Source organism: Heterodontus francisci, chromosome 21, assembly GCF_036365525.1.
Source record: "Heterodontus francisci isolate sHetFra1 chromosome 21, sHetFra1.hap1, whole genome shotgun sequence".
NCBI classification, from domain to species: Eukaryota; Metazoa; Chordata; class Chondrichthyes; order Heterodontiformes; family Heterodontidae; genus Heterodontus; species Heterodontus francisci.
Window position 1 is genome coordinate 73,423,542 of NC_090391.1, and position 72,089 is coordinate 73,495,630.

Consider the following 72,089-nt stretch of genomic DNA (forward strand, 5'->3'; position numbering starts at 1 on the left):
GCAACTTGTTCCCTGCACCTTCCTCCTTGTTCCTAGCTCTGTTTCTTCACATCTTTAAATCCCTATATATCTCAACATCTTTTCTATCTCTGCCCCTCTGTAGAGTCTCGCAGGTTTCCATTTTCACTCTCTTTCTGCGACTCTCTGCATCTTTATCTGTCTCTCTCTATCTCAGTCCATTTCTTCTCACACTCTCTTCCAAATCCCCGAACCTTTCCATCTCTGCTCTTCCTTTCCTGCAAGGTTATCTCTGCATTTCCCCTGCCCCCTGTCTCTGCCTGTCTCCTTGCGACTCAATGGGGGAAGGGACATATCAGCCATGATCTAACATGGGTGCGACAGGCTCAAAGGAATGAATGGCCTCCTGTCGTCCCTGTGCCAGTCAGTGTGTGTGTGTGTTTGTATGTGTCTCCCTCTGTTTGATTCCCTGAAGCCGATGGGGAGAACAGGTGAAGCACCTTTCTGCAGAGAGGGATGTGTCTGGGGCTGGGATCTTACTGTGCGTTAAAGGCTCAGAATGCCAGTTAGTCTCTGGAGGTCCTTGCTCTGCACCCGGCCCTTTGCTTGGCCAGACAGGAGTTAAAGGTGCCGGGTTTCTGGGAGCCTGTTGATGGAATTCCAGCGGCATATACAGACCAGGAATTAAAGTGAATTAAAGATTGCCGGGAATCGGAGCCACACCCAGGAAAGTGATGGAGGTTGGAATAACATGGGAGGGGGGCTGTTCACGGGGGAGATGATATAGGGTGGGAATTTGCAGAGTGGGGGGCTTTTACAGGACAGGGAGGGTATTTAGAAAGGGGGAGTGTTTACAGAGGGGGGGCTAGGGAGGAGAATTAGAGGGCAATAATCACAGAGGGAATGAGTTATGTTAGAAATGGGAGGGGGAGGATTCTGCAGGTTTAAAATGGGAGAGGCAGTGGGAAGTCTCCAGGTTTAAAATGGGAGGGGGCAATGAGGATTCTCCAGGTTTAAAATGGGAGGGGGCAGTGGGGATTCTCCAGGTAAAAATGGGAGGGGGCAGCGGGGATTCTCCAGGTATAAAATGGGTGGGGCAGTGGGGATTCTCCAGGTTTAAAATGGGAGGGGGCAGTGGGGAATCTACAGGTTTAAAAAGGGAGCGGGCAGTGGGGATTCTCCAGGTTTAAAATGGGAGGGGGCAGTGGGGATTCTTCAGGTTTGAAATGGGAGGCAGTGGGGATTCTCCAGGTTTAAAATGAGAGGGGGCAGTGGGGATTCTCCAGGTATAAAATGGGTGGGGCAGTGGGGATTCTCCAGGTTTAAAATGGGAGGGGGCAGTGGGGAATCTACAGGTTTAAAAAGGCAGCGGGCAGTGGGGATTCTCCAGGTTTAAAATGGGAGGGGGCAGTGGGGATTCTTCAGGTTTGAAATGGGAGGCAGTGGGGATTCTCCAGGTTTAAAATGAGAGGGGGCAGTGGGGATTCTCCTGGTTTAAAATGGAAGGGGCAATGCGGATTATCCAGTCCGATCACGAGGGCGGTTTATATGTGGACTGTTCACAGGGTGGATGGGGGTTAATTACTTGGGGTGCTGTTCACAGGAGTGGTATTAGATGGGTGTCTGTTCCTGGGGGTATATAGATGGGGGACAGGTCACAGGAGGATTATTAGATGGGGATCTGTTCCTGGGGGTATTTCGATGGAGGTCTGTTCACAGGAGCGGTATATAGATGGGGGTCTGTTCCTGGGGGTATATAGATTGTGAGGGGGTCTGGTTACAAGAGGGGTATTGGATTGGGGTCTGTTTCTGGGGGTAATTAGATGGGTGTCTGGTCACAGGAGGGGTATTTAAATGGGAGTCTGTTCGCAGGAGGGGTATTTAAATGGGTGTCTGTTCCTGGTAGCACTTAGATTGGGGTCTGGTTACAGGAAGGGTTTTTAGATGGGAGTCTGTACACAGGGGGTATTTAGATGGAGGTCTGTTCCTGGGAGTATTTAGATGGGAGTCTGTTCACAGGGGGTATTTAGAGGGGGGGGGGGCTGCTCCAGGGGTTTTTTAGATGGGAGTCTGTTCACAGGAGGTGTATTTAGATGGGAGTATGTTCACAGGAAGGGTATTAGATGGAGGTCGGTTAACATGGGGATATCAGATAGGGGCCTGTAGACCAGGTGTATTTACATGGCGGGTGGGGGACGGGGGGCTATTCACGGGCGTGAATAAATTAAAGGGGGATATTAATTGCGGGGGATATAAAAATTGCGGGGAAGCTATAAATTGTGAGGGGGATATAAATTGCGGAGGAGATAAATTGCGGGGGGGATAAATTGCGGGGGCAGGATAAATTGCGGGGGCAGGATAAATTGCGGGGAGGTGGGTAGGGCTAGGAAAAGAAAGAGAAAATGAAAGTCAGAAATAGAGATAAAGAAAGAGAAAGGACAGAAAGAGACAAAGAAAGAGAGAGAAAAAGAAAGAGAGAAAAGACAGAAAGAGACAGAGAAACAGAAAAGAGAGGGAAAGTAAGACAAACAGAGAAAAGACAAAGCCAGAAATAGAGAAAAGACAGAAAGTTGGAGAAATAGAGAAAAGACAAAGTCAGAAATAGAGAAAAGACAGAGAGAGACAGAGAAATAGAGAAAAGACAGAAAAAGAAAAAGAAAGAGGGAGAAAAAGAAAGAGAGAAATGACAGAAAGCGATAGAGAAACAGAAAAGAGAGAGAAAGCCAGACAAATAGAGAAAGCACAAAGTCAGAAATAGAGAAAAGACAGAACGTCACAGAAATAGAGAAAATACAGAAAGTCAGAGAAATAGAGAAAAGACAGAAAGTCAAAAATAGAGAAAGGAAAGAAAGAGCCAGAGAAAAAGAGGAGGGAAAAAGTGGAGGGTAAGGACGCAGACACAAATAAATTGCAGGCAGCAAAGAGACAGACAGAATGCCAGTGAGAAAGGCACACAGAGAATCACAGAGAGATTAAGAGAGAGAAGAACAGAGAAAGGCATTGTGACAGAAAGACGCACAATCACTCAGAGAGAAACAAAAAAATGAGGGAGGGAGGGAGAGAGATGGAGGAACACAGAGAGAGAGAGAAACAAAGGGAGAGAGAGAGAAACAGAGAGAGAGAGAGAGATTGAGGAACAGAGAGAGATAAAGAAACAGAGCGAGAAAGAGAACCACATTGAGGGAGAGAGAGATTGAGGAACAGAGGGAGAGAGAGAAACAGAGAGAAAATAAAATAGAGAGGGAGAGAAACAGAGAGAGAAACACAAATTGAGGGAGAGAGAGATTGAGAAACAGAGAGAGTGAGAGAGAACCAGCGAGAACATAGAACATAGAACAGTACAGCACAGTGCAAGCCCTTCGGCCCACGATGTTGTGCCGAACCTTTAACCTACTCTAAGATCAAACTACCTACATACCCTTCATTCTACTCTCATCCATGTACCTAACCAAGAGTCGCTTAAATGTCCTTAATGTATCTGCTTCTACTACCACCGCTGGCAGTACATTCCACGCACCCACCACTCACTGTGTAAAGAACCTACCTCTGACATCTCCCCTAAACCTCCCTCCAATCACCTTAAAATTATGCCCCCTGGTGATAGCCCTTTCCGCCCTGCGAAAGAGTCTCTGGCTATCCACTCTATCTATGCCTCTCATCATCTTGTACCACTCTATCAAGTCACCTCTCATCCTTCTTTGCTCCAATGAGAAAAGCCCTAGCTCCCTCAATCTTTCTTCATAGGACATGCCCTCCAGTCCAGGCAGCATCCTGGTAAATCTCCTCTGCACCCTCTCTAAAGCTGCCACATCCTTCCTATAATGAGGCGACCATAATTGAACACAATATTCCAAGTGTGGTCTAACCAGGGCTTTATAGAGCTGCAGCATAACCTCACGGCTCTTAAACTCAATCCCCCTGTTAATGAAAGCCAATACCCCATACGCCTTCTTAATAACCCTATCAAATTGGGTGGCAACTTTGAGGGATCTATGGACGTGGACCCTAAGATCCCTCCGTTCCTCCACACTGCCAAGAATCCTGTCTTTAAGCCTGTATTCTGCATTCAAATTCTTTGTGGCAAAGGCAAAGAGAGTGTTTTAATACCGTAATGCAAGACAACACATTAGTGCAGAGAGGGTATTAAATGACTAAATAATGAAAGCTCTAGCCAAAAGCACAAACATGAATAAAAACAGTCGGCAGGAACATGGTGAAAAAAATGAATGATGAAACAAAGTAAAAAAATAAAAATTAAAATGAAAGATAAAGTTAAAAATAAAAATGTGGGAGCCAATCATGCTCTGAAATTATTGATCTCAATGTTCAGTCCGCAAGGCTCTCGAGTGCCTAATCGGTAAATGAGATGCTGTTCCTCGATCTTGCGTTGATGTTCACTGAAACGCTACAGTAATCCGAGGACAGAGATGAGGGCATGACAGCGGGGGGTGTGTGTTGAAATGGTAAGTGACAGATAGAGCAGGGTCATGTTTTCGGACTGAGCAGAGGTGTTTGGAAATGCAATTACCTAATCTGCGATTGGTCGCCCCAATGTAGAGGATACCGCAATGTGAGCAGCGAATACAGTATATTAATTTGGAAAATGTACAAGTAAATCGCTGCTTCATCTGAAATGAGTGTTTTGGGACTTGGATAGTGAAGAGAGAGAAGGTAAAAAGGCAGGTATTACACATGCTGCAATTGCATGGGAGGGTGCCTTGGGAAGAGGATGAGGTGGTGGGGGTAATGGAGGAGTGGACCAGGGTGTTGCAGAGGGAACGATCCCCTCGGAATTCTGACAGAGAGAGGAAGATGTATTCGGTGGTGGCATCACGCTGGACGTGGTTAAAATGGCGGTGGGTAATCATATGTATGTGCAGGCTGGCGGGGTGGAAAGTGTGGACAAGAGAATCCCTGTCGCGGTTCTGGGAGGGAGAGGAAGGTGTCAGGGCGCAAGTGCAGGAAATGGGCTGGACACGGTTGAGAGCCCTGTCAACCACAGTGGAGGGGAATCCTCGGCTGTGGAAACAGGAAACCATATTAGAGGCGCTGTTGTGAACAGTGAATAGTCACAGGGTGAAACACGTGTTCCGGGGGAACCAGCACCGTAAATAGTCTCAGGTTTAAACACTGGGCCCGGGAAAAGCTGCACACTAAATCTTCCCAAGATAAAAACAGGGCCGGAGGGGAACATGCACAGTGAATAGTCACAGGTCTAAACACAGGGCCTGGGGGGAATCTGCGCAGTCAATCGTCACAAGTTCTAAAAGATTTCCCGTTTGGAAATGCACAGTGAATAGTCACAAGTTTTAAAACAGGGCCTAGGGGAATCTCCACAGTGAAAATTCATAAGTTTAAACAGGCGCCTCAGGAGCAACACCCTCAGTGAATAGACACATGTTTAAAACAGGGCACGGAACAACCTGCAGAGTGAATTACCACAAGTTTAAACACTGGGCACGGTGGGGGGAATCTGCACAATGAATAGTCTTCTTTCTTTGACCTCCTTATCTCGAGAGACAATGGGTAAGCGCCTGGAGGTGGTCAGTGGTTCATGAAGCAGCGCCTGGAGTGGCAATAAAGGCCAATTCGAGAGTGACAGGCTCTTCCACAGGTGCTACAGAAAAATGTGTTTGTCGTGGCTGTTATACAGTTGGCTCTCCCCTTGCGCTTCTGTCTTTTTTGCTGCCAACTGCAAAGTCTTTTCGACTCGCCACTATTTAGGCCCGCCTTTATGGCTGCCCGCCAGCTCTGGCAAACGCTGGCAACTGACTCCCACGACTTGTGCTCAATGTCACGTTTGCAGACGTCTTTAAAGCGGAGACATGGACGGCCGGTGGGTCTGATACCAATGGCGAGCTCGCTGTACAATGTGTCTTTGGGGATCTTGCCATCTTCCATGCGGCTCACATGGTCAAACCACTTCAAGTGCCGCTGACTCAGTAGTGTGTATATGCTGAGGATGTTGGCTGCCTCGAAGACTTTTGTGTTGGAGATGCGGTCCTGCCACCTGATGCCAAGTATTTTCCGCAGGCAGCGAAGATGGAATGAATTGAGACGTCGATCTTGGCTGATATTCGTAGTCCAGGCCTCGCTGCCATAGAGCAAGGTAATGAGGACACAGTCCTGATACATTCGGACTTTTGTGTTCCGTGGCAGTGCGCCATTTTCCCACACTCTCTTGGCCAGTCTGGACATAGCAGTGGAATCCTTTCCCATGCGCTTGCTGATTTCTCCATCTAGAGACAGGTTACTGGTGATAGTTGAGCCTAGGTAGGTGAACTCTTGAGCCACTTCCAGAGCGTGGTCGCCAATATTGATGGATGGAGCATTTCTGACGTCTTGTCCCATGATGTTCGTTTTCTTGAGGCTGATGGTTAGGCCAAATTCGTTGCAGGCAGCCACAAAGCTGTCGCCGAGACTCTGCAGACACTCTTCAGTGTGAGATGTTAAAGCAGCATCGTCAGCAAAGAGGAGTTCCCTGATGAGGACTTTCTGTACTTTGGACTTCGCTCTTAGACGGGCAAGGTTGAACAACCTTCCCCCTGATCTTGTGTGGAGGAAAATTCCTTCTTTTGAAGACTTGAACGCATGTGAGAGCAGCAGGGAGAAATAAATCCCAAAAAGTGTGTGTGCGAGAACGCATCCGTGTTGCACGCCACTCAGGATAGGAAAGGGGTCCGATGGGGTGCCGCTATGTTGAATTGTGCCTTTCATTTTAACTATTTATTTTTTTATTTATAGAGATGGAACTGAAACAGGCCCTTCAGCCTACCGTGTCTGTGCCCACCAACAACCACCCATTTTATATTACCCCTACTGTAATGCCATATGCCCTACCACCAACCTACACTAGGGGCAATTTATAACAGCCAATTAACCTATCACCTGCAAGTCTTTGGCGGTGGGAGGAAACCGGAGCACCCAGAGTAAACCCACCCAGACACAAGGAGAACTTGCAAACTCCACACAGACAGTGCCCAGAATTGAGCCAGGGTCCCTGGAGCTGTCAGGCTGCGGTGCTAACCACTGCACCACTGTGAATAGTCACAAGCTGAAAAACAGGGCCTAGATGAATCTGAACAGTGAATAGACACAAGCTTAAACAGAGGGCTCAGAGCAACGTCCACAATAAATAGATACATGTTTAAAGCAGGGTCAGGGGGATCCTGCACCATGTATGGTCACAAGTTTAAACACAGGGCCCGCGGGGATGTGCACAGTGAATAGTCACAAGTTTAAACAAAGGGCCCTGGGGATCCTGTGCACTGAAAAGCGACATGTTTAAACAAGGGGCCCGGGGGGAGCCTGCACAGAGAATAGTCACAAGTTTAAAAACAGGTCCCAGGGGATACGGCACAGCAAATAGTCCCAAGTTTAAACTCAGGGCGCGGGGGGAACGTGCACGGTGAATGTCAGAAGGTTAAACACAGGGCCTGGGGAATCCTCCACAGTGAAGAGTCACAAGATTAAACACAGGGCAAGGGTATACTGCACAGCAAATTGTCACAAGTTTAAACACAGGGCCCAGGGGAACGTGCACGGTGAATAGACACAGGTTTAAACACAGGGCCAGGGGGGATCCCGCACAGTAATTCGTGTAAAAATAAACACAGAGCTCGGGGGAAACCAGCTCAGTGATTCGTGTCAAGTTTCAACATAGGGCGCGGGGTGATCCTGCACAGTGGATAGTCACAAGACTAAACATAGGGCCCAGGGGGAAGCCGCACAGTGAATAGTCACAAGATTAAACATAGGGCACAAGGGATCCTGCACAGCGATTTGTGTCAAGTTTAAACACAGGGCCCGGGGTATCCTGCACAGTGATTCGTGTCAAGTTTAAACACAGGGACCAGGGGGATCCTGCACAGTGGATAGTCACAAGACTAAACATAGGGCCCAGGGGGAAGCCGCACAGTGAATAGTCACAAGAATAAACATAGGGCCCAAGGGATCCTGCACAGTGATTTGTGTCAAGTTTAAACACAGGGCCCGGGGTATCCTGCTCAGTGATCCGTGTAAAGTTTAAACACAGGGCCCGGGGGATCCTGCTCAGTGATCCGTGTAAAGTTTAAACTCAGGTCTCGGGGGATCCGACTCAGTGATTCGTGCAAAGTTTAAACACAGGGGCCGGGGGATCCTGCACAGTGATTCGTGCAAAGTTTAAAAACAGGTCCCAGGGAGATCCCGCTCAGTGATTCGTGTAAGTTTCAACACAGCGCCCGTGGGGCTCCCGCTCAGTGATTCGTGTCCCGTTTAAACACTGGGCCCTGGGTAACAAAGAACAAAGAACAGCACAGCACAGGAACGGCTATTCGGCCCTCCAAGCCTGCGCTGATTTTGATGCCTGCCTAAACTAACACCTTCTTCACTTCCGGGCCCATATCCCTCTATTCCCTTCCTATTCATGTATTTGTCAAGATGTCTCTTAAACGTCGCTATCGCATCTGCTTCCACCACCTCCCCTGGCAGCAAGTTCCAGGCACTCACCACCCTCTGTGTAAAAATCCTGCCTCGCACATCCCCTCTAAATGTTGCCCCTCACACATAACACCTATGTCCCCTAGTAACTGACTCTTCCACCCTGGGAAAAAGCTTCTGTCTGTCCATGCCGCTCATAACTTTGTAAACGTCTATCATGCCGCCCCTCCACCTCCGTCGTTCCAGTGAAAACAATCCGAGTTTTTCGAACCGCTCCTCATAGCTAATGCCCTGCAGACCAGGCAACATCCTAGTAAACCTCCTCTGTCCCCTTTGCAAAGCCGCCACGTCCTTCTGATAGTGTGGCGACCAGAATTGCACGCAACATTCTAAGTGTGGCCTAATTAATGTTCTGTACAGCTGCAACATGGCTTGCCAATTTTTATACTCTATGCCCCGACTAATGAAGACAAGCATGCCATATGCCTTCTTGACTACCTTATCCACCTGCGTTGCCACTTTCAGTGACCTGTGGACCTGTACGCCCAGATCTGTCTGCCTGTCAATACTTCTAAGGTTTCTGCCATTTACTGTATACCTCCCACCTGCATTAGACCTTCCAAAATGCATTACCTCACATTTGTCCGGATTAAACTACATCTGCCATTTTCCGCCCAAGTCTCCAACCGATCTATTTCCTGCTCTATCCTCTGACAATCCTCATCATTATCCGCAACTCCACCAAACTTTGTGTCGTCCGCAAACTTGTTAATCAGACAAGCTACATTTTCCTCCAAATCATTTATATATACTACAAACAGCAAAGGTCCCAGCACGGATCCCTGCGGAACACCACTCGTCACATCCGTCCATTCAGAAAAACACCCATCCACTGATACCCTCTTTCTTCTATGAATTAGAATTAGAATTAGAACATTACAGCGCAGTACAGGCCCTTCGGGCCTCGATGTTGCGCCGACCTGTGAAAACATCTGACCTACACTATTCCATTTTCATCCATAGGTCTATCCAATGACCACTTAAATGCCCTGAACGTTGGCGAGTCTACTACTGTTGCAGGCAGGGCGTTCCACGCCCCTACTACGCTCTGAGTAAAGAAACTACCTCTAACATCAGTCCTATATCTATCACCCCTCAACTTAAAGCTATGTCCCCTCGTGTTTGCCATCACCATCCGAGGAAAACGACGCTCCCACCCTATCTAATCCTCTGATTATCTTATATGTCTCTATTAAGTCACCTCTCCTCCTCCTTCTCTCCAACGAAAGCAACCTCAAGTCCCTCAGCCTTTCCTCGTAAGACCTTCCCGCCATACCAGGCAACATCCTAGTAAATCTCCTCTGCACCCTTTCCAAAGCTTCCACATCCTTCCTATAATGCGGTGACCAGAACTGCACGCAATACTCCAGGTGCGGTCTCACCAGAGTTTTGTGCAGCTGCTGCATGACCTCGTGGCTCCGAAACTCGATCCCCCTACTAATAAAAGCTAACACACCATATGCCTTCTTAACAGCCCTATTAACCTGGGTAGCAACTTTCAGGGATTTATGTACCTGGACACCAAGATCTCTCTGTTCATCTACACTACCAAGAATCTTCCCATTAGCCCAGTACTCTGCATTCCTGTTACTCCTTCCAAAGTGAATCACCTCACACTTTTCCGCATTAAACTCCATTTGCCATCTCTCAGCCCAGCTCTGCAGCCTATCTATGTCCCTCTTGTAACCTACAACATCCTTCGGCACTATCTGCAACTCCACCGACCTTTGTGTCATCCGCAATTTTACTAACCCACCCTTCTACACCCTCTTCCAGGTCATTTTTAAAAATGACAAACAGCAGTGGCCCCAAGACAGATCCTTGCGGTACACCACTAGTAACTAAACTCCAGGATGAACATTTGCCATCAACCACCACCCTCTGTCTTCTTTCAGCTAGCCAATTTCTGATCCAAAGCTCTAAATCACCTTCAACTGCATACTTCCATATTTTCTGCAATAGCCTACCGTGGGGAACCTTATCAAACGCCTTACTGAAATCCATATACACCACATCCACTGCTTTACCCTTATCCACCTGTTTGGTCACCTTCTCGAAAAACTCAATAAGGTTTGTGAGGCACGACCTACCCTTCACAAAACCGTGCTGACTATCGCTAATGAACTTATTCCTTTCAAGATGATTATAAATCCTATCTCTTATAACCTTTTCCAACATTTTACCCACAACCGAAGCAAGGCTCACAGGTCTATAATTAGCAGGGCTGTCTCTGCTCCCCTTCTTGAACAAGGGGACAACATTTGCTATCCTCTAGTCTTCCAGCACTGTTCCTGTCGACAATGACGGCATAAAGATCAATATGACCGAGCCATTTCTATATCCATCTTGCCAGCTCACCTCTGATCCCGTGCGACTTCACATTTTGGACCAGGCTGCCATGCGGGATCTTGTCAAAGGCTTTTCTGAAGTCCATATAGATAACATCCACTGCCCTTCCTTCATCAATCATCTTCGTCACCTCCTCAAAAAATTCAATCAAATTAGTAAGACACGACCACCCCTTCACAAAACCATGTTGTCTCTCGCTAATAAATTCGTTTGTTTCCAAATGGGAGTAAGTACTGTCCCGAATAATCCACTCTAATAATTTCCCTACCACTGACGTAAGTCTCACCGGCATATAATTTCCTGGATTATCCTTGCCACCCTTCTTAAACAAAGGAACAATATTGGCTATTCTCCAGTCCTCTGGGACCTCACCTGTAGCCAATGAGGATGCAAAGATTTATTTCAAGGCCCCAATTCGTAGTCACAAGTTTAAACACAAGGCCTGCGGGGATCTTGCTCAGTGATCCGTGTCAAGCTTAAACGCTGGGCCCGGGAGGACGCTGCACAGTGTATAGTCGCAAGATTAAATACAGGGCCCGTGGGGATTCTGCACAGTGACTCCTGTCAAGTTTAAATACCGGGGCCGGGGGTTCCCGCACAGTGATTTGTTTAAGTTTAAATACAGGGCCCGGGGGTATCCCGCACAGTAATTTATGCCAAGTTTAAATTCAGGGCTCAGGTAGATCCTGCACAGTGATTCGTGTCAAGTTTAAATAAAGGGCCCGGTGGGATCCTGCAAAGTTTTAAGTTTAAATTCAGGGACCGGGTGGATCCTGCTCAGTGATTCGTTTCAAGTTTAGATACTGGGCCCGGATGGATCCTGCACAGCGATTCGTGTTCAGTTCAAATATAGGGCCCGGGGGGATCCTGCACAGTGATTCGTGTTAAGTTTAAATACTGGGCTCGGGTGGAAGCTGCACAGTGAATAGTCACAGGATTAAACACAGGGCCCGGGGGGTGGTGGGGGGAGGGGGATCCCTTATATTGATTCGTGTCAAGTTTAAATACAGGGTCTGGGGGGATCTTGCTCAGTGATACGTGTCAAGCTTAAACGCTGGGCCCGGGAGGACGCTGCACAGTGAATAGTCGCAAGATTAAATACAGGGTCCGGGGGGATTCTGCACAGTGATTCCTGTCAAGTTTAAATACAGGGCCCGGGGGTATCCCGCGCAGTGATTCGATCAAGTTTAAATACAGGTCCCGGGGGGATCCCGCACAGTAATTTATGCCAAGTTTAAATTCAGGGCTCGGGTAGATCCTGCACAGTGATTCGTATCAAGTTTATATACAGGGCCCGGTGGGATCCTGCTCAATGATTCGTGTCAAGTTTAAATACAGGGCCCGGGTGGATCCTGCACAGTGATTCGTGTCAAGTTTAAATACAGGGTCCGGGGGGATCCTGCTCAGTGATTCGTTTCAAGTTTAGACACAGGGCCCGGGGGGATCCTGCACAATTATTCGTGTTAAGTTTAAACAAAGGGCCCGGGGGGCTCCCGCTCAGATATTCGTGTCACGTTTAAGTACAGGGCCTGGGTGGACCTGCTTAGTGATTCGTGTTAAGTTTAAATGCAGGGACCGGGGGGTGGGGGGTGGGGGATCCTGCCCAGTGATTCGTGTCATGAATCAAACACAGGGCCCAGGGGGATCCTGCTCAGTGATTCATGTCAAATTTAAATACAGGGTCCGGGGGGATCTTGCACAGTGATTTGTGTCAAGTTTAAACACAAGGCCCTTGAGGAAGTTGCAAAGTGAACTATCACAAGATGAAACACAGCGCCCTGGGGTAGCTGCACAATTCATACTCACAAGTTTAAATACAGGGCGCGGAGGGATCCTGCACAGTGATTCGTGCCAAGTTTGAATTCAAGGCCCAGGGGGAACCTGCACCGTGCCTCGTGCCAAATTTAAACACAGGGCTCGGGGGGATCCAGCACAGTTATTTGTGTGATGTTTAAGCACAGGGCCCGGGGGTATCACGCACAGTGATTCACGTCAAGTCTAAACACAGGGCCAGGGCGAATACTGCAAAGTGAGTCATGCCAAGTTTAAACACAGCGCCCAAGGTGAATCCCGCACAGTGATTCGTGTCAGGTTTAAACACAGGGCCCACGGGATCCTGCACAGTGATTCGTGTCAGGTTTAAACCCAGGGCCGGAGGGGATACCGCACAGTGATTCTTGTCAACTTTAAACACAGGGCCCGGGGGATACTGCACAGTGAATAGTCACAAATTTAAACAAAGGGCCCGGGGGATACTGCACAGTGAATAGTCACAAGTTTAAACACAGGGCCGGGGGATGCTGCACAGTGAATAGTGTCAAGTTTAAACACAGAGGCCAGGGGGAAACTGCACAGAAAATATTCAAAAGTTTAAACATAGGGCCGGGAGGATCCTACACAGTGATTCGTGTCAAGTTGAAAAACAACAACCGGCGGTATCCCGCACCGTGATTCATGTCATGTTTAAACACAGGGCCCAGGGGATCCTGCATAGTGATTCGTGTCATGTTTAAACAAAGGGCCCAGGGGATCCTGCACAGTGATTCGTGTCATGATTAAACACAGGGACCGAGTGGATCCCCACAGTGATTCCTGTCAAGCTTAAACACAGGTCCCGGAGGGTACTGCACAGTGATTCATGTCAACATTAAACACAGGGCCCAAGGGATCCTGCTCAGTGATTCATGTCATGTTTAAACACAGGGCGTGGGGGGATCCTGCACAGTGATTCGTGTCAAGTTTAAATACAGGGCCCGCGGGGATCCTGCACAGTGATTCGCGTCAAGTTTAAATACAGGGCCCGCGGGGATCCTGCTCAGTGATTCATGTCAAGTTTAAATACAGGGCCTGGCAGGATACTGCACAGGGATTCATGTTCGTGTTAAACACAGGGCCAAGGGGATCCTGCACAGTGATTCGTGTCATGTTTAAACACGGGGACCGAACGATTCCGCACATTGATTCCTGTCAAGTTTAAACGCAGGGCCCAGGAGGATCCCACACTGTGATTCGTTTCAACTTTAAGCACAGGTCCCGGGGGTTTCTGCACAATGAATAGTCACAAGTTCAAACACAGGGCCCGTGGGATACTGCACAATGAATAGTCAAAAGTTCAAACACAGGGCCCAGGGGGAAAATGCACAGAGAATATTCACAAGTTTAAACATAGGGCCGGGAGGATCCCGCACAGTGATTCGTGTCAATTTTAAAAACAGGGCCCAGGGGCTCCTTGACAGTGATTCATTTCAAGTTTAAAAACAGGGTCCGGAGGGGATCCCGCACAATGATACATGACAAGTTGAAACACAGGGCCCGGGGGAAAACTGCACAGTGATTCGTGTCAAGTTTAAACACAGGGCCCAGGAGGATCCCGCACAGTGATTCGCGTCAAGTTGAAGAACAGCACCCGGCGGTATCCCGCACCATGATTCGTGTCATGATTAAACACAGGGCCCAGGGGATCCCGCACAGTGATTCCTGTCAAGTGTAACCACAGGGCCCAGGATGCTCCCACACAGTTATTCGTGTCAACTTTAAATACAGGGCCCGCGGGATTCTGCACAGTGAATAGCCACAAGTTTAAACAAAGGGCCCGGGGATGCTGCAGAGTGAATAGTCACAAGTTTAAACAAAGGGCCCAGGGGAAAACTGCACAGTGAATATTCACAAGTTTAAACATAGGGCCGGGAGGATACCGCACAGTGATTCATGTCAAGTTTAAAAACAGTGCCCAGGGGATCCTGGACAGTGATTCGTTTCATGTTTAAAAACAGGGTCCGGGGGTCTTCCGCACAATGATTCACGTCAAGTTTAAACACAGGGCCCGGGGGAAAACTGCACAGTGATTCGTGTCAAGTTTAAATTCAGGGCCCGGGGTGACCCTGCACAGTGAATATTCACCGGTTTAAACACATGGCCCAGTAGGAATTTGCACAGAGAATAGTCACATGTTTAAACACAGGGCCCACGGAAAACTGCATAGTGAATAGTCACAAGTTTAAACATAGGGCCCGGGGGATCCTGCACAGAGAATAGTCACAAGTGTAAACAAAGGGCCCGGGGGATGCCGCACAGTGAATAGTCACAAGATCAAACACGGCCCGTGGGATACTGCGCATAGAACAGTCACAAGTTTAAACAAAGGGCCAGGGGGTTCCCACACAGTGCGTCATGTCAAGTTTAAATACAGGGCCCGGGGGATCCCACACAGTGCATCGTGTCAAGTTTAAACACCGGGCCCGGGGGCATCCCACACAGTGATTCGAGTCAAGATTAAACACAGGGCCCGGGGCGATCCTCCTCAGTGATTCGTGTCAAGTTTAAAAACAGGGCCCAGGGGATCCTGGACAGTGATTCATTTCAAGGTTAAAAACAGGGTCCGGAAAATACTGCACAGTGATTCATGACATGTTTAAACACAGGACCGGAGGAATCCTGCATAGTGATTCGTGTCAAGTTTAAACACAGGCCCTGGGGGATCCTGCACAGTGAATAGTCACAAGTTTAAACACAGGGCCCGGGGGGATACTGCTTAGTGTTTCGTGTCAAGATTCAACACAAGGCCTGGGCGATTCTGCTCGGTGATTCATGACAAGAATGAACACAGGGCCCGGGGTACACTGCTCAGTGATTCGTGTCAAGATTAAACACAGGGCCCGGGGCTATCCTGCTCAGTGATTTGTGTAAAGTTTAACCACAGGGCCCGTGGGGAACTGCACAGTGATTCGTGCCAAGTTTAAATGCAGGGCCCGGGGATATCCTGCACAGTGATTCGTGTTATGTTTAAACACAGGGCCCGGGGGGATCACGCAAAGTGACTCAAGTCAAGTTTAAATACAGGGTCTGGGTGGATCCTGCACAGTGATTCGTGTCAGGTTTAAACACAGGGCCCGGGAGGAAGTTGCACACAGTAATCACAATATTAAACACAAGGCCCTGGGGGAGCTGCACAATTCATGCTCACAAGTTTAAATACAGGCCCCGGAAGGATCCTGCACAGTGATTCGTGTCAAGTTTCAATGCAGGGCCCGGGGGAAATCCTGCTCAGTGAATCGCGTCAAGTTTAAAAACAGGGACCTTGGCGATCCCGCACAGTGATTCGTGTCAAGTTTAAACACAGGGCCCGGGGGGATCCCGGACCGTGCTTCGTGCCAAATGTAAACACAGGGCCCGGGGGGATACTGCTCAGTGATTCGTGTCAAGTTGAAACACAGGGCTGGGGGGGATCCCGCACAGTGATTCACGTCAAGTCTAAACACAGGGCCAGGGGGAATACTGCAAAGTGAGTCGTGTCACGTTTAAACACAGCGCCCAGGGGGCATCCCGCACAGTGATTCGAGTCAAGATTAAACACAGGGCCCGGGGCGATCCTCCTCAGTGATTCGTGTCAAGTTTAAAAACAGGGCCCAGGGGATCCTGGACAGTGATTCATTTCAAGGTTAAAAACAGGGTCCGGAAAATACTGCACAGTGATTCATGACATGTTTGTTAGTGCTCTTCGGGGGGGTTTAAACTAAATCAGCAGGGGAATGGGAACCTAAATTGCAGTGCCAGTGTACAGGCTGTTGAGAGTAGTGAGGTAGGGGATAAGGTTACAGGGACGCAAGAGGGCACTGGCAAGCAAGAACTTGGTTTAAAGTGTGTCTACTTCAACGCCAGGAGCATCCGGAATAAGGTGGGTGAGCTTGCAGCATGGGTTGGTACCTGGGATCCTGATGTTGTGGCCATTTCGGAGACATGGGTAGAGCAGGGGCAGGAATGGATGTTGCAGGTTCCGGGATTTAGATGTTTCAGAAAGAACAGAGAAGAGGGTAAAAGAGGGGGGGAGGTGTGGCATTGTTAATCAAGGAAAGTATTACAGCGGCAGAAAGGACGTTTGAGGACTCGTCTACTGAGGTAGTATGGGCCGAGGTTAGAAACAGGAGAGGAGAGGTCACCCTGTTGGGAGTTTTCTATAGACCTCCGAATAGTTCCAGAGATGTAGAGTAAAGGATAGCGAAGATGATTCTCGACAGGAGCGAGAGTAACAGGGTAGTGGTTATGGGGGACTTTAACTTTCCAAATATTGACTGGAAATACTATAGTTCGAGTACTTTAGATGGGTCTGTTTTTGTCCAGTGTGTGCAGGAGGGTTTTCTGACACAGTATGTGGACAGGCCAACCAGGGGCGATGCCACATTGGATTTGGTACTGGGTAATGAACCCGGCCAGGTGTTCGATTTAGATGTAGGTGAGCACTTTGGCGATAGTGATCACAATTCGGTTAGGTTTACCTTAGCGATGGGCAGGGACAGGTATATACCACAGGGCAAGAATTATAGCTGGGGGAAAGGAAATTATGACGCGATGAGGCAAGATTTAGGATGTGGAGGATGGGGAAGGAAACTGCAGGGGATGGGCACAAACGAAATGTGGAGCTTATTCAAGGAGCAGCTAATGCGTGTCCTTGATAAGTATGTACCTGTCAGGCAGGGAGGAAGTTGTCGAGCAAGGGAGCCGTGGTTTACTCAAGAAGTTGAAGCGCTTGTCAAGAGGAAGAGGGCGGCTTATGTTAGGATGAGACGTGAAGGCTCAGTTAGGGCGCTTGAGAGTTACAAGCTAGCCAGGAAGGATCTAAAGGGAGGGCTAAGAAGAGCAAGGAGAGGACACGAGAAGTCATTGGCGGAAAGGATCAAAGAAAACCCTAAGGCTTTCTATAGGTATATCAGGAATAAACGAATGATAAGAGTTAGAACAGGGCCAATCAAGGATAGTAGTGGGAAGTTGTGTGCGGAATCAGAGGAGATAGGGGAAGCGTTAAATGAATATTTTTCGTCAGTATTTACAGTAGAGAAAGAAAATGTTGCCGAGGAGATTACTGAGATACAGCCTACTAGGCTAGATGGGATTGAGATTCACAAGGAGGAGGTGTTATCAATTTTGGAAAGAGTGAAAATAGATAAGTCCCCTGGGCCAGATGGGATTTATCCTAGGATTCTCTGGGAAGCCAGGGAGGAGATTGCAGAGCCGTTGTTGTTGATCTTCAAGTCGTCATTGTCGACAGGAGTAGTGCCGGAGGACTGGAGGATAGCAAATGTTGTCCCCTTGTTCAAGAAGGGGAGTAGAGACAGCCCTGGTAATTATAGACCTGTGAGCCTTACTTCGGTTGTGGGTAAAATGTTGGAAAAGGTTATAAGAGACAGGATTTATAATCATCTTGAAAAGAATAAGTTCATTTGCGATAGTCAGCACGGTTTTGTGAAAGGTAGGTCGTGCCTCACAAACCTTATTGAGTTTTTCGAGAAGGTGACCAGACAGGTGGATGAGGGTAAAGCCGTGGATGTGGTGTATATGGATTTCAGTAAGGCGTTTGATAAGGTTCCCCACGGTAGGCTATTGCAGAAAATACGCAAGTATGGGGTTGAAGGTGATTTAGAGCTTTGGATCAGAAATTGGCTAGCTGAAAGAAGACAGAGGGTGGTGGTTGATGGCAAATGTTCATCCTGGAGTTTAGTTACTAGTGGTGTACCGCAAGGTTCTGTTTTGGGGCCACTGCTGTTTGTCATTTTTATAAACGACCTGGATGAGGGTGTAGAAGGGTGGGTTAGTAAATTTGCGGATGACACGAAGGTCGGTGGAGTTGTGGATAGTGTCGAAGGGTGTTGTAGGGTACAGAGGGACATAGATAGGCTGCAGAGCTGGGCTGAGAGATGGCAAATGGAGTTTAATGCAGAGAAGTGTGAGGTGATTCACTTTGGAAGGAGTAACAGCAATGCAGAGTACTGGGCTAATGGGAAGATTCTTGGTAGTGTAGATGAGCAGAGAGATCTTGGTATCCAGGTACATAAATCCCTGAAAGTTGCTACCCAGGTTAATAGGGCTGTTAAGAAGGCATATGGTGTGTTAGCCTTTATTAGTAGGGGGATCGAGTTTCAGAGCCACGGGGTCATGATGCAGCTGTACAAAACTCTGGTGAGGCCGCACCTGGAGTATTGCGTGCAGTTCTGGTCACCGCATTATAGGAAGGATGTCGAAGCTTTGGAAAGGGTGCAGAGGAGATTTACTAGGATGTTGCCTGGTATGGAAGGAAGGTCTTACGAGGAAAGGCTGAGGGACTTGGGGTTGTTTTCGTTAGCGAGAAGGAGGAGGAGAGGTGACTTAATAGAGACATACAAGATAATCAGAGGGTTAGATAGGGTGGATAGTGAGAGTCTTTTTCCTCGGATGAGGATGGCAAACACGAGGGGACATAGCTTTAAGTTGAGGGGTGAAAGATATAGGACAGATGTCAGAGGTAGTTTCTTTACGCAGAGAGTAGTAGGGGCGTGGAACGCCCTGCCTGCAACAGTAGTAGACTCGCCAACTTTAAGGGCATTTAAGTGGTCATTGGATAGACATATGGATGTAAATGGAATAGTGTAGGTCAGATGATCGGCGCAACATCGAGGGCCGAAGGGCCTGTACTGCGCTGTAATATTCTAATTCTAATTCTAATGTTTAAACACAGGACCGGAGGAATCCTGCATAGTGAGTCGTGTCAAGTTTAAACACAGGCCCTGGGGGATCCTGCACAGTGAATAGTCACAAGTTTAAACACAGGGCCCGGGGGGATACTGCTTAGTGTTTCGTGTCAAGATTAAACACAAGGCCTGGGCGATTCTGCTCGGTGATTCATGACAAGAATGAACACAGGGCCCGGGGTATACTGCTCAGTGATTCGTGTCAAGATTAAACACAGGGCCCGGGGCTATCCTGCTCAGTGATTTGTGTAAAGTTTAACCACAGGGCCCGTGGGGAACTGCACAGTGATTCGTGTTATGTTTAAACACAGGGCCCGGGGGGATCCCGCAAAGTGACTCAAGTCAAGTTTAAATACAGGGTCTGGGTGGATCCTGCACAGTGATTCGTGTCAGGTTTAAACACAGGGCCCGGGAGGAAGTTGCACACAGTAATCACAATATTAAACACAAGGCCCTGGGGGAGCTGCACAATTCATGCTCACAAGTTTAAATACAGGCCCCGGAAGGATCCTGCACAGTGATTCGTGTCAAGTTTCAAAGCAGGGCCCGGGGGAAATCCTGCTCAGTGAATCGCGTCAAGTTTAAAAACAGGGACCTTGGCGATTCCGCACAGTGATTCGTGTCAAGTTTAAACACAGGGCCCGGGGGGATCCCGGACCGTGCTTCGTGCCAAATGTAAACACAGGGCCCGGGGGGATACTGCTCAGTGATTCGTGTCAAGTTGAAACACAGGGCTGGGGGGGATCCCGCACAGTGATTCACGTCAAGTCTAAACACAGGGCCAGGGGGAATACTGCAAAGTGAGTCGTGTCACGTTTAAACACAGCGCCCAGGGGGCATCCCGCACAGTGATTCGTGTAACGTTTAAACACAGGGCCCAGGGGATCCCGCACAGTGATTCCTGTTAAGTTTAACCACAGGGCCCAGGAGGATCCCACACAGTAATTCGTGTCAACTTTAAACACAGGGCCCGGGGGATTCCGCACAGTGAATAGTCACAAGTTTAAACAAAGGACCCGGGGGACGCTGCACAATGAATGGTCACAAGTTCAAACACAGGGCCCGGGGGATGCTGCACAGTGAATAGTCACAAGTTTAAACACAGAGCCCAGGGGTAAACTGCACAGAGAATATTCACAAGTTGAAACATAGGGCAGGGAGGATCCCGCACAGTGATTCGTGTTAAGTTTATACACAGGGCCCAGGGGATCCTGGACAGTGATTCGTTTCAAGTTTACAAACAGGGCCCAGGGGATCCTGGACAGTGATTCGTTTCAAGTTTAAAAACAGGGCCCAGGGGATCCTGGACAGTGATGAGTTTCAAGTTTAAAAACAGGGTCCGGGGGGAGCCTGCACGATGATTCACGTCAGGTTTAAACACAGGGCCCGGGGGAAAACTGCACAGTGATTCATGTCAATTTTAAATACAGGGCCTGGAGGAATCCTGCACCATGATTCGCGTCAAGTTTAAACACAGGCCGGGGTGGGGGGTGGAACTGCACAGTGATCCATTTCAAGTTTAAACACAGGGCCCGGGGAATCGAGCACAGTGAATATTCACCAGTTTAAACACAGGGCCCAGTGGGAACCTGCACAGAGAATAGTCACAAGTTTAAACACAGGGCCTGCAGAAAACTGTACATTGAATAGTCACAAGATTAAACACAGGAACCGGGCGATACTGCATTGTGAATTGCAACAAGTTTAAATACAGGGCCCGGGGGATCTTGCACAGAGAATAGTCACAAGTTTAAACAAAGGGCCCGGGGGGATCCCACACATTGCGTCGTGTCAAGTTTAAACACAGGGCCCGGGGGGAACCTGTGAAGTGTTTCATGTCAAGATTAAACACAGGGTCCAGGTCGATCCTGCACAGTGAATCGTGTCATGATTAAACACAGGGCCCGGGGGGATCCCACACAGTGCGTCATGTCAAGTTTAAACACAGGGCCGGGGGTATCCCACACAGTAATTCGAGTCAAGTTTAAACACAGGGCCCGGGGGGAACCTGTACAGTGTTTCATGTCAAGATTGAACACAGGGCCCGGGGTGATCCTGCTCAGTGATTCGTGTAAAGGTTAACCACAGGCCCCGTGGGGAACCTGCACAGTGATTCGTGCAAAGATTAAATACAGGGCCCGGGGGATGCTGCACAGTGAATAGTCACAAGTTTAAACACAGAGCCCAGGGGGAAACTGCACAGAGTATATTCACGAGTTTAAACATAGGGCCGGGAGGCTCTTTGAAAGGCATGGCAGTACAGAGTCTTTAAAGAGATGTTACATAGTTTACAGCTACTAAACATTCCTTCCAGGCCCAAACACCCCAAAAGTAAAGGCAGTCAACCGTGGCGAACAAAGCAATTTAAGGATTGTATGAGATTAAAAGAAAAGGCCTATAAAGATGCCAGAAATAGTAGTAAACCTCAGGATTGGTAGGATTTTAGAATACAGCAAAGGACAAAGAAACTTATAAAGAAATGGAGATTAGAATATAATGGTAAGCTAGCAAAACATGAAAAAACGGACTGTGAAAGCTTCTGCAGATACGTAAATAGGAGAAGTTTGGCTAAGGCAAATGTGGGTCCCTTACAGGCAGAGTCAGGAGAATTTATAATGGCGAATAGAGAAATAGCAGAGAAACTAAATGATGACTTTGTGTCTGTCTTCACTCAGGACGAAACAATAAATCTCACAGAATTAGAGATAGAAGTGATTCGGGGAAATGAGGAATTGAAGGAAATTAGTATTGGTCAGAAGGTTGGTTTGGAGAATATAATTGAGCTGAAGTTCGATAGGTCCCCAGAACTTGATATGTTACATCCCAGAATGTTGAAGGAGGCAGCTAAGGAAACAATGGATCCATTGGTGATCATCCTCCAAAATTGCATAGATTCCGGAGCGGTTCCTGCAGACTGAAAGGTAGCAAATGTTACTCGACTATTTCAAAAAAGGAGGCCTCGAGGAGCAGGGAATTACAGACCTGTTAGACTTACATCAGTCGTTGGGAAAATGCTAGAATCTATTCTAAAGCATGTGATTTATGGCGCAAATTAGGAAGGCAAAGAGTATGTCGGCATTTATTGAAAGGGCATGGAGAACAGGAATAAGGAATTGCTGCGACAAATATGCAGGGCTTTGCTGAGGCTACGCATGGATTAACTGTGTGCAGTTTTGACCCCATAGTTAAGTAAGGTATACTTGCAATGGAGGCAGTACAGCGGCATTTTGCTGTATTGGTTCCTGGGATACGGAGGTTGTTCTATTTTCATTTATTTTTTTATTCATTCACGGGATGTCGGCGTTGCTGGCCAGGCCAGCATTTATTGCCCATCCCGAATTTCCCTTGAGAAGGTGGTGGTGAGCTGCATTCTTGAACCGCTGCTGTCCATGTGGGGTAGGTACTCCCACTGTGCTGTTAGGAAGGGAGTTCCAGGATTTTGACCCAGCGACAGTGAAGGAATGGCGATATAGTTCCAAGTCAGGATGGTGTGTGACTTGGAGGGGAACTTGCAGGTGCTGGTGTTCCCATGTAATTGCTGTCCTTGTCCTTCTAGTTGGTAGAGGTCGCGGGTTTGGGAGGTGCTGTCTGAGGAACCTTGGTGCATTGCTGCAGTGCATCTTTTAAATGGTACACACGGCTGCCACTGTGCGTCGGTGGTGGAGGGAGTGAATGTTTGTAGATGGGGTGCCAATCAAGCGGGCCGCTTTGTCCTGGATGGTGTCGAGCTTCTTGAGTGCTGTTGGAGCTGCAACCATCCAGGCAAGTGGAGAGTATTCTATCACACTCCTGACTTGTGCCTTGGAGACTGTGGTCAGGCTTTGGGGAGTCAGGAGGTAGTTTTTCGCCTCAGGATGCCTAGCCTCTGACCTGCTCTTGTCGCCACGGTATTTATATGGTTACTCCAGTTGAGATTTCAGTCAATGGTAGCCCCTTGGATATTGAGAGTGGGAGATCCCGCGATGGTAATGTCGTTGAATGACAAGAGAAGATGGTTGGATTATCTTTTGTTGGAGATGGTCATTGCCTGGCACTTGTGTGGCGTGAATGTTACATGCCACTTATCAGCCCAAGCCTGGATATTGTCCAGGTCTTGCTGCATTTCTACACAGACTGCTTCAGTATCTGAGGAGTTACGAATGGTGCTGAACATTTTGCAATCATCAGCGAACATCCCCACTTCTGACATTATCATTGAAGGAAGGTTATTGATGAAGCAGCTGAAGATGGTTGGGTCTTGGACAGTACCCTGAAGTACTCCTGCAGTGATGTCCTGGTGCTCAGATGATTGACCTTCAACAACCACAACCATCTTCCTTTGTGCTAGGTATGACTCCAGCCAGTGCAGGGTTTTCCCCCTGATTCCTATTGACCTCAGTTTTGCTTGGGCTCCTTGATGCCATACTCAGTCAAATATTGCCTTGATGTCAAGGGCAGTCACTTTCACCTCACCTCTTGAGTTCAGCTCTTTTGTCCATGTTTGAACCAAGGCTGTAATGATGTCAGGAACTGCGTGGCCTCACCGGAACCCAAACTGAGCATCACTGAGCAGGTTGTTGCGAAGCAAGTGCCGCTTGATGGCACTGTTGATGACACCTTCCATCACTTTAATGATGATTGAGAGTAGGCGAATGGGGCGGTAGTTGGCCGGGTTGAATTTGTCCTGCTTTTTCCGTACAGGACATACCGAGGCAATATTCAACATTGCAGGGTAGATGCCAGTGTTGTAGCTGTACTGGAACAGCTTGGCTTGGGCCGCGGCAAGTTCTGGAGCACATGTCTTCAGTTCTATTGCCGGAATATTGTCAGGGCCCATAGCTTTTGCAATATCCAGTGCCTTCAGTCGTTTCTTGACTTCACGTAGAGTGAATCGAATTGGCTGAAATTTGGCATCTGTGATGCTGGGGACTTCAGGAGGAGGCCAAGATGGATCATCAACTCGGCACTTCTGGCTGAAGATTGTTGCAAATGCTTCAGCCTTATATTTCGCACTGATGTGCTGGGCTCCCACATCATTGAGGATGGGGATATTTGTGGAGCCACCTCCTCCAGTTAGTTGCTTAATTGTCCACCACCATTCATGGCTGGATGTGGCAGGACTGCAGAGCTTAGATCTGATCCGTTGCTTATGGGATCACTTAGTTCTGTCTATCGCATGCTGCGGACGCAGTTTGGCATGCAAGTAGTCCCGGGTTGTAGCTTCACCAGGTTGACACCTCATTTTGAGGTATGCCTGGTGCTGCTCCTGGCATGCCCTCCTGCACTCTTCATTGAACCAGGGATCGTCTCCTGGCCTGATGGTAATGGTAGAGTGGGGGATATGCCGGGCCATGAGGTTACAGATTGTGGTTGAGTAGAATTCTGCTGCTGCTGATTTCCCACAGCGCCTCATGGATGCCCGGTTTTGCATTGCTAGATCCGTTAGAAACCTATCCTATTCAGCACGGTGATAGTGCCACACAACACGATGGACGGTATCCTCAATGTGAAGACGGGACTTCGTCTCCACAGGACTGTGCGGTGGTCACTCCTACCAATACTGTCATGGACAGATGCATCCGCGGCAGGCAGAGTGGTGAGGACGAGGTCGAGTATGTTCTTCCCTCGTGTTGGTTCCCCCACCACCTGCCGCAGACCCAGTCGAGCAGCCATGTCCTTTAAGACTCGGCCAGCTCGGTCAGTAGTGGTGCTACTGAGCCACTCATGGTGATGGACATTGAAGTCCCCCACCCAGAGTACATTTTGTGCCGTTGCCACCCTCAGTGCTTCCTCCAAGTGGTGTTCAACATGGAGGAGTACTGAGTCATCAGCTGAGGGAGGGCGGTAGGTGGTAATCAGTCGGAGGTTACCTTGCTTATATGTAACCTGATGCCATGCGACTTCTTGACGTCCGGAGTCGATATTGAGGACTCCCAGGGAAACTCCCTCCCTACTGTATACTACTGTGCCACCACCTCTGCAGGGTCTGTCTTGCCGGTGGGACAGGACGTACCCGGGGATGGCGATGGCAGTGTCTGGGGCATTGTCTGTTAGGTATGATTCCGTGAGTATGACTATGTCAGGATGTTGCTTGACTAGTCTGTGGGACAGCTCTCCCAACTGTCGCACAAGCCCCCAGAAGTTAGTAAGGAGGACTTTGCAGGGTCGACAGGGCTGGGTTGGCCGTTGTCGGTTCCGGTGCCGAGGTTGATGCCGGGTGGTCCGTCCAGTTTCATTCCTTTTTTTATAGACTTCGTCGTGGTTAGGTACAACTGAGTGGCTTGCTAGGCGCTTTCAGAGGGCATGTAAGAGTTAACCACATTGCTGTGGATCTGGATTCACATGTCGGCCATACCAGGTTAAGACAGCAGATTTCCTTCCCGAAAGGACATTAGTGAACTAGGTGGGTTTTTACAACAATCGACAATGGTTTCATGGCCATCATTAGACTAGTTTTTAATTCCAGATTTTTATTAAGTTCAAATTCCACCTTCTGCTGTGGTGGGATTCGAACGCATGTCCCCAGAGGAATACCCTGGGTCTCTGGGTTACTAGTCCAGTGATAATACCACAACGCCACCGCCTACCCTGAGCACATTAGGCCGATACTCTCAGAAGCTAGGTGGAATGCGTGGTTTCTCAGTGAAACGTACAAGAATCTGAAGGGCTAGACAGGGTAAATTCAGAGAGGTTGTTTTCCATGGCTGGGGAATCTAGAACACGGGAACACAGCCTCAAGATAAGGGGTCAATGTTTTAGCCCTGAGACGAGGAGCAGCACTCTTCTCGCAAAGAGTTGTGAATCCGTGAAATTGGCTAACTCAGAGGGCCTGGATGCTCCATAATTTAGTATATTTAAGGATGAGATAGACAGATCTTGTTTTCTCTTTCAGGGAATGAAGGGAAATGGGAAGCAGACAGGAAAGTGGAGTTGGGACAGTAGAACAGCTCTGATCGTGTTGAATGGGGTGGAGCAGGTGCGAGCGGCTGTTTGATCGACTGCTATCTCTAGTCTTCATATATTCTTAGAATTTGAGACAGCATTGCGTTCAGATGCTGAAATGTCTCCAGTACCTCTCATCGTTTATTTATTTCTTAATTTTTAATAATTGGGGAAAAGGGATATTTCAGCACGTTCTTCAACTGCTCTCTGAACTGAGTCTGGGTCACAACGTAAATCACAGTGTTTGTGCAGCAACTCAGGAGCTGCAGCATGAAGCCCATTTCTCTTACAAAAGCAGGTAGAATTACAGACTGATAATCTAACCACCACATCCGTTGCCACATGGAATACACCATTAACTCTGACCATAACAGCATGAAATTGGCCGAGATAAAAAACAGCAAAATTATGGATTTCCTTCTGCTCTTCATTTCTGGGTCTTTTGGGTTGTCCACACTGCTATGAGCCCGGAGTCGTCTTCGGGCTCTGCTGGCATATACAATGTGTCTGACGGTAAAAACATTGAACATCAGAATCAAAACAAATGCAAACCCTGGTGTCAGAAAGCTATGAAGGAACGCGATTGTACCCCAGACTGGTGAAATCATAACATGTGCTTTTATACGACAAAACCAAGGGCTGTTCCAAAACCTGTACTTATCTGATACCAGAAAATACCAGGTGATGTCCTTTAAACCGCTAAGCACAGTCACTGCTCCAAGTATCATATTAGCTGTTTTCTCAGTGCAATATCTAGCTTTTAGCTTTCGGCAACAAATAGCCACAAATCGATCAAAGGTGAAAGCAACTGTGAACCAGACAGAACAGTCTGTGGCTGCATAAAGCAGGATGGCGTGGATATTACACACACGGATGTAATAAAGGAAGATAAATGAATCCCGATAACGAATTGGTATCTGCCGCAATATCAGGTCGAGGATAATGACCAGTAGATCCGCCGCTGCCATGGCCACCAGGTAGCGAGTGACACATTTGGAGAGACCACACTTTCCACGAGACAGGATCCCAATCGTCAGCAAGTTAACTGTGAGAAAGGGAAATAGTCAGGGAAATTATACATCAGGCTGTGAGAAACTGCTCCAGTTTGAATGTTTACGTATTGAGATTTACAGATGTATTCCTGTGTCCAGTTATATACTGGAGTGATTGTACATGTGAAAGTGTCGGCGGTTCCTAAAAAAAGTAATTAGGAAACCGATGAGGGTGCATGAAAAAACACGGGTGGACAAGATAAAGGAAACTCCCAAGGTGATTTATAAGCATATTAAGGGCAAGAAGATAACCATGGAATGAAGAGGGCCTATTAAGGACCAAAGTGGCAATCGGCGTGTGGAGCCAGAGGAAGGAGGTGAGTTTTTAAATAATTGCGTTTCATCTGTGTTCACTATGGAGAAAGCCGTGCAGCGATCAGGGAGGGGGTATGCGATATACTTCCGCAAACTAGCATTGAAAGGGAGGAGGTATTAGAGGTTTTAGTGGGCTTAAAAGTGGATAAATCTCCAGACCCAGATGATATGTATACCAGGCTGCTATGTGAGGAATTGATGGAGATTGCAGCGGCTGTGACACAAACTGCCAAGGGACTGTAGGACAGCGAATGTGGCACCATGATTCAAGAAGGGTAGCAGGGATGAATAAAAAGGTAATTGCAGGCCAGTGAGTCTATCATCAGTGGTAGGGAAACTAATTGCAAAAAAATCTGAGCGGCAGGATTAATCTCCACTCGGAGAGGCAGTGCTTCATGAAGGATAGTCAGCATGACTTTGTCAGCGGGAGATCATGTCTAATAAATGTGATAGAATTTTTCGAGGAGGAGTGTTGATGAGGATAAAGCAGTTGATGTAGTCTACAGGAACTTCAGAACTTGATAAGGCCCAGGATGGAAGATTGCTCAAGAAGGTAAGAGCCAATGGAATGCACGGAAAGTTCGCAAATTGGATCCAAAATTGTCTGACTGGGAGGAGGCAGAGGGTGATGTTCCGAGGGTTGCTTTTTACGATTGGAAGCCTGTGACCAGTGGTGTACCGCAGTGATCGGTGTTGGGACCCTTGCTGTTTGTAGTCTACCTTAATGATTTAGACTTGAATTTAAGAGGTATGATCAGTAAGTTCGCAGATGACACGAAAATTGACGGTGCCATCAATAGTAATGGGGAAACCTTAGACTACAGGACGATACAGATGGGCTGATAAGATGGGCGGAGCAGTGGCAAATGGAATTTAATCCTGAGAAGTGTGAGATGATGCATTTTGGGAGGACTCAAAAGACAAGGGAATATAAAATGGATGGCAGGACTCTGGGAACTACAGAAGGCCAGAGGGACCTTGGGTGTACTTATCCATAGATCACTGAAGGCAGCAGCATAGCTTGATAAGGTGGTTAGGTAGGTATATGGGTTACCTGTCTTTATTTGACGAGGCACAGAACGTAAAAGCAGGGAGGTTATGATGGAGCTGTACAAAACGCTTGTTAGGCCACAGGTGGAGTACTGTGTACAATTCTCGTCACCACACTATAGGAAGGAAGTGATTCCACTGGAGAGTGTGCAGAGGGGATTCACCAGGATGGTGCCTGGGCTGGAGAATTTCACCTCTGAATCGAGACCGGATCGGCTTGGGCTGTTTTATTTACAGTGGAGAAGGCTGAGGGGGGGGGGGGGGGGGGACCTGATTAATACATAAAAATTATGAGAGGCATAGATAGGGTAGATATGAAGAAACGTTTTCCCTTAACGGAGGTGTCCATAGCCAAGAGGCATAAGTTAAAGCTGAGGGACAGCAGGTTCAGGATGGACTTGATGAAAATCTTTTTCACCCAAAGGGTGATTGGAATCTGGAACACGCTGCCTGAAGGGTACCGATCAATTGGGGTGCTTATCTTGAATTGTATTACACCTCTTATCTGTTGTTGGAGTTGCACTCAAGCAGGAAAGTACAGATCATTCTATCACACTCCTAACTTGTGCCTTGCAAATGCTGGACGGGCTTTGGCGAGTAACGGAAATGAGTTGCACGCTGCAGACTTCCCAACAACTGACTTGCTCTCGTCACTGCAGTAATTATACGGCTGGTACAGTTAACTTTCTGCCGAGGATAATCCTCAGTGTGTTGATGTTGTGTAATTCAAAGATGATAATGGCGTTGAATGTCAAGGGGAGATGGATGGAATTTCTGTTGTTAGATGTTTGCACTACCTGGCACCTGTGGGGGCACGAATGTAACTTGCTTCAAATGAGCCCAAGCCTAAATATTATACAGGCCCTGTTACATGTGAGAGCGGATTATTTCCATACCTGAGGAGTTGCAAATGGTACTGAACACTATGCAACTATCAGCAAAAACCCTAACTTCAGTCCTTCTGATCGAGGAAAGGTCATTGATGAACCCTGCGAATCTCCTGCTGTGATATTCAGGTGCTGAGACTATTAGCCTCCAAATACTGATACCATCTTCCTTTGTTCACGGTATGACGCCATCCAGAAGAAAGTTTCTCCTTGATTTTGTTAGGACGCCTTGATGCCACAGTCGATCAACTGCTGCCTTATTATCAAGGGCAACCAATCTCACCTCGCCTCTTGCTTTGTCTATTTTGCCTATGTTTGGAGCAAGGCCATAATGAGGTCTGCAGCCGAGTGGCCTGACGGTAATTAAACTTGAGCATCTGCAAGCTGATTAAATGTCATTTGATGGCACTCTTGACGACACCTTCTATCATGGTATTGCTGATTAAGAATAGACGAATGACAGGTAATTTGACAGGTTAGATCTATCCTGTGCTTTGTGAACAGGACATATTTGGGCACATTTCCACGTTTTCGGGGAGATGCCAACGTTCATTTTGGCTAATGGACACCTAGGCAAAACTTTGTGGTGATCAAGGGTGGGCATTGTGGCGTTGGGGTTTAGGGGGGTGGGGTGGGATTGGGGTGGGGTTAGGGGTGGAGGATGGTTGGAGAATTTCCAGAACTTAGACCACCCAGATATCTGACACACTGATGTCAGTTCCAGTTTTTGTCAGTGGTGGGAAAACACAATGGGTGACATTTGCACCACAATGCGTTTCAGAGAACGGCGGGTGCTACGGAAGCACCTCCAAACAGAAGACCAGTCAAACCTGGCGGCACTGAGGAGAGACACGTTGCCGTGATCTGTAGACTGTCTGCAGCATTGCTGCTTTGGTGAAGAGCGGGATTTGGAGTTTGCTATGGGACTGCATTGCTTCACCCTCTTCAAGAACGTCTTGAGCACCGGGATCACAGAAAGAGAGTCTGGGGTAATGGGGGCTGTGCTAGGTGGTCTGGGGTACTGAAGTTTAACAAGTGGAGTCAGGGTGCCGAGTGCTTTGCAAAGTGTTAAAGTTCCTGGGGGACTGCAAGATATTTCGGGGTTGCTGATGCTGTGCCTGGATGCCAATTTTTTGTTTGGGGGTATGGGGCAGTACATGGTTGACATGTGTAATTGGTCTGTTTGCTCACACTGCTGGAACAGCGGGTGGGTCATCATCAAGGCTGGACTCTGATGTCCATCAGTGACTGCGCCAACAATATGGATCCAAAGCAGGAGGCCAAATGGGTTGAGCCACGTGCAAAGGAGGCAAGAGACAATCTCATATCAGCTCGTTTGCAGCCATCCTGGTGTGCATTGACAGAGAATGAAATACCAGTTTACTGCAATGCATCAACTCTTCAGATTTCTGTCCATATGTGGTCAGACTCCTGTGAGCGGATGTAATGTATGCGAGTGCCCATGGGAGACATGATGTTAATGAGGGATGTCACGACACTGACATGTTACAGAGGGCAGTGGGGGACGGTGAGGTCAACAACTCACCCTTCAGGCACAATTGTACATGGCTTTCAGACAATGAAGCCTATTCATAGAATAGAGGACATTTTAATTAAGAACAAAGAACAAAGAAAATTACAGCACAGGAACAGGCCCTTCGGCCCGCCAAGCCTACGCCGGTCCAAATCCTCTATCTAAACCTGTCGCCTATTTTCTAAGGGTCTGTATCTCTTTACTTCCTGCCCATTCATGTATCTGTCTAGATACATCTTAAAAGACGCTATCGTGCCCGCGTCAACCACCTCTGCTGGCAAAGCGTTCCATGCACCCACCACCATCTGCATAAAGATATTTCCACGCATATCCCCCCGAAACTTATCCCCTTTCACTTTGAACTCGTGTCCCCTTGTAATTGAATCCCCCACTCTGGGAAAAAGCTTCTTGCTATCCACTCTGTCTGTACCTCTCATGATTTTGTACACCTCAATCAGGTCCCCCCTCAACCTCCGTCTTTCGAATGAAAATAATCCTAATCTACTCAACCTCTCTTCATAGCTAGCGCCCTCCATACCAGGCAACGTCCTGGTGAATCTCCTCTGCACCCTATCCAAAGCATCCACATCCTTTTGGCAATGTGGCGGCCAGAACTGCACGCAATATTCCAAATGTGGCCGAACCAAAGTCCTGTACAACCGTAACATGACCTGCCAACTCTTGTACCCAATACCCCATCCGATGAAGGAAAGCATGCCGTATGCCTTCTTGACCACTCTATTGACCTGCGTTGCCACCTTCAGGGAACAATGGACCTGAACACCCAAATCTCTCTGTACATCAATTTTCCCCAGGACTTTTCCATTTACTGTATAGTTCACTCTTGACTTGGATCTTCCAAAATGCATCACCTCGCATTTTCCCTGATTGAACTCCATCTGCCATTTCTCTGCCCAACTCTCCAGTCTATCTATATTCTGCTGTATTCTCTGACAGTCCCCTTCAGTATCTGCTACTCCACCAATCTTAGTGTCGTCTGCAAACTTGCTAATCAGACCACCTATACTTTCCTCCAAATCATTTATGTATATCACAAACAACAGTGGTCCCAGCACGGATCCCTGTGGAACACCACTGGTCACACGTCTCCATTTTGAGAAACTCCCTTCTACTGCTACACTCTGTCTCCTGTTGCCCAGCCAGTTCTTTATCCATCTAGCTAGTACACCCTGGACCCCATGCGCCTTCGCTTTCTCCATCAGCCTACCATGGGAACCTTATCAAACGCCTTACTGAAGTCCATGTATATGACATCTACAGCCCTTCCCTCATCAATCAACTTTGTTATTTCCTCAAAGAATTCTATTAAGTTGGTAAGACATGACTTTCCCTGCACAAAACCATGTTGCCTATCACTGATAAGCCCATTTTCTTCCAGATGGGAATAGATCCTATCCCTCAGTATCTTCTCCAGCAGCTTCCCTACCACTGACGTCAGGCTTACCGGTCTATAATTACCTGGATTATCCCTGCTACCCCTCTTAAACAAGGGGACAACATTAGCAATTCTCCAATCCTCCGGGACCTCACCCGTGTTAAGGATGTTGCAAAGATATCTGTTAAGGCCCCAACTATTTCCTCTCTCACTTCCCACAGAAACCTGGGATAGATTCCATCCGGACCTGGGGACGTATCCAACTTAATGCCCTTTAGAATACCCAACACTTCCTCCCTTCTTATGCCGACTTGACCTGGAGTAATCAAACATCTGTCCCTAACCTCAACATCCGTCATGTCCCTCTCCTCGGTAAATACCGATGCAAAGTACTCGTTTAGAATCTCACCCATTTTCTCTGACTCCACGCATAACTTTCATCCTTTGTCCTTGAGTGGGCCAATCCTTTCTCTAGTTACCCTCTTGCTCCTTATATATGAATAAAAGGCTTTGGGATGTTCCTTAACCCTGTTTGCTAAAGATATTTCATGACACCTTTTAGCCCTCTTAATTCCTCGTTTCAGATTGTGCCTACAATCCCGATATTCTTTCAAAGCTTCGTCTTTCTTCAGCCGCCAAGACCTATGTATGCTTCCTTTTTCCTCTTAGCTCGTCTCACAATTTCACCTGTCATCCATGGTTCCCTAATCTTGTCATTTCTACTCCTCATTTACATAGGAACATGTCTCTCCTGCACGCTAATCAACCTCTCTTTAAAAGACTCCCACGTATCAAATGTGGATTTACCTTCAAACAGCTGCTCCCAATCTACATTCCCCAGTTCCTGCCGAATTTTGGTATAGTTGGCCTTACCCCAATTTAGCACTCTTCCTTCAGGAACACTCTCGTCTTTGTCCATAAGTATTCTAAAACTTACGGAATTGTGATCACTATTCCCAAAGTAGTCCCCTACTGAAACGTCAACTACCTGGCCCGGCTCATTTCCCAACACAGGTCCAGTATGGCCCCTTCCCGAGTTGAACTATTTACCTACTGCTCCAGAAAACCCTCCTGGATGCTCCTTACAAATTCTGCTCCCTCTAGACATCTGACATGAAGTGCATCCCAGTCAATGTTGGGAAAATTAAAATCTCCTATCACCACCACCCTGTTGCTCCTACAGCTTTCCATAATCTGTTTACATATTTGTACCTTTATCTCACGCTCGCTGTTGGGAGGGCTGTAGTACAGCCCCAACATTGTTACCGCACCATTCCTTTTTCTGAGTTCTGCCCATATTGCCTCACAGCTCGTGTCCTCCATAGTTCCTTCCTTCAGCACAGCTGTGATATCCTCTTTGACCAGTAATGCAACTCCTCCACCCCTTTTACCTCCCTCTCCATCCCGCCTGAAGCATCGGTATCCTGGGATATTTGCTTGCCAATCATGCCCTTCCCTTAACCAAGTCTCAGTAATAGCAATAACATCATACTCCCAGGTACTAATCCAAGCCCTAAGTTCATCTGCCTTACCTACTACACTTCTTGCATTAAAAAATACACCTCAGGCCACCAGTCCCTTTGCTTTCATCATCTGCTCCCTGCCTACTCTTTCCCTTAGTCACGCTGACTTCATTATCTAGTTCCTTACAGGCTTTAGTTATTACATCCTTACTCTCTACTGACCTCATTTGGTTCCCATCCCCCTGCCATATTAGTTTAAACCCTCCCCAACAGCGTTTGCAAAAGCACCCCCAAGGACATTGGTTCCAGTCCGGCCCAGGTGTAGACCGTCCAATTTGTAATAGTCCCACCTCCCCCAGAACCGGTCTCAATGTCCCAAAAATCTGAACCCCTCCCTCCTGCACCATCTCTCAAGCCACGCATTCATCCTGACTATTCTTTCATTTCTACTCTGACTATCACGTGGCACTGGTAGCAATCCAGAGATTACTACCTCTGAGGTCCTACTTTTTAACTTGGCTACTAACTCCCTAAATTCTGCTTGTAGGACCTCATCCCGTTTTTTGCCTATATCATTGGTGCCTATGTGCACAACGACAACTGGCTGTTCACCCTCCCCCTTCAGAATGCTCTGCAGCCGATCTGAGACATCCCTGACCGGTGCACCTGGGAGGCAACATACCATTCGGGAGTCTCGTTTTCGACCACAGAACAGCCTATCTACTCCCCTTACAATCGAATCCCCTATGACTCTCGCCCTTCCACACTTTTTCCCGCCCTTCTGAGCAGCAGAGCCAGCTACGGTGCCATGAACCTGGCTACTGCTGCCTTCCCCTGGTGAGCCTTCTCCCCCAACAGTATCCAAAACGGTATACCTGTTGTGGAGGGCGATGAACGCAGGGGACACCTGTGCTGCCTTCCTGCTCTTTCTCTGCCTTTTGGTCACCCATTCCCTTTCTCCCTCAGCAATCCTAATCTGCGGTGTGACCAATTCGCTAAACGTGCTATCCACGACCTCCTCAGCATCGCGGATGCTCCAAAGTGAGTCCATCCGCAGCTCCAGAGCCGTCATGCGGTCTAACAAGAGCGGCAGCTGGACACAATTCCTGCACGTGAAGGAGTCAGGGACATTAGCCATGTCCCTGAGCTCCCACATGGAGCAAGAGGAGCATGTCACGGGTCTGAGATCTCCTTCCATTTTTAATCTTAAGCTTAAACTTACTTAAATGAAAAAGGAATGAAAAGTTTTTTACCAATCACACGATTAAAAAAAAAGAGTAATAGAAAAAGCCTTACCTTATCTACACACCACCGAGTCCTTTTTCTTTGGTTAGAGGAGGAGGGCGGGTGGGAGACACTACAGGTGTAGTGTCTCGGGTTCAGGAACGGCCCAAAGATATAGGGTTTTACTTACCCAGCAGCCCCCTGGTCTCCGCCGAATTCAAAATGAAATTAAGTTTACTTTAAACTGACCTTCCCAGCTGCTCACTCGCTCGCACTCTCTGCTCCCGAAAATGCTGCTGCAATGAAAGGCAAGTTATTTTAAACTGCCCAAATATATAGGGTTTTACTTACCCAGCAGCCCCCTGGTCTCCGCCGAAAACAAAAAGAAATGAAGTTTACTTTAAACTGACCTTCCCAGCTGCTCACTCGCTCACACTCTCTGCTCCCGAAAAAGCTGCTGCAATGAAAGGCAAGTTATTTTAAACGGCCCAAATATATAGGGTTTTACTTACCCAGCAGCCCCCTGGTCTTGGCCGAAAACAAAAAGAAATTAATTTTACTTTAAACTGACCTTCCCAGCTGCTCACTCGCTCGCACTCTCTGCTCCCGAAAAAGCTGCTGCAATTAATTAACACAAAACGTATGTGGTAGACACCTGAAAACTACAGTGCAGCTATGTGTTATTTTAATATGTTTGTGGGTGGTCCCATGAAGTGTGCTGCGGGAGGCAGCAGCTGGGCTTCAGGTAGGCTACTGATAAAGCTGCCTCTTAGACCCTGATAACTTTGACTGGCGTCCTGTCGCTGCCTTAGGCTTGGAAGGCCCGGCTGCCTGGAGATGTTTTGGACAGGTGCACAGCTCTCCCTAGGCATCGCAGCTACTGGAACTGGGCTGCCTGGTGGAAGGGATGAGAAGCCAGTGGCTAAATTTGTAACGCCCTGTGGGGCGTCCCCAAATGTGTCTGTCAGCTTCCCACCTCCCTTTGAAGGCCCTCTCAAGCCACCCTGCTCACCAAAGGAGCTGCAGAAGGCTTCATCTCCTGTTTCTTCTCTTGCCTTGTCACTGCTCCATTGAGCTCATGCTCGAGGCGACCATGTGCAGCTCTGCGTGCATCTTTGAGATCTAGGGCTCCATGAGAGTCTGAAGTTTCTTGATGGACGAAGTGCTGCTCTCATAGGCCTGAATCCTGGCGACAGTCATGGCATGAACGTACCACTTCGTCGTCCACTTATGGTTGCACTTGCTCTCTGGCATCTCCTCCAAATGCTGCCTTACCTCTCTGCATCTCCAGCATGCCCTCTGTTGTTGAGACCAAAGGATGTCATCATCCTGGGGCCCAGCATGAGCCTGGTTACACACATTTCTCAGAATGCCAGCGGACTTGGCTGTCTCAGCCTCAGCCAGCTGTTGGGGTCCGTGTGTCACAGTCTCAGCATCTTATGATATTGATTCAAATTCCGAGTAGGTAGCCACCGATATGGAAGTATGTGCGCTACTAGAGGGTGCAAGAGAGTGATAGGATGGTGCATCCTTTGAGCAATCCTTCTCGTCAGAGGCAGGCGCCTGTGCAGTTGATCGTGTGGATCCCTGGAAATGACTGCCTGCATGAGAGAAGACAAACATGTGTAGGTTAGGCTATGCAGTTCTCCTGATGGCAATCAAGAGCTAAGTGTGTCTCCAACATCGATGTGCATGTCAATGGGATGCAATCCTCACTCTTTTGCACCTGTACTTCATTCTGCCCATCTGATACAGCGTAGCAGCCATGGATGCCAGCAAGTTCCAAGGCCTGTTCCTCAGTGGAGGTGAGTGGACGTCGATATGGCCTTCCGAATGACTGGGCCATCTCCCTCCTATTATGGGCCCCCTTGTTCTACAATAGGAAGGATGTAGATAGTGGAGAATGGCTTAGAGAACATCATGGTTGCTAATCCAAATTAAGCCACTCATCCCCTCCTGGGTAATCTGATGTCTCGCGTGCTGGCATTCGTTGTCAGGGGAAGGGTGTAAGGGGGTGAGCTATGAAGGAGCCTGTGGCCGACAGACAGCCATGCACTTATGAGGATGTGACAGAACTCTATCCACTAGTCTCTCACAGTTACCCTCCCCATGTCCCACAACTTCCAGCATAGGCATATGCAATCCTCAAAAAGGCATGGAACAGTCGCCTTGACAGAACGCGAGAGGACATTGACCCTCTTCCAGCGCTGAACTCAGTTGTGCTGGGTGACAGCTTGGCTGTTAACCTCCATTGTGATCTCCATCAAGGTTTGCTTGGTCAGGCGGGTGGACCTCCTCTTGACATTGTGGGGGAAGAGAACTTCCCGTTTTGCTCTTGCAGACTGGAGATGAATCTGCAGGGAGGCATCACTGTACCGTGGGCACACTCTGTGTCTTTCTCAGCCATCTTCTTTTGCCCTGGTTGAGGAATTGGGCCCAGGAGGGTGATGGGTGGTAGTGGGCGTTGAAGCTGGCAACGGAAGTAGTGGGACAATGTTGTAGTCTGCACCAAGCTGCAAAGCAATCCGCGCAGGAGTGAATGGAAGTCTGGCTGGCCTTTAAATATGAAACCAGCACATGCTCCAGAGTCATCTGAGGCACTAATCAATGACTCTGTTCCCTCCCCCGCCACGTGACTGGTGGGGACCTGCGACTCCCCTACGCAAAATGCCCATTGATGTGTTATCGCTGTGCGGTTGTTGCCCATGTGCTGGATGGGCACGCAACACATTGCCAGGCCCACCGGTACAGTCCGTGGGCTCATTAAATTCGCCCCCTCGTCCTTGAGAACACGTCCTCTGTACCTTAGCCAGAATATTGTCAGGTCCCATCGTATTGTTGCATCCAATGAATTCAGCTGTTCTTTGCTGTCATGTGAAGTGAACTGTATTGGCCGAAAAATGATATTTGTAATGTTGAGGAGCTCAGGAGGAGGCCAAATTGAATCATCCAGTTGGAATTTCTGCCTGAGGATGTTTGCAATCGTTCAGCCTTGCGTTTTGCACTCCATACGAAGCTCAGCTGTCATTGATCCTGGGGATATTTGTGGAACATCCTGTTTCAGTTAATTGTATAGTTGAGCACCACTGTTCACAAATGGATGTGGCTGGATTGCAGAGCTTTAGTCAGTTGATTGTGAGATCCCATAGCTCTCTCTCTTGCTTGCAGCTTCCTGATTGAACAAGGATCGGTCGCCTGGTTTGATGGCATCATTTGAGCGAAAACTAGGCCATGCCATGAGGTTGCGAATTGTGGTGGAATACATTTTCCCTGCTGCGTATGGCCCACAGACATCATTGAAGACGAGCTTTGAACGGTTTGATCTGCTCTGAATCCTCCGACTATGCCCCTAGTCCTTGACTTCACAACCAGCGGAAGCAGTTTCTCTCTATCTGCACTATCTGTTCCATTTAACAGCTTGGAGACTTCCTGGTACCTTGTAATTTCGAGGGAAGGATGCAACCCCAGTTTGTGTAGTCTCCACTCGTTATTTAAACCTTGGGGTTCACGTAGCACTGTGATAAATCGATGCCTCAATCCCTGGAAGGAAATTATAAGTACTATTCCTAAGATAAAAATATGAAGTGCTGGAATAACTCAGCATGTCTGTGGAGAGAGAAACAGAGTTAAAATTTCAGATCTGTGACCTTGCATCAGAACTGGCGCAATTTAGAAAAGAATTAGGCTTTAAGCAACTGACGTGGGATGCGGGGAATGCGTGGGGAAGACAACAAAGGTGAAGTCACACGGGATCAGAGGTGACCTGCAAGATGGATACAGAACTGGCTCGGTCATAGAAGACAGAGGATATCAGTGGATGGGTGTTTTTCTGAATGGAGGGATGTGACTAGTGGTGTTCCGCAGGGATCAGTGCTGGGAACTTTGCTGTTTGTCATATATATAAATTATTTGGAGGAAAGTTTAGCTGGTCTGATTAGTCAGTTTGCGGACGACACAAAGGTTGGTGGAGTTGCGAATAATGATGAGGATTGTCAGATGATACAGCAGGATATAGATCATTGGAGACTTGGGCGGAGAAATGGCAGATGGGGTTTAATCCGGACAAATGTGAGGTAATGCATTTTGGAAGGTCTAATGCAGGTGGGAGGTATACAGTCAAAGGTAGTCAAGAAGGCATACAGCATGCTTGCCTTCATCGGTCGGGGCATAGAGTATAAAAATTGGCAAGTCATGTTGCAGCTGCACAGAACCTTAGTTAGGCAACACTTAGAATATTGCGTGCACTTCTGGTCGCCACACTACCAGAAGGACGTGGAGGCTTTGAAGAGGGTACAGATTAGGGTTAGCAGGATGTTGCCTGGTCTGGAGGGCATTAGCTATGAGGAGAGGTTGGAAAAGCTCGGATTGGTTTCACTGGAACGACGGAGGTGGAGGGGCGACATGATAAAGGTTTACAAAGTTATGAGCGGCATGGACAGAGTGGATAGTCAGGAGCATTTCTCCAGGGTGGAAGAATCAGTTACTAGGGGACATAGGTTTAAGGAGCGAGGGGCAAAGTTTAGAGGGGATGTACGAGGCAAATTATTTACACAGAGGGTGGTGAGTGCCTGGAACATGCTGCCAGGGGAGGTGTTGGAAGCAGATACGATAGCGACGTTTAAGAGACATCTTGACAAATATATGAATAGGAAGGGAATAGAGGAATAAGGGCCCCGGAAGCGCAGAAGGTGTTAGCTTAGGCAGGCATCAAGATCGGTGCAGGCTTGGAGGGCTGAGTGGCCTGTTCCTGTGCTGTACTGTTGTTTGTTCTTTGGGAGGGCAGGGGTGACAAGGGTGGTGCTGCTGTTGTCTGGCTACCCAACTCTACCTTGCAGAGGCTGTGTGCCAACTATCAGATACTTCTTCCTACCTCCCACTGGACCATGACCCCATCACCGAAAATCAAGCCACTGTCACCAGGACTGTCACTGACCTCATCCCCTCCGGAGATCTCCCCTCTGCAGTTGCCAACTTGCTGGTCGTAAAAACCTGCACAGCCCGCTTCTACCTCCTTCTTAAAATCCACAAACAGGTCTGTCCTGGCAGGCTCATCGTTTCAGCCTGTTCCTGCCCCACTGAAATTGTTTCTTTTGCTATTGACTGCATCTTTTCTCTGTTGGTACAGTCTCTTTCCAGCTACATCCTTGCCTTTTCGGTCGACCTGATTTTGACAATTTCCAGTTTCCTGCCCCTAATCCTATCCTCTTCACTATGGCCGTCCAATCTCCCTGCAGCTCCATCCTCCACAGAGACAGTTTGGGGGCTCTGCGCTTCTTCCTTAAACAGCGGACCAACCAGTCCCCATCCACCGCCACCCTGCTGCGACTGGCTGAACATGTTCTTACATTGAAGAACGTCTCCTTCAACACTACTCACTTCGTTCAAGTAAAAGGTGTTGCCATGGTTACTGTTTAATTTTTGTTTAGAGATACAAGCACTGAAACAGGCCCTTCAGCCCACCGAGTCTGCGCTGACCATCAACCACCCATTTATACTAATTCGACACTGATCCCATATTCCTACCACATCACCACATTTCCCAACCACCAACCTATACTAGGGGCAATTTATAATGGCCAATTTACCTATCAACCTGCAAGTCTTTGGCATGTGGGAGGAAAAAGGAGCACCCAGAGGAAACCCACGCAGACACAGGGAGAACTTGCAAACTCCACATAGGCAGTACCCAGAATTGAACCTGGGTCGCTGGAGCTGTGATGCTAACCACTGCGCCACTGTGCCACCACTGGCTTGAGTTTCAGTTATGCTTGTCTTTTCGTGGGATATGTCGAACATTCATTGTTCCAGTCCTACTCTGGCTCACTCCCTCATCTCTTTTTCGGTACATTGATGACTGTATCTGTGCCGTTTCCTGCACCCACCTAGAACTGGGAACGGTTATCAACTTTCCTCCTATTTCCACCCTTCTCTCACCTTTACAGGTCCCATCTCTGACACTTCCATTCCCTTTCTCGAGTTCGCTGTTTCCATCTCTGGCTGTCTACCAATACTCGTTATAAGCCCAGAGACTGCCACAGCTACCTTGGTTACATCTCCTCGCACCCTGTTTCCTGTAAGGACTCCACCACATTCTCACAGCTACTCTGTCTCCGACGCAACTGCGCTGATGATGCAACCTTCCACAACAGCGCTTCTAACATCTCTTCCTTTCTCCTCAACTGAGGTATCCCCTGCAATGTGGTTGAAAGGGCCCTCAACCGTTCCAGGCTCATTTCCCACGCTTCTGCCCTCACCCCTTCCCCTCCCCCCAAGAACCACGACAGGGTTCCGCTTGTCCTCACTTTCCACCCCACTCGCCTCCACATCGAAAGGCTCATCCTCTGCCAATTCTACAATTCCAGAGTGATGCCACCAGCAAACACATCTTCCCTTCCCCTCTCCTTTCGGCATTTCGAAGGGATTATTCCCTCCACGATAATCTGGTCCACTTCTCCATTACCAACGACACCTCGTCCCCCTCCCATGGCACCTTCCCATGCAATCACAGGAGGTGTAATGTCTGCCGTTTTATCTCTCTCTCCTCACCATCCAAGGCTCCAAACATTCCTCCCAGGTGTAGCAGCGATTTAATTGTACCTTTTTCAATTTAGTTTGCTGTATTCGCTGCTCACAATGGGGTCTCCGAAACATTGAAGAGAATAAACGTAGATTGTGTGACCATTTTGTGGAACACCGCTGTTCATTCTGAAAGCAAGTCCTCGAGCTTCCGGTCCATTCTTCCAGTGATCATCAACCCAAGGTCAAGCAGCAACACTTGATCTTTTGATTAGGCACTCTACAGCCTTGTGGACAGAACATTGAGTTGAATAGCTCAAGCATGACTGGCCTTTATGTTATATTTAATGGTATTTATTTAACCACGTGTCGGTTTTTCATGTCGTCAGAGCTGCTCATTATTTTGCTATTAACGCTCCCTCTGGACTAATGCTTTGTCTTTCACCACAAACATGAACACCGTCTTTGCCTTTGTCCCAGGACAGCTTTGTTGTTTAATCTCTCCTGCCATCTGCCCTAACAAACACCTTCTCTTCCCCACGTCCATTCCCCCCCTCCGCCACACCGCCTCCCTTAACTTGCTTGAAACGAATTACATTCCAACGTTTGCCAGTTCCGATTTACGATCACAGACTTGAAACGTTAATTCTCTCTCTCTCTCCACAGATGCTGCCAGACTTTCTGAGTAATACAAGCACTTTTTTGTTTTTATTTCAGATTTCCAGCCTCTGAAGTATGTTGGTTTTATTACCCTTCCTACCATATGGTTTCCACAACTGCTTGCAGCAGTCCAGGTGTTGTCCAGCCAGGGTTTTGTCAAGGTGGAACATGACTTATTTGCCCTGATATTCCACCACTCTGGATATAATTATATAATTCTAGTCATGTTATTTGCATTCTTGTCTCCACCAGCTCACGATGTTTTAATGATCTATGTACCTGGACTGCCAAATCTTTTAGCATCTTCACAATTTATAGCTTTTTTATCATGAATGAAGTGCCCTGCTCTATCATTTGTACGTCCAAAGTGAATGATCTCGCATTTTTCTACATTGAAATAAAATCTGAATAGTTTTCTCCATTCGCTTAATTTGTCAATACATCCTGTAGTTTTACCCTTCTATCTATATTGCAATGCTGCCTATCGTTGCATCACTTGCAAAGTTGCATAAGTGCTTTTATACCATTAACCAAATCATTAATTAATATAGTGAATGGCTGAGGCTCCAACACTGATACTTGACAGACACTGAGAGTAACATCCTGCCAATGAGAGTATCTGTCTTTTGTTACTGCTGACAGTCCTGCCGCTGAGCTGATTTTGTAACCACGATTCGGCTTTTGCTTGCAGCCTCCCATACAGGACCTTATCAAGTGTTTTCTGTAAGTGCATGCAATTAACAGTCCACTATTCACAACCTTAATCACACTTCGGGGAAGAGTTCAAGGACAAGGGAAGGTGTTGGAGGAGCATTAATATCTTTGTACCACGGGGATGGGACGTCAGTTATATGGAGAGAATCAAAAACGTATGATATTTATCACACCAGAGAGAAAAAACAGCAGCAAGGAGGCGAAAATAAATAACACGAAAGCTGAGCATGACCATCGAAATAACTGGACACAGTGACTTACCGGCGACACCAACAACAGCGAGTATTGGATAATAAATCTTTTGAATAACCAGAAGGGAATACAGGACCCGAAGATCTAATGTCAGCAAATCATAATAATAAGAAAGGTAGTCAAACTCCCAGGAGAAGCTCCTTCTCATTGTTATAATATTCCAATCTAATGGTCTCAGATTCTGATCCATTGTTGTAACATTCCTATCTGTTGTTCTCAGATTCATACCGTTCTTCTCCCTTTCTTTGGAGAAGCTGATTCCTGCTAGTGCCAGAGATGATTCTGCCAAACACACGGCAAGCAGTCTCCTATTAATAGAAGGAAGAAACCTCCAGAGACACTACTGGGGCCAATGGAGAATAACATTAATTACACTCACTTAACAAACAGGTTCAGTTAACCCTTTTCAATCCAGCACTATACACATTAAAGTATAATACTTATCGGATTCAATTGGGATGTATGAGGATTGCTGATGGAAGGAAAGGTGGAAATAATGGAGGCAATGGGAAACAAATATTGTTATTCTCCTTGGATGTGGTAGTGGTACCAGAGGATATGGAGGTTGCAACCGTTACCTACTGGTTAATACAAAGAGTGAGAGAGCGCGAAACAGCACTGGAAGAGGCTCTTCGTCCCACCGAGTCTGTGCCGACCAGCAACCACCCATTTATACTAATCCTGCATTAACCCCATGTTCCGTACCACATCACCACAATTCTCCTACCACCGATACACACTGGGGGTAATTTACGCTGGCCAATTTACCTATTAACCAGCAAGTCTTTGGCTGTGGGAAGAGACCAGAGCACCCGGCGGAAACCCACGCAGTCACAGGGAGATCCTGCAAACTCCGCACAGGCAGAATCCACAACTGATCCCGAGTTACTGGAGTTGGGAGGCTGCGGTGCTGACAACTGCGCCACTGTGCCACCCCACAGAGGGAGGAAAGAGAGAGGAATAAACCCTGTAGCTGCAGGCACTCAGGCCAATGTCGCTGGTGGGGAAATTTCTGGAAGACAGAATCCAGGACAAAAATATTTATGGCTTTGTAAAACGTACGTAAGACATGTCAGAGAGCATGGTTGCAATCGAGTTCTTTAATGAATAACAGAGAGGGTTGATGAGTGTAAAGAGGTTCAATTTATGTTTATGGACTTACAAAAGTTCTGCAATGATAGACCATTTAATTGCCGTGAAAAGAAAAATGAAACCCATGGAGTAAAGAGGCAGTGACAGTGTGGAAATGCCTTTGGGTAACGGACACAGAGAGAAGGACTGTGATAAACGGTTGTACAAACTGGGGAATGTATACAGTGGTATTCCCAGGGGCATCGTTATTCGGACAAATGCTCTTATATATGGGTGCAGGAGAAAATAGACCTGCATCTAAAATTTTTCTTAAAGATGGAGGAGAAGTTGCAAAGGAGTACAGTTACTTATCTTTGTGAATAGAGGCAGAGAGCACCAAAGCAAGAAAGGTATGTTCAAAGTTGATAAATCACCGATTCAGCCTCATCTGGAGTATGGCATACAATTCTCGATACCACACTGTAAGAAGGATGTCAAGGTCTTAGAGAGGGTCAGGAGAGTATTGCATCATATCAGGGATGAAGAACACCCTTTGTGGAGGTACTGGAGAAGGCAGACTTCCTATCCAAGAAGCAAGAATTTAAATGCAAGATTTCATTGAGGTGCCAAAACTATCAGGCGTTGTGATGGAGTGAAAAAGAAAAGTCGTGTTCCCCTCATAGAAAGGGTGGACAACCATCGGATTCAACTTTAAAGTATTTGACACACAACCTGAGGAAAGATGAAGAGTTTCTTTTTTTATGCAATGAGTTGTTGTGATCTGGAACGCTGTGCAAGAAAGGATGGTGGACACAGACCCAATTTCAATTTTCAAAAGGTAACTGAATAAATTCTGGCATGGGTGGCACAGTGGCGCAGTGGTTAGCACCGTAGCCTCACAGCTCCAGTGTCCCGGGTTCATTTCTGGGTACTGCCTGTGCGGAGTTTGAAAGTTCTCCCTGTTACTGCGTGGGTTTCTGCCAGGTGCTCTGGTTTCCTCCCACAGCCAAAGACTTTCAGGTTGATAGGTAAATTGGCCATTGTAAGTTGCCCCTAGTGTAGGGAGATGGTGGGGATGTGGTAGAAAATATCGGATTAACGTAAGATTAGTAGACAATGGGTGGTTATTGGTCGGCACAGACTCGGAGGGCCAAAGGGCCTGTTTCAGTGCTGTATTTCTCTATGTCTATGGTGTATTGTGGGTGGGTGTTGCTAGTGATGATCGTGCATGCAGATGCAAACGGCAGAGAAAACAAATTAAGTGGTTGGCTCTTTCAAGAGCTGCCAGAGGTACGATGGGTCAGTTCGGCTCAGTCAGTGCTCTATGATTCCATCATTCTGTTATAGCAGAAGCCATCCTGTCCAATCCTCATGTCCAATTGGCATTGTCAGCCACGTTGTATTGACAATTTTTTCAGTGGAGCTCTGCTCTGATCAAAGGTCTCAATTTCTTTCAATTAGCAATTTTAAAAATCATTCATTATATGCCCATTTTATCTCCTTTCTGTCTGTTCTCATAATAAGGGTGACATTGTCAGGCTCAGTATCACATCCTTAGTTACCATGAGTAAACAGTGGTCGGCCATCTTGAGCCGGTGCATTCCAAGTGGCGAAGGTGCTCCCACAATACCGTCACAATTGGAATATCAGAGGGCTAAAGTGGAGAGCCCCTGACAACAGGCACAGGGATGACCCTGCGCCTGTTAAAAGTCATGCAGGCAGCATGCATATTTAATGCTGCCTGATCATTCCATGAATAAGATGTGATTGCATGCCTCAGCAGGTCGCCCAAGTTCGTACCAGGTCAGCACTATTTAAAGCTAGACTTCACAATTTAGACCCAGACTGCACTCTTAAATTCGGCAGCAGGTGCTGAAAATGCTTGGATAACATTTGAAGAACTTTTGGAAGAAATTGTTATGATTCAAGATTCAAGACAGTTTGTCAGGGTTTTAGGATGCTGCACTGGAGTTGTTGCAGGAACTGGACAGGAGTCGAGAGATTCGTTGCCTCATTGGGCCATGAGGCCCTCCATAAGGCAGTTAGTGACACCGGTCTGGCACCAAGGATGTGGTGTCAGTGCTGCAAGAAGTTTAATGGCCCTATACAAGTGGTCAACGTCAATGAATGCATCCTCGTATGCCACTTCCTCCCAATTACACTACCAGCCCCACACACTGCTCCATTCAATGCAACTCTTTCACTCGCCTTCGAACAATATTAAACTTGACACAAACATTCATAAGCCTCGCCTCACTCGAACACACAGAGCATTGCTGGAAGCTGCACCCTCATATCTCACAATTTGCACCATCTACCAGCTATTCAAATGTGGCAGGCACATACGAACATACGAATATATGAAATAGGAGCAGGAGTAGGCTACTTAGTCCCTCGAGCCTTCTCTGCCATTCAATAAGTTCATGGCAGAACTGATTACTCCACATGTCCACCTACATCCGATAACCTCCCACCCCCTTGCTTATCAAGAATCTATCTGCCACTGCCTTAAAAATATTCAAAGACTCTGCTTCCACCGCCTTTTGATGAAGCAAGTTCCAAAGACTCACGACCCCCTGAGAGAAAAAAAATCTCCTCATCTCTGCCTTAAATGGGCGATCCTTTATTTTTAAACAGTAACCCCTAATTCTAGATTCTCCCACAAGAGAACACATCCTTTCGACATCCACCCTATCAAGACCCCTCAAGATCTTGTATGTTTCAATCAAGGCGCCTCTTACTCTTCCAAATTCCAGCGGATGCATGCCTAGCCAGACTAATCTTTCCTCGTAAGATAGTCCGCCCATTCCAGATATTAGCTCAGTAAACCGTCTCTGTACTGCCTCCAACGCAGTTCCATCCTTCCTTAAATAGAGAGACCAGTACTGTGCAAAATACTCCAGATGTGGTTTCACTAATGCCCTGTATAGCTGAAGCATAACTTCCACACGTTTGCATTCAATTCCCCTCCCAATAAACGATAACATTCTATTGGATTTCCTAATTACGTGCTGTACCTGTTTACCAACCTTTTGAAATTCATACACTGGGCCACCAGATCCCGCTGCATCTCAAAGCTCTGCAATCTCTCTGCATTTAGATAATATGTTTTTTTTCATTATTCGTGCCGAAGTGGACGTTGTCACACTTTGCCTCATTATACTCCCTTTGCCAGGTCTTTGCTCATTCCCCTAACCTATCTATACCCCTTTCTAGCCTTCTTATGTGCTCTTCAAAAGTTACTTTCCTACCTATCGTAGTGTAATGAGCAAATTTAGCAACCTTCATCACAGTCATTTATATAAATTGTAAAAGGTTAAGGCCGCAGAACTGATCCCTATGCCACACCACTCGTTAGATCTTGCCAACCAGATAATGACCCATTTATTGCTACTCTCTGTTTCCTGTTAGCCAACCAGTCGTCTATCCATGCCAAGACGTCATCCTCTACACCATGAGCTTTTATTTTTTGCAATAAGCTTTGATGTGGCACCTTATCAAATGCCTTCTGGAAATCTAAGTGCAATATATCCACCAGTTCCCATTTTTCCACAGCACATGTCACCCCTGAAAGAACTCCAATAAATTGTTTAGACATGATTTCCCTTTCTCTAACCTTATTTGCCCTATGCCAAATTGCAGGTGGCACAGGCAGTAATCCAGAGATTTATTCATTTTTTTTATTTTTAGATACGGCACTGAAACAGGCCCACCGAGTCTGTGCCGACCATTAACCATCCATTTATACTAATCCTACATTAACCTCATATTCCTACCACATCCCCACACTAGGGGCAATTTATGATGGCCAATTTACCTAGCAACCTGCAAGTCTTTGGCTGTGGGAGGAAACCAGAGCACCCAGCGGAAACCCACGCAGTCACAGGGAGAATTTGCAAACTCCGCACAAGCAGCATCCACAACGAGCCCGGGTCGCTGGTGCTGTGAGGCTGCAGTGCTAACCATTTCACTGCCCTTTGTTTCATTGCTATCACCTTTGAGGTTCTGCTTCATAATGCAGCGCCTGGTTCCTCATACTGACTATGCAGAACCTCTTTCCTTGCCCTGCCTATGTCGTTTGTACCTAGATGGACCACGACGACTGGATCCTACCCCTCCCAATCTATGTTCCTCTCCAGCCCTGAGCTGATGTCGCGAACCCTGGCACCAAGCAGGCAACACAGCCGGCTGCACTCTCGCTCTTTGCTGCAGAGAACAGTGTCAATCCCTCTAGCTATACTGTCTCCTATGGCAACTACATTCTTTTTCCTCCCTCCAATTTAATGGCGTCCTGCACCATGGTGCCTTGGTCAGGTTGCTCATCTACTGTGCAGCCACCACTCTCATCCGAAGATGCTGAAAGAACCTCAAACCTGTTGGACAATCGCAAAGTATGTGACTCCTGCAGTTCTGCCCTCTACGTCCACTCAATTGTCACAGCTGCAGCCATACTCTCCTGTCCATGACCACTGACCAAATCAGAAGACCCCATTCTAAGGAGTGTGACTGCCTTCTGCGACAAAATGTCCAGGTAACTTTCCCCCTCCCTGCTGTGTCGCAGTGTATGTAGCTCGGGCTCCAGTTCAATGATTCTGAGCCGAACCTCTTCGAGCCACAAAAACTTACTGCAGACGTGTTTGCCCTGGGTCACACTGGCATCCAGGAGCTCCTAGATGCTACATACATTACACATCACCTGTTCTGCTATCCTTAATGTGTATTAATTGATGACTTAATTATTTAATTCTATTGTTTATTTTATATTCCTTTTTTAAAAGATATTTTATTAAGCTTACCATTTATTCCATAACTATTTGAAACGTTAGCAGCTAAATAACTTACCAAATACTCACCAAACAGGTAGCTTCTTCCCTGCTTGCTCTGTTAGATTACATTAGAGATACAGCACTGAAACAGGCCCTTCGGCCCACCGAGTCTGTGCCGACCATCAACCACCCATTTATACTAATCCTACACGAATCCCATATTCCTACCAAACATCCCCACCTGTCCCTATATTTCCCTACCACCTACCTATACTAGTGACAATTTATAATGGCCAATTTACCTACCAACCTGCAAGTCTTTTGGCTTGTGGGAGGAAACCGGAGCATCCGGAGAAAATCCACGCAGACACAGGGAGAACCTGCAAACTCCACACAGGCAGTACCCAGAATCGAACCCGGGTCCCTGGAGCTGTGAGGCTGCAGTGCTAACCACTGCGCCACTGTGCCGCCCACTGTGTTGATTGTGACCTCACTCTAATGTCCCTGCTCCTGGTGTAATATTCAATATGATTGAGGGACTCAATGGAATCAGCAACTGTTAAACACATACATGGATGGTTATTGGAGAGATTGATTGGGACATCCGAGCAAATAACATAATACCTTCATCATCTGGTGACAATGTCCTGGAACTTTGTATCTGACACGATTGTGGAACATCATTCATCACAGGGACTGCGATGGTTCAAGAGCCACTAGTGATGGGCCATAAATATTTGCTCATCCAGCGAGCAGTCAAAACAATACTCAAAACAACTGGTGGGTCAGATTTCAGACATCAAATCAGAGACAATAGTGTAAAACATAGTCGGTAAGCACAGTTTCTTAATTCAGAATCCCTCCACCCTGTCCCCGTCTCTTACCCTTTCAGAGTCTCAAACGGCCAGCAGAGACCCCATCACCCATCACTCCGAAAAGAGTGCAAGGAGGCTCATATCGGATTTGTTCTTCTCGTTTGAAACTGAGAAATTTGTCTCAATGATTAAGTCGTTCCACAAATAAAGTGCAAGACAAAACTTATATCGATTTGGTAGTGTGGTTGCCCCAGTATCGTGAAGCAGAATTTGTAGATTAATCTGAATCTTCAGAATACAAAGTGGTAGAATAAGTGGTAAACCACCGATTTCAGGTGAGGATTTCCTGATGGAAACCTGTTTATGATCCAAAAATCCAGTCACCTAGAGAAATAAAATCTGGAACAATTTGACTGTCTCGTCATGAGAGCAGTGATTATCATATATGGAATATTTCCAATCACTTCATAAATTGATTGCTACAAACCAGCCGGTGAACCCTTACCGCTCGTGGCAGAAGCTGTTCGATGGAGAGTAGGGAGATTTACGTTTTGTGCCAATCCACGAGCGTTAAACAATAAATTATTTGTGAACACATCCAAATCACAGATATGGTGATAGTAAAGAGACAAAGCCAGGTATTGTGAATGTGGCATAGTTTTGTTCCACGTATTATCATATATGTCCAAGTGTCTATTTTTCTACATACTCATATGTTCACCTGCAGCAGACTGGGGACAAATGTGTTGACTGAGGGAAAGAAGAAATGACCACATTTCAGGAGAAACAAATTCCAATTGAGTAATGTGTTCTGGGTCCACATGTGGAATTCAGCTGAAGAGAAGCTGGATGAAGTAGACTGATACTGTGACAGCATCAGTTGAAAGTATGAGTGAGGAGCTTATTGTTCATTGGTATGTTCTTTCACTGTGATAAAAGACTAGTGCACATAGTGTAAGATATAGGGTCGGGAGTCACAGTTTTACCAAAATAAGTGATCCAGATCTCATAAGCAATTTTAAAATATGAAGCTTATGAAGAAGCAACAGCTTAGACAAGATGCATCAGCAAAATGGACAGAAGAAGTAATAGACCCATGGCCGATAGTTTTGCTGCCACTCTCTGCAGCTGGAAGGGCTGGCTTCTTCTTCTCTGTCTCGCGATCTCTCTCTCTCCCTTTCTGTGCTTTCACCTATTCCACTTAGCCGAGATGTAAGGAAGCTGTCTATCTTCTGCCAGACAGGGCATGTTGTCGCTGTTCCTCTGAGAATTCATTGATGTACCTGATGTGGGGGTCTGGTAGTTCACCCAATATCAATCACCAGTTCGGACCCTTCTAACCAATGAATACACGAGATGCACCTGGGATATTGAAGGTGGTACCTCCCCCTTGTCCATCGCTCTGCTCCACAAAGTCACCTTTCACATTATCTCATGCTTGTTATCATTTGTAAACTTCTGCCAGGCACCTGTAAAGAGATGGTACAAGGCGTCATCTTATCAGCTTCAGGAATAACTTGTTTCAGAGCCTGTGCTGGTCCTGTCCTTGGCAGAGATAACAGGCCGATGCTTTCCTAGCTGTATAATCTTTCTTAACAAGAGAGAGAGAGAGAGCTATTTCTATAAGAACTCGTTATTAATATGAGCAGTGTCATTTATTGAGTCCCATTTCTTACAATAAATCAGGAATGAGTTGGATGGATGAAATGTGGTTGGAAGCGTTGTTTTGGAATATAGAATCCTCGCTGGTTAAAGCAGAATGTCCTATACAGGTATCACCTCTGGAAATGATGGACAGAAACCGGTGAGACAGCTCGAGATTGGACAGCCATACCTAGAATCTGAAGGGCTGGAATTATAACCAATGGATGAAGGAAGATTAACAGTCAAATGAATAAATGAATGCAGAGTCCAAACAGTTCAAGTAACTTCCTGATCCATTGTTACAATAAGTAAATTCTTCCATAGTTTCATGTATTATGTGAGAAACTCTCACAGTGAATGTGGACCCTTCAAATAACTCTTTATTTTAAATGTCACATTTTACACATTCGGGAGCACATCAGCAAAAACGATTACGGTTTATTTCTAACAAGGCCACTTGACATTCCATAGAAAGCTGCAATGAACGAGAGTTTTGCTCGGATATGACACAATATGTGGGATCTTGTGTTGGTTCCGTGATAAGATATGAGCCTCACCTCTTCTGGTTGACCTTTCCTGCATAACCACCACCAGTGCGATCAACACACTGTTAAGCGGGACTACAAATCAGACCGTAACTAGGATGGAAGTAGTTTTACATCCCGGTTATTAATGGCAACAATACAGAAATGTTTAATACAGACACACTCCATCTTGCATGATAAAATATTTACAATATGTATTTAAAAATTATATCCACTGCTTCCGGGCAATCAGTCCAGTCGAACTTTCCCCTGCATGTGTGGTGTACATTGCGCAGAGAAAAGGGTGAGCCAGTCAACATTACAGAGACAGTGCCCCCATGTTTATGCTGAGTACAGGACAGTTCTGGTCCAGCCAGAAACTGGGATTAACGGAATTTCAACTGGACGCTTTTTAAATGTGGTGAGGAAAAAATGTTCCAGTCAGTGAGAAAGCGCTCATATCATCTTCAGAAAATGGCAACAATATCAATTCAACTAATACAAACAATAATGCGAGCAAGAATAGTAATACTGGTACATCGATCCCTGTGGAATATATTGTACAAACAGTTCAGGAAGATGAATTTTCAGCACTTTACATTAAAACGATAAATAATGTTCTTAATTTCCCGAACCAACGAGACAACTTAACAGAACAAGGGCACCTAACCCCACTCTCCAAACCCTGCCACGCTCACCGGAACAAATCACACTGGCGTCTTCCTTGTGATCACAGTCAGATTGAGCTGGTGATGAGGAAGGACAGTCGGCCAGAAAAAAATTGCTTCCTGTGCACGTCACCTCATCCAGGCAGATAACACCGTCACCCTGGGAAAAAAATTGTCCCCTCATGGGGCCAGTAGAGGGCGTCCACAACCCAGCTGTCTGCAGACAACATTGGTATCGGGCATAATCCCAGGAGTCATCACACACTGTGCCCCAGCTGTTATTGCACAATATTTCCACTCTCCCGGAGCAGTTGTTGTTACCTCCAAATAGGCACAACCATTGTCCAGAATCTGTCAAAGAGAATCAATTATTATTACTGATGTAGTATGAGGCAGGAGTACAAGTCAGATAGTTACTGACAGCACTGTGAGTGGACCTACCTCACATGGACTGCAGCGGTTCAAGAATGTAGCTCCCCACCACCTACGCAAGGCAATTAGGGATGGGGAATAAATTGCGGCCGAGCCAGCAACACCCACATCCCATGAATGAATAAAAAAAATTGGTATAATAAAGTAAAGGTATCATCTGGTGAAAGCACACATTTAGAATCATATTCCCCAACGCAGTCCTTTGATCTGAGAGGCTGATTCTTCATTACTTTTGCTTCTGTTGAGAAGGAAACATGCTGACTGTATCAGACACCAATGTTTGAAATGGCACTCACACAGTGAGAGCTTTGTTGTGTTACCTGAACAAACAACACCAACATTCTTCCTGTGTTCACATTTGTTTTTACTTCACGGGTCTGATTGACACTGCCACAGAAGGGAGCCAAATGGGTCCGGATCCTGCCCCGAATAATTGAGCGACATAATCAATAGAAATGAGGAGACCGCAATTTAACTGTTTACAAATCACTTGTGCACCACGTCCATCAGGTTTTTCCGAGCACACTGTTCCCCATGTGCCATTGTAGAACACTTCCACTCCCCCCTCACAGCGATGCTTCCCATTCACTAGCCGCAGATCTTTGTGCTCTGTCAGTGACACAAGAAATATCCAGAGGGTTAGATTGATAACTCATTGTGTGTTCATAATGCACAGATCAACACATGCTGCACCGGTTGGCTTCACTGCTTCCGGGGAATTATTTCAGAAAGACAATAGATAAAACACTGACAGCCCTTAATGTAATAAAGAGTAATCAACACGTATTTCGCAACAGAAAGACAAACAGCGTTATTGGATTCTTTGAAGAAGGTACAGAAAGATAACGGGGATAATGCTGCCGATGCTTGTTTTTTTTTTCAAAAGGCCATAGACAAGATATCTCATAGTCGGATCATGACTGCGGTCAAAGCATGTGGAGTCAAGGGATTAGTGAAACAATGGTAGCAAACCAGCTGCAAAATACAATGTCAGGGTTAAAGTTGGTTGCCGAGACTGGCAGAAGGTGAGAAGTGGTGTTCCACAGGGATTGGTTCTGTGGTCACTGCTGCTCAATATTTACATAAACGATTTGTACTTAGGAATGTAAAACATAATTTCAAAATTTAATTTAACATCAATTTGTGGGTATAGTTAATATCAACGAAGAGAGCGACAAAATACGTGAAGACATTACTAAATGGGCTGAATGGGCATGCAATCGGTAAATTAATTTTAATACATATAGGTCTACGGTGGTGAATTTTGGTAATAAAAATAAAGAGGCCACGTACTTCTTGGAAAATAAGAGTCAAAATGATGTAAAGGAGCAGAGAGATCTAGGGATACGGAGAAACTAATTGCATATAACGTGTCAGAGACCAAAGCTAGAGATCATAAACATAAAAGAGTCATCAAGAAATGGAATAGGAAATTTAGCAGAATCATTTTTTACTGAATAAGTGGTTAGAATGCGGAATTTGGACCACATGCAATAGTTGAAGCGAATACCAGAGACCCCTTTAAGGTGAAGCTCGATAAGTACATGAAAAAGAAAAAAAATGGAGGATATGCAGAGAGGGTTAGATGCATAGATATGGGGTGATACTCGAGTGTAGCATAAGCACCACATAGGCCAGTGGGGCCGAATGGCTGGATTCTGTACTTTTCATCTATTACGACCATGGCCGGAGCAACGCTCTTCAATTCAGTCCCCTCACTCCACAGGTCGCAGGATATTAATAAGCTTTCACACTCAATCAGAAAGCAGCGAAATTAAACACACTAGTAACCCCCGGAATAGGTCAAACCAGGTATCTTTTGACAGCAACAAATTAACTATTTATGAAGAAATAAATCTTAAATACTATGAAGACAAACCTATGTCTAAAGACAGTATGACTTCTTATTTTATTCTAACTCTCCATTCACACACATACATTCAAAAATAACTGCAGTTAATTGATTTTAATAGTCGGGTTGTAAAAAATTAGCTTCTCAGAATAATACAGTGCAGAAGAGGCCCTTTGGCACATCTGTTTAAGAGTAAATGAAATAAGCAAGTCTTTGTGGATTACATTCCTTATCGATGAGATATTCTAATGGGGAATTAGTCAAAGGCCACTCGAAGTCATCACGAGGATTTGATGCAGTAGTTTATTCTTAATAGGCACCAATAGTTCTTTCAGCAATACAAACGGTTGATTGAAAAAAAAATGCTTTTCTTCTTTCGGCCCGTAGCTCCCTGTAGAATCTTTGCTGAGAGAGATTAAGCGGCTCCTTTCTCTTCAGTGTGCTTCGCTGGCGAGTCTGGATTCAGCCAGATTTGTCAATTTTACACAGTTAAGTAGAAACATCGCTTTCTTCTGCTGTTGCCTAGGTAACAAAAATGCAGCTCTGTCTCACTTATGCGTTAGAAATTCCAGAACTCTCTCTCCATATTTCTATCCATACAGCACTATTTTGAACAGTCATAAAGGCACACACTGTTTTTAATCCGAGGTGAAAACAAGTCATATGCCAGTGACACCTCTGTGTATGAACTGAATGCGTTTCATTGCATTGCAAAACAACAACAAAAAAAGAAACTAGGATAAAAGTAACATTTCCTTTCACATTCCAACACAATTAATGCTCCTAACAATATACAGCATTTTCTTTATACCATCGTGATCCATATAAATTAATATAGTTACATTCGGGACAAAGAGTCAGTTTTTTCAGTTTTTTCCCCGAAATATGTAAAATGTTTAGATGATAAGGCTGTCATAACAAACTCCATTTAAATATTCGAGCATTTAATTTTTTTTACGCTAATGTTAATGCATTACGGTCAGTGTATATTAGTTTTTCTTTTATCATCTTAGCAGACATATATTTCAAAATGCTTGAGAGCCAGTAAAAGTCTTAATGTTTCTTCTTCCACAGTGGAATACATTCTTTAATGGCAATTTAGTTTTCTTGAAAAGTACCCTACTGGCTTTTCTATGCACGATCTTTCATTCTGCAATAGTACTGCAGTGAGCCCCAGGTCGCTCGCATCAATCGCCATTTTAAACAGTTTAACAGAATTTGGACCAGCCAACCCAGGCTCATTAGTCAAGATTGCCTTCAGCTTTTCAAAAACTGACTGTCATTCATCTGAGCATACTATTTTGTGTTTTATTTCATTTTTTTACAGTAAATCGGTTGATGCAGCAGCCACAGTTCTAAAAGTCCAGACATATGCCCTGTTAAGATAACGCACATCCCTAAAAATCTCATTATTTCCCGCTTAGGTTTAGGGATAAGGAACTCTACTAAGGCTTGTACCTTTGCTGTTTTTGCTAATACCTGTTCTTGTCCCACTATGTGTCTGAGGAAAGTTACTCGTGCTTCTCCTAATTTGCTTTTCGCCATATTTATCAGATTTGCCAGAGAAGGGGCAAAAAACGTTAGTGGTGGTTGTATATTGGCCCCCAAATTGTAGTGGTGATATGTTGGGAATGGCATTAAAGAGGAAATTTGAGATGTATGCGATAAAGCAACAACTGTAATTATGGGGGACTTGAATCTGCATATAGATTGCGCAAATCAAATTAGTCTCAATATCGTTGAGGAGGAATCCCTGGAATGTATACAGGATGGTTTTCTGGACCAATACCTTGAGGAACCAACTGCAGAACAGGCCATCCTATACTGGATATTGTGTAATGAGAGAGGAATAATTGACAACCGAGTGGAGCAAGACTCCTTGGGGACCAGCGACCATAATATGATAGAATTCTTCATCGAGATGGAGAGTGACATCGTTGATTCTGAGACAAGGGTCCTGAATCTTAGTAAAGGAAGCTACTAAGGTATGAGGCATGAGTTGGCCTTGATGGATTGGGAAATGTTACTTAAAGAGATGACGGTGGATGGGCAATGGCAAATATTTAAAAAGCGCATGGATGAACTGTCACAATTGTTTATCCCTGTCTGCCGCAAAAAAAACAGAAAAGGTAGCCTAACCATGGCTTACAAGTGAAATTAGTGATAGCATTAGATCCAAGGAAGAGGCATATAAATTTGCCAAGATAGGCAACAGGCCTGAGGATTGGAAATTCGTTACCACAGAAAGCAGTTGAGGCCAAAACACTGAATAGTTTCAAAAACGAGTTAGATATAGCTCTTGGGTCAAAAGAGATCAAAGGATATGGGGCAAAAGCCGGAACAAGCTACTGAGCTGGATGATCAGCCATGATCATAACGAATGGAGGATCAGGCTCGAAGGGACAAATGAACTACTCCTGCTCCTATTTTCTATGTTTCTATTTTTCTCTCACTATGTCCATGGCGTGTAACTTTTTAAACAGACCTTTAGCTGTTTGAAGTGTTCGTTCCAAGTTTTACTGTATATTAGTACATCATTGAGATAAACTATGCAGTCGGGAACACCTGAAACATTAATCATTGAAAAGTGGCTGGGGCACTTGTTAGTTTCCCTTTAACATGTCGATCTTGGGAGTCAATCTAGTACTGCCCACTCTGTTAATACAGTCTTCTAAACGCGGAATTGGGGAGGAGTCTGTCTTCATTATCTCATAGTCATTTCTGTAGTCCATACAATATTGGTTTGACCCTTCAGGTCTAGCATACCAATAAAAGCAAAATACTGCAGATGCTGGAAATCTGAAATAAAAACAAGAAATTCTTGAAATACTCAGCAGATCTGGCAGCACCTGTGGAGCGAGAAGCAGAGTTCACGTTTCCGGTCAGTGACCCTTCATCGGAAGTGATACCAGCACAATTGCTGAACTCCAGCTGTTTTGACTAGGGTTGATCAAATTGTTTTCCCGTATGTACTGGATCTCTTCTTTTGTTTGGACCTGTTTTTTTTTTGCAGTTTTAAGCGGTATGAAAGTTGTTTTGAAGGAATTATTCCCAGTATATTTATATCATTTGTCGCTAAGTTTGTACATCCCAAACTTATTCAAATGTTGCGGAACGCCTAGTTAGGTTTTTACGTTGTTTTGCCTCCAGGTGCAAAATCATGTTGTCCAATTTTCGTAGCCGTTCTGTACTCCCTAATCTGAGTGTGAGATGTTCAATCTGAGAATTGTCCATGCCTCCTTCTGCCTCATCCTCACTATCCTTTCCCTTCTCAACAGTACCGATTACCTGACATCTCTGTACTGCCTTATCCTCCTCCTGTGGCAATATTGCTATAACACATTAATGTGACACAATCATTCTTCCTTCGACCATCAGGGGTATCAGCCAAGTAATCTGCCTTATCCAGTCTGTTGGTCACTCTATATGGGCAACTGAACCGTCCTTTTAATGGTTATCCCTGTAACTGTAACAGCACTAATACTTCAGTTCCTGGTTGAAAATCGCGGGTATTTGCATTCTTGACTGTCCATATTTTCATATTGGTTTGGGATGCTTTAATGCATTCCTGAGCCACACCACAAGCTTTCGGGAGCTTTTCCCGGAACACAGATATATAGTCTAACATCGAAGATTTCGTATTTTGTCCGAATGATCTGTCTTTTATGAGTTTTAGAGGACCTCTTACTGCATAGCCACAAACCAAACTGAAATTACTGAAGCCTCATTCACTCATTCAGGACTCATTCACTAAAGTCTCTGGTGGCAAATAAAAGAATGTTTTGCCGTTTATCCCAGTCATCCTGATATTCGTGACAGTATGTTCTAATCATTTATTTGAGAGTTTGGTGGTATCTCTCTAAGCACCCTGTGACTATGGGTTTTATGCTGAATATTTCAACGGCCTAGTCCCCAAATTGCCCATGACTTCCTGAAATACTTTAGACATGAAATTCGAACCGTGAGCCGATTGAACATAAAGTGATAACCCATATCTCATAAGGAATTGGGTTAAATTATCTACAACTATTCTAGCATTAATTGTCTTTACAGGAATGACCTCTGGAAATCGAGTGCCATATCCATGGTAATAAGTGTATTGATGTCCCGCTTTTTTTTGGCAAGGGTCCTACACAATCTACCATTACCCTGCTAAATGGTTCCTCAATCAATGGTATGGGAACTATTGGTGTTGGTTTTATGGTAGGTTGCGGTTTTGGAATGTATGGCTTGTCCTCCAAAATTGTTTCACATCTTTTGTAAGACCTGGCCAGTAATAATGTTTACTTATACATAATTTGGTCTTCTGAAATTCCCTAAGCCCCGAAAAAAGAATCTCATGTGCTATCCTCAACAATCCAGAGCGTTATTTAAATGGTCCTGCTATATGTTCAACAACTGTCTAGTCTTCATCCGCAGGTCGATGAGGCAGTCTCTATTTTCTCCTCAAAATCATGTTTGCCTTTTGCCTCAGCTACTGTCAGGGCCTTTGTGCTTTTTGGTAAATCTCTGGATCAGCTTGCTGTGCTCAATAACACACGATCTGTGAAACATCTCATTTGGATTATCTAAATCCCCAAAAAAGGTTTCAGATATTTGGCTATCTGTTTGTGGTGTCACTTATACCTCCGACAACGGATCCTGTTTAGCCATTGCTCGGTTGAATACACACGCAGGAAATATTCCTGGAACATATTCCTGTAATTGCTCTGTTTCCCTAATTTACTTGGTTCCTCTGTAATTATTAGAAACTGGTATTTTTGATCTGGCCAGACCATTTCCTCGGAGTCGATCAATTCCCTTTACTGGCAAACTGTGGACACAGATTTAAGGTGATTGGTTATAGGATTAGGGGGGACACGAGGAGAAACTTTTTTGACCCAGAGTGTGATGGGTGTCTGAAATTCACTGCCAGGATCGGCAGTGGAGGCAGAGACCCTCAATTCTTTTAAAGGTTACCTGGACATGCACCTAAGGTGCTGTAACCTGCGGGGATATGGACCAGGTGCTGGAAGGTGAGATCAGTTTGGGTGGACAGCTTATTCGGCCAGCACAGACAGGATGGGCTGAATGGCCTCCTTCTGCTCTTTTTTTTCTATGCTCTATGTTCTAACTCCAAGCAGTTACCATCTCAGATATAAAATCACTCTCTTGGCATACTCTATATAACGTCACGGGTATAAACTCCCTGTCAACCCCATTATGTAAAACTTTAGCGTTCTCGGCGTTCTCTGGTGGAAACGTTGTATCTTTCTCCAGCAAGAGTGTTTGGGTTGCTCCTGTATCCCTGTGTAGAATGATATGCTTTCCTGCCTCACCTGCTCCATTTAACTGCACCACACAGGCACAGTGGCGCAGTGGTTTGCACAGCAGCCTCACAGCTCCAGCGGCCTGGTTTTGGTTCTGGGTACTGCCTGTGCGGAATTTGCAAGTTCATCCTGTGACCGCGTGGGTTTCCATCAGGTGTTCCGGTTTCCTCCCACAGCCAAAGCCTTGCAGGTTGATAGGTAGACTGGCCATTGTAGATTGCACCTGGTGCAGGTACATGGTAAGAGAATGGTGTGGATGTAATAGAGAATATGGGATTAATGTCGGAATGGTGTAAATGGGTGATTGGTGGTTTGAACAGACTCGGTTGGCTGAAGGGCCTGTTGCAGTGCTTTATGACTCTAACGGATATGCAGTTACTTTCCCCTTTGACAATTATTATTATAACATTCGGGCATCGTATTCTTAACCTCTATCCTCACTTTACTTTATATATCTGGTTTTATAGCTGCTTTTAAAGTTATTGCCTTGTCTGTTATCCTCTTAGTCAGATTCTCTTCCTCTGCTAACGTTGCGTAGCCCAAGTCCTATGGGTTTTCCTCACAATTTCAGCATTCTGAACGTAGATGATACATTTTGTTGGAATGATAACATTTTGGCTTGCGAACCTCGCTTCCACCCTCAGCACCTTCCTTTCTGAACTGAGGAGATGATCCTGAGGCATTCCCAGCTATTCCTTCTTGTCCCTGGCTTCTTGCTTTCCTTTCGCTCTCCCACTTTCTATCCTTCTTGGGTTTATGGGGGTGACAGACAAAAGGTTGTGCTTATTCACGAGCTCAGAATCATCCACAATTTCCGCTGCCTGCCTAGCTTTCAAAATGTTCAGGTTATTTGCATGACTTCTCACTACCGAAGAAATAGAATTTTTAAATTCCATAAACGAATTAAGTCTCGAAGTTTCTCATCTGTGGTGTCCACCATTAATGCCCGTATCCAACGGTCAAAATTAAATTGTTTCAATCTCTCAAATTCTACATATGTTTGCCCAGCCAATCTGCGTAAGTTCTGAAACTTCTGATGGTAAGCTTCAGGGCCAAACTCATACGCTCGGAGAATAAGATTTTTGCCTTCTAAAACTCTGCAGAAGCCTCTTCCAGAAGCATGACATAAACTTCATGAACTCTGCCTAGCAACCAGCTTTGCAAATGTAGCGTACAGCTTTCCTTCGGCTATTTCATCTGTTTGGCTATTTTTTTCAAAAGATGTTAATAAATACATCTAGGTCCCTTTCCTCCAACTTAGAAACAGCTTGTATAAATTTAAACATCTTTTTGCTGGGTCCTGGGCTGAATTCAGATTCTTCATGACCCGACATTACCCTGGATTCAAGACTATCCCATTGTATTAGTTCATCTCTTTTAGGCTAAATTCCTTCTCCTCTCCCTTTCCTATTTTTCAAGATCAAGTTTTCTTCCTTCTTTTTCAGCCTCAAGTTTCCTTATTGCTATTTCTTTTTCATTTTCCTGTTAAAGCTCCAGTTGACTCAACTGTAACTGAATTTTTGACAATTCCCCTGCATCAATCTTTGACTTACTACGTTCTTGTTCCTCGTCTGCTTCTTCTAATTTTAAATGTTGGAACATTAGGTCAATTATCACTGCATTTTTGACACCTAGTTTCAATTCCGACCTCAATTTTGCCTTCAATTATTTTCCTTTATTCTGAGTTAAAGTTATCAAGCCATGGAGAGAAATGTTTTCCTTTCCCTGAAACTCTGCTGCAACTGCTCAGCCATTCTGGTGTTATAGACTGTACCTTATTATACAAGAAAATTGGTTCCTTTTTTTTGGTAATTGGTGTTAGATATGGATCCTGACAACAGAGTTTCCAATTAATATGATCCCAAACGCGAGAGCAATTAATATAATGCCACACACAAGCTCCAAAGTTTTATGCTATCCACGAGAGAAGTAGTTAATATAATTCCAAACACGACACTCAATTAATCTGATTAATCTGATTAATTGTACGACCCAGATGAGTCGTACAATTAATATATTACAACTGTGGCGGTAGCAATGCACCAGAAATTCAGTCCCGCCACTCCACAGGTCGCAGCTTATTATTAAGGTTTCACACCTAATTGGGAAACAGCCAAATTAACACTTTCGAAATCCCAGAATAAAAGAGACTAAACCAAGTACCTTTAGACACCAACAGATTAACTATTTATAAAAAAAAGTCTTGAACACTTAAATGATCTTAAAAGATAAACATATGACAAAAGGCCTTCTTATTTTAAACAAACTCCCCGCAGTCACACACATGTATTCAAAAATAACAGTACTTCACTGGTTTTAAAAGTTGTTTTTGAAAGTTAGCTGCTTCTTAAAAACAAATACGATAAGTAAGTCTTTGTGAATTACATTCCTAGTGGGTGGCGTATTCTACTGTATAAGTGGGAGTTGTTGGAATGTTAATATATGACGGATGGATATTCAGATGGGGAATCAGTCCTGTTAGTCTTGGTGATGGAGCTGGGCTTATTATCGGAATGGTATAACATGGCCAGGCAACTTAGCCTCACAAACCTGTTCCACTCCTATTCAGTGAGATCATGTCTGATCTGTGACCTAACTTCATCTGCCTCCCTTTGGTCTCTTATTCCTTCATACCATTGCTTGACAGATACCTATTAATCTCATATTTAAAATTTACAATTGATCTTGGATCAATTGTTGTTTGTGGAAGAGAGTTCCAAACTTCCACCACACTTTGTCTGTATAGGTGTTTCCTAATTGCATTGCTGAAAGGTCTGGCTCTCATTTCCAGACTGTAGCTCCTAGTCCTAGATTCCAAATATTCACAACCCTCTGCTCTGTCCAAAATGGTCACCCCCTTATTTTGAGACGGTGACCTCTGTTGTGTACTCAATAGCCAAAGAAAATGTAACCCTTTCCACCCAACATGTATCTTGACAAACCCTTGTGAGAATTGCATATGGTTAAATTAGATCACCGTCTCATTTTTCTACATTTTCTGGAATGCTGTAGGAAATGGTCATTGCAAGAAAGTTATAGATTAATAAAGGAACAGTCGAAAAGTAGTAGTTTTATAAAAATGATGTCTTTCCCTCACTATGAACGATTCTTCCACTGCCTCCGAAAGCTATCACAAACACAGAACAGCACAATCATGTCGATTAACGTGCGTGCATACAAACACGCGAATTAGGAGCAGGAGTAAGACAGACGGCCTCTCGAGACTGCGCCTCCATTCAATAAGATTATGGCTGATCTGATTGTAACCTCAACTCCACATTCCCGCCACCCCAATAACCTTTCACCCCTTTCTTATCAACAATCGATCTTAATCAATCTGCCTTAAAAATCTTCAAAGACTTTGCTTCCACCTCCTTTTGAGAAAGAAAGTTCCAAAGACTAACGACCCTCAGAGAGAAAAATATTCTCATCATCTCTGTCTTAAATGAGTGACCCCTTACTTTTGAAGAGTAAGTTTTTTACAAGTGCTGTTATCTCCTCAAGGACATAACTCTGCACACAGGACTTTGTGTCGACATTCCTGGGCCTGATAATGAGAAGCCTCATGTCCACATATCCAACCAACTGTCACTTATAAGTTGTAATCTTTTACCCTTGACTGGTTAGTCTGTTGTTTGAGCTTGATAATTCGGAGAAAGAAAGAGACAACACTCAAATCTCAAATTAAACAAGAATGATACAAAACGCCCATTAGCAATACACATGTTAGCAATATAACCATTTGTCACAAATACGTTGCAAGGAGTCATACATACATGATCACCCAGTGAGCAGACATCTCTCTGCTGATCATTCTCTTCAGTAGCTGACGATGTTACTCGACTTAAACCTCGAATAACTATTTGCAATTATTTGTACAGCTCTCTTTCCAAGGTGGGATGGATGTTTCATTGACAAGATAACATTGTCCTATCAAAATCCACCAAAAGCTACAATGGTCCAATGAGGTGTTTAATTCTTTGTTGAGACGATGATATTAGAGACTGCCTTGATGGTGAGCATGTGATTATATTTCCTTCTGTAATTTAATCACATTATGCATGCCTCACGATCGGTATCAGAATACACAAGAGCATCTTCACTTCCTGGTCACATACACATTTTAAACCACAGACCAATTAAACAATCCAGGTCTCTCAAATTCCTGACGACTTACAGTCTGTTGCGGAGAGCATTTCGAGCGTCTTTGCATTTCAAATCAAGATAAACCCTGGCATCATCAATGTATGTCAGTCTGTGCCACTCTCAAGGATTTTCAAAGCACTTTGGACCACTTAGGCTTGATGAATTAGCATTTTAAACATGTTCAGTCATGCCAATCTCTTATCTTCATGTTTTAGGATACAATGATGGCATGTTTCTTTTTGTGTACAAGAAGCTTTTCCAAAGTTTTAACTTGGTATCAAAGTGAAACATAGCTTTGAAGTATGTCGGTATATTGGTTTTGATTCGACTTTTAAGAATTTTCTGTGCTTTGTTAAATATTCCATGGACGTCAAGTATTTTTAATTATTTCAGTAGTAACTGTTAATTTGTAAGGGAAACAACCTGCAACTGGTAACAGGTTACTTTAGTTCAGAAAAAACTTTTTTGGCCTTTGCAGTGTATGCTAGTCAGTATCAGTCCGTTTTCTGTACACTTGTATACAACACAGGGCAACTCAACGGCAATCATGGATGGATCTAAAATGCTAGCCTGACCAGTGATAAACAAATCCCATGGCGTCGAACTAGGCACCGGAAATGACAAAGGCAAACCCAGCCCTGTCGATCTTGCTAAGTCCTCCTTACCAGCATCTGGGGGCTTATTCCAAATTTAGAAAGCTGTCCCACAGACTAATGAAGCAGCAGAAAGCATAGTCATGCACACCTAATGACATCTTAACATGTTCTGGACACTGCCAGCACAATTCCGGGTATGTCATATCCAGAGGCAGGGCAGATCCTTGACTCTGGATCCCAGAAACTCTCATGGCATCAGATCAAACATAGCCAAGGTAACCCCCTGCTGATTATCGCCTAACGCCTTTCCTCAGCTGATGAATCCATGCTTCGCCATTGTTAAACAATTGTTGAACAATATCCAGGCTTGGCCAGATAAGTGGCAAGTAACATTCGCGCCACACAAATGCCAGGCAACGACCGTCTCCAACACGAGTGAATCTAACCATCTCCCCTTGATGTCCAATGATATTACCACCGCTGAATCCCCACTATCAACATCATATGGGCAGAAGAGAAAGAGCCAAAGAAAGAGAGAAGGACCCAAAGTAAGATAAAACACGACAATGAGGCAATAAAAAAGGCAGAGAAAGGAAGAAATACTGAGTTAGAGAGAAAAAGAGTCGAAGACAAAGCTGAGAAGAGAGTGAAAGAGTTAGAGGGAGAAATTAAGAGATTGAAAGCCGGAGAAGCGTAAAAACCAAAGAAAAGGGGAAAAGAGAGAGAGAGAGAGAGAGAGAGAGAGAGAGAGAGAGAGAGAGAGAGAGAGAGAGAGAGAGAGAGAGAGAAAGAGAGAGAGAGAGAGGAGAGAGAGAGATGAGAGAGAGGAGAGAGAGAGAGAGAGGGAGAGAGAGAGAGAGAGAGAGAGAGAGAGAGGAGAGAGATGAGAGAGAGAGAGAGGAGAGAGAGAGAGAGAGAGAGAGAGAGAGAGAGAGAGAGAGAGAGAGAGAGAGAACATATCAAAACCATTGAAATAATGTACTTATCAACATTGAAAGTATTTCTTTGTTTTCTTTCTTAAAAGCACATGCTATTCTATTAACTTAAGTTTAAACTTGTTAAGATCAGTGTTGTGAATGGAGAATACAATGTGCGGTATGGGAAAATTCCAGTGGCAATTCTGACTGAAGATTTTTGCACATGGAGTGCCACCAGGCATACCTAAAACTGAGGGTGGCAACCTGGTGAAGCTACAACAGAGGACTACTTGCGTGCCAAACTCTGTATGCAGCATGCGACAGACAGAGCTAAGCTATCCCATTACCAACGGATCAGATCTAAGCTCTGCAGTCCTGTCACATCCAGCCATGAATGGTGGTGGACAATTAAACAACTAACTGGAGGAGGTGGCTCCACAAATATCCCATCCTCAATGGATGGAGGAGCCAAGCACATCAGTGCGAAAGATAAGGCAGAAGTATTTGCAACAATATTCAGCCAGAAGAGCCGAGTTGGTGATCCATCCCAGTCTCCCCCTGAGGTTCGCAGCATCACAGATGCCAGACATCAGCCAATTCGTTCACTCTGCATGAAATTAATAAACGTCTGAATGCCCTATATACTGCAAAGGCTACGGACCCTGGCAATATACCGGAAAGAATTCTGAAGACCTATGCTCCAGAACTTGTAGCGTCCCTAGCCATGCTGTTCCAGTACAGCTACAACAATTGCACTACGCGGCATGTGGAAATTTCCCAGTTATGTCCTGCTCAGAAAAAGCAGGCCAAGTACAGCCCGACCAATTGCCGCCCTTTAAGTCTGCTCTCAATCATTAGTGAAGTGATGGAAGGTGTCATCAATAGTTCCTTCAAGCGCCACTTGCTTAGCAATAACCTGGCCAGTGACGCTCAGTATGGACTCCGCCAGGGCCACTCAGCTGCTGACCTCATTACAGCCTTGGTTCAAACATGGACAAACGAGCTGAAACTCAAGACGTGAGGTGAAAGTGACTGCCATTGACATCAAGGAGCGTTTTGACCGAGTATGGCATCATGGAGCCCGAACAAAACTGAAGTCGATGCGAATCAGGGGGAAAACTCTCCGCTGGTTGGAGTTATACCTAACGCAGAGGAAATGACCGTGGTTGTTGGAGGTCAAGCATTTGAACTCCAGGACATCACTGCAGCAGTTCCTCAGGGGTCGTTGTCCTCGGTCCAACGACCTTCAACCTGCTTTATCAATGACCTTTCGTCCATCATAATGTCGGATGTGTGGATGTTCACTAATGGTTGCACAATGTGCAGAACCATTTGCGACTCCTCAGATACTGAAGCAGTCCGTGTAGAAATGCAGCAATACCTGGGGCAATATCCAGCTTGGCCCAATGAGTGGCAAGTCATGTTCATGCCACACAAGTTCCAGACAATGAGCATCTCCAACAAGAGACAATCTAACCATCGCCCCTTGACATTCAATGGTATTACCCATCGTTGAATCCCCACACTGTCAACATGCTCGGGGCTACCATTGACCAGAAACTGAACTGGAGTAGCCATATAAATACCATCGCTACAAGAACAGGTCAGAGGCTAGGAATCTGCGGCCAGTAACTCATCTCCTGACTCCCCAAAGTCCGTCGACAATCTACAAGGCATAGTCAGGAGTGTGATGGATACTCTCCACTTGGCTGGTTGGGTGCAGCTCCAACAACACTCAAGAAGCTCAAAATCATCCAAAAAAAGCAACCCGCTTCATGGTCCAGCACATCCACTTACATTCACTCCCTTCACCACCGACGCACAGTGGCAGCAGTGTGTACCAACCTACAAGATTCACTGCAGCCAACGCACCAAGGCTCCTTCGACAGCACCTTCCAAACCCGCGACATCTATCAGCTAGAAGGACAAGGGCAGCAAATTCATGGGAACACCACCACCTGCACGTCCCCTCCAAGTCACACACCATCCTGACTTGGAACTACATCGCCATTTCTTCCTGTTGCAGGGTCAAAATCCCTGCACCGCCCTTCCTAACAGCACTGTGGGTTTACCAACTTCACATGGACTGCAGTGGTGGAAGGAAGGCAGCTCGCCCACCAACTTCTCAAAGGCAATCATGAATGAGCAATAAATGCTGCCTAGCCAGCGATGCCCACATCCCATGAATGAAATAAAAAAAAATCCAGCTGTCACAGTAGATGAAAGAAACTACAAGTTCAGCTTTAAAGTAAGTGAAATGCTTAATGTAAAAAAAATAAATTAATTTGGAAATAGGTCAACTTTTAGATATCTTAAAATTCTGTCACTCATTAAGCAGGACTCCCTGAAAACTGGTCTCTGTGCAAGTTACTGTATGTAGGGTTCAGGGAGGAAAATTTCAGAGCTTATGGATAAGAACAGAACGTACCAGAAATACTCACCTGATCTGGCAGCATCGGGTTAGATAAAAACAGAGTTAATGTTTCAGGTTAGTGAACTTGCATCAGAACTGGCAAAAGTTAGAAATATAACAGTCTTTGAGCAAGTGAAAGAGGGTAAGCGGGAAGACGAACAAGAAGGAAGGACTGATGGGACAGGGGAGGCGGGACGGGGGGCGGGGTGGGGCGGCATGGTGGTGGGGGAGAGATTAAATGAAAGACTGTTAAATCTCTACTGTTTGCCAGTTCTGATGAAGGGTCACAGATTCCAACATCCGCAGTATTTTGCTTTAGTGTTAGTGTTTAATTCACTGCCACTTCTCTTCCAGAATGTCTAACCAGAAGAAGTGCTGGGCTTATCTTCCAGAGCTTAGGGCTCGCCAGCTGAAGGCACGGCCACCGATGGTAAAGTAATTATACTCGGGGATGCTCAAGAGGCCAGAATTAGATGACTGCAGATATATCGGAGGGTTGTAGGACTGGAGGAGCTTGCAGAGATAGGGAGTGGTGAGGCAATGAAGGATTTGAAAGGAAGGCTGAGAGTTTTAAAATGTACGTGTTACTGACCAGGCACCAATGTAAGTCAATGAGTACAGGGGTTAATGGGTGAGCAGGACTTGGTGTGAGTTGGTACATGGGCAGCAGTGCTTTGGATCACCTCAAGTTTATGGAGGGTAGTATGTGGGAGACGAGCCAGGAGTGTATTGGAATAGTCAAGTCTACAGGTAACACAGGCAAGGGGGAGTGTTTCATCAGCAGAAGAGCTGAGACGGGGCAAAGTTGGGAGATGATACGGAGGTGGAAATAGGCAGTTTTAGTGGTAGTGTGAATATTTGGGCAGAAGCTCATCGCAATGTCAACTATGACACCAGGCTGTAAACAGTTTGGTTTAGTTTCAGATAGTTGCCAAGGAGAGGGATGGAGTCTGTAGCGAGAAAACATTTGATGTGGGGTTTCAAAACACTGGCTTCAGTCTTCCTCATATTTAATTGGTATGTCAGATGTGTGAGGTGATACATTGTGGGCGATTTTATTTAAAGTCTTTGTTCAAAGGATGGGGGTGTCGCTGGCTAGGCCAGCATTTATTGTTCAATCCTAATTCCCCTTGAAAAGGTGATGGTAAGCTGCATGCGGATGATCGAGGAGAGATAATGCAAGCTAAATAGCAGAACTTTAACGAAGGTGAGAATAACAGAGAGGCTTGGAGTGTTGGTGTGCAATCTTTGAATTTAGCTGGACAGGTTAACAAACAGTTAACAAAGCAAGTAGATTCCTAGACTTTATTAATAGTGACATAGTTTACAAAAATCAGGATGTTATGCTAATCCTGTGGAAAAGATGCGTTCGGCTCCACCTGGAGTATTGTGTCCAATGCTGGGAACCACACTTTAGGAAGGGCATTAAACCATTGGAGAGGAGACAGAAGAGTTTTACTGGAACTTTTCCAGGGACGACGGATTGCAGTAATGTAAATGGGATTGTTTTCCTTAGAGCAGGTGAATTTAAAAGGAGATATGACAGAGATATTTAACATTATGAAGGGTTTAGATGAATTAAATAAAGTGAAACTGTTTCCAATGTGTGAGGAGCCGTTAACCAGAGGACTCAGATTTATGGAGATTGGAAAGAGAAGCAGATGTGACACGAGGATTTTTTTTTGTGCAATGGATGTTTCGGATTTGTAATGTATTGTCAGATAAGCTGAAGGATACAGATTCAATAGTAGATTAAAAAGGGAATTGGATAGATATCTTAAGTAGAACAAGTGGAATGATCTGGGAAATAGCCAGGGTGTGGGACTAACTGGAAGTTCTTCAAAAGGGCCAGTACTGACTTGATGGACGAAATGATCTCCTTCGGTGGAATGCTATTCAATAATTCTATGTTTGTTCTGCCTGTACTTTCCCGACATTCCTATCCTTTCAACAGGCGTTTGATAAAGTGCCACAAAACAGCCGTGTTACCAAATTATAAACACATGGGTTTAAAGGGCTAATGTCAGCCGTGGTTCAGTTTGTAGCTCTCTCTCTCTCTCCCCTTTCAGTAACAAACTTTTTGGATCAAGTATCACTGCAGGACTTGATCACAAGAATCAAGTCTGACACTGCAACGTAGTACTGAGGTAGTGTTGCACTGTCACAGGTACCATCTTTCGAATGAAACGTTAAACCAAGGCCCCATCTGCCCTCTCAGGTGGCTGTTAAATATCCCATCGCACTATTTAAAAGCAGAGCAGGGGAATTATTTTCGGTGGACTGGCCAATATTTATCCTTCAGTCAACACCACAAAAACAGATCTGATCATTAACACATTGCTGCTTGTGGGAATTTGCTGTGCTTCAGAGATTACAAGAATGACTACACTTTAAGAAGTACTCACAGCGTGTGAGAGGCTTTGTGACGCCTGGTGTCCATGAAAGGCAGTATATAAATACATTTTTTAAAATTATTATTTTCAATGCCAGCATGCAGGAAATTAGCTATGTGACAGAATGCAGAGAGTAGTGAAGAGTGCTTGCGGTTCAACCTGGAGGGAAGTACACAGTGGGGTTCCCCAGGGTCGCTGTTGGGATCAATGTTGCTGTATGTTAATACTATGGGCTTGCATACAGAGGGGATAATGTCAAAGTTTTCATATGGCAGAAATGTTAATTTCTGTTAATAAACAGTGAGAAGGGTAGCAACAGACTTCATGAGGACAGAGACTAACTGGTGAAATGGGCAGGCACATGGCAGATGCAATTTAACACAGTGAAATGTGAAGTGAGACATTTGGGTAGGAAGTATGAGGAGAAACAATATAAACTAAATGGTACCATTATAAAGTGGGGGCAGAATTAGAGAGGCCTGGGGTGTCAACACACACAGATCTTTAAAGGTAGCATGTAGTGTCCTTGGTATTAGCGAGAGAGGCACAGAGTAATAAAACTCAGGAGAAAATGCTGATTTTTACACATCAACTTTTAGAACCCAGTTGGAGAATTGTGTCCAATTCTGATCACCACACTTTGGTAAGGATGGCAAGGACTTAGTGAAGATACAGAGGTGATTTATTAGAATGGTACCGGAGATCTGTGAATTCAGTTACGGAGAGAGATTGGAAAAGCTGGAATTGTTCTCTTTAGAGCAGTCAAGAGTAAGGGGAGATTTATCAGAGAAGTTCAAAATTCTGAAGGGTTTTTATAGGGTAATTAATGTGAAACTGTTTCTAGTGTCAGGAAGTTCAGTATTAAGAAGGCACAGATTGAAGGTAATTGACAGAGGTGAAATGATGAGCATTTTCTTACACAGCGAGTTGTTGTTCTGGAATTCACTGCCTGAAAACATGGTGGAAGCAGATTCAATAATAACTTTCAAAAGGGAATTGAACAAATACTTGAGAAGGGAAAGAAAACAAAAGGAAAGTACAGGAGTCTGGGGTAAGAGGAGGGGACTGGAGCTAATTAGATAGTTCTTTCAGAGAGACAGCACTGACACAATGGGCCGAATAGCCTCCATGTGTGCAGCATAAATCTCTGACTCTATGAGCAAGAGATAGAGAGTGAGAGTGAAGAGGGAAAGAGTGAGAAAATCGGGTTTGCATCGCTTTTTGGGCAGAGGTGTCGTTATCTGCCGTGCCCGTTCCTGTTGAGGCAGGTGAG

General features: G+C 45.6%; 1 protein-coding gene across 1 annotated transcript; it reads right to left on the reverse strand.

Moving 5' to 3' along the window:
- Positions 1 to 26,359: 26,359 nt before the first annotated feature.
- LOC137381157 (G-protein coupled receptor 15-like) lies at positions 26,360 to 51,320 on the reverse strand. Its single transcript, XM_068053541.1, has 6 exons — positions 51,306 to 51,320; positions 50,644 to 50,787; positions 50,038 to 50,279; positions 48,601 to 48,714; positions 43,280 to 43,578; positions 26,360 to 27,252 (listed from the first exon to the last, which is right to left on the reverse strand). Exons 1-6 carry the CDS (start codon positions 51,318 to 51,320, stop codon positions 26,360 to 26,362), a joined length of 1,707 nt encoding a protein of 568 aa, XP_067909642.1.
- Between the last annotated feature and the right edge of the window lie 20,769 nt (positions 51,321 to 72,089).

What these genes read in the sequence shown, in the direction of transcription:
- LOC137381157 (XM_068053541.1), bottom strand. An exon ending in TTGTCCCCAGTCTGCTGCAG is followed by an intron (nt 50,280 to 50,643) that starts GTGAACATATGA and finishes GATCATAAACAG; the next exon opens with GTTTCCATCAGGAAATCCTC. An exon ending in CTCCTTGCACTCTTTTCGGA is followed by an intron (nt 48,715 to 50,037) that starts GTGATGGGTGAT and finishes ATTGTCCAACAG; the next exon opens with GTTTGAGGTTCTTTCAGCAT.